At 35.5% G+C, this 72,089-nt stretch overlaps 2 protein-coding genes, 1 non-coding gene and 1 pseudogene across 3 annotated transcripts; all 4 read right to left on the bottom strand.

Annotated features, from left to right (window-relative positions):
• Positions 1 to 27,449: 27,449 nt before the first annotated feature.
• On the bottom strand, positions 27,450 to 27,556 carry LOC120074861 (small nucleolar RNA R71). The gene has a single exon (XR_005481137.1). It is a non-coding gene; the product is annotated as a small nucleolar RNA R71 (small nucleolar RNA).
• Positions 27,557 to 39,737: 12,181 nt separating this feature from the next.
• LOC120074509 (RING/U-box superfamily protein) lies at positions 39,738 to 40,556 on the bottom strand. The gene has a single exon (XM_039027659.2). The coding sequence runs from the start codon at positions 40,421 to 40,423 to the stop codon at positions 39,920 to 39,922; it is 504 nt and encodes a 167-aa protein (XP_038883587.1). The 5' UTR covers positions 40,424 to 40,556; the 3' UTR covers positions 39,738 to 39,919.
• A 5,659-nt stretch (positions 40,557 to 46,215) lies between these two features.
• Positions 46,216 to 47,195, bottom strand: LOC150037268 (uncharacterized; annotated as a pseudogene).
• Positions 47,196 to 48,083: 888 nt separating this feature from the next.
• Positions 48,084 to 52,177, bottom strand: LOC150037269 (uncharacterized). The gene is made up of 4 exons (XM_090311947.1): positions 50,358 to 52,177; positions 49,073 to 49,167; positions 48,594 to 48,806; positions 48,084 to 48,152 (listed from the first exon to the last, which is right to left on the bottom strand). Exons 1-4 carry the CDS (start codon positions 51,157 to 51,159, stop codon positions 48,084 to 48,086), a joined length of 1,179 nt encoding a protein of 392 aa, XP_090168073.1. The 5' UTR covers positions 51,160 to 52,177.
• Positions 52,178 to 72,089: the final 19,912 nt, after the last annotated feature.

The following is a 72,089-nucleotide window of genomic DNA, read 5'->3' on the forward strand; positions in this document are numbered from 1 at the left end:
CAAAAATGGCACCGTTGTCGAGGAGGCAAGACATTTGGTTTCTTTCTTGGTTGAATTTGACTTGTAAACTTTAAAACCCCAAAAATATTTTTCTTTTCTTGTATCCACTTGTTTTATCATGGTAGATGAGCGCTTTGTGCGAAGCAAGCAACTCAACATAGAGAACAAGAGGTAAGAGAATTTAATAAGCTTAGAAAAATATCTGAACTAACCTACCTTGTTCAAGTTTTGGCTACTAAGAAATTGCAGGAGCTTGAGACATGTCGAATATGTTTGTTTCAAGGTCATCCATCCGAAGTATCTTTTTGGATTTCTCCACTTTCTCTAATCTTTTTGGACTGTTCACCAATATGTGTGTATCTTTCAAAACCCACCAAATGCCACTATTTATAGGCAATTTGGCAAGTAGGAGGTGAATTACATGGACACTAATAATGTGTAATCTTGAGACAAATGGACAATGCATGGGCTAATGGATAAGTAGCACATGTCAATGGACATTAATAATGAACGTTTACATTACACCTAATTTAATATGTTTATAATAATTTATTGGTTTTCTAAAGAAGATAATCGTTATAGGTATTAACAACCATATGGATTTTCAGTATATGAATTAATTATTAATATCTAACAATTAAAATGGGTAAAAGTGCAATTATGAAATAATTTTAATGGATAACATTGTTCCAAAAAAGAATTTCTAAGACTGTGACCTTTCAATATATTACAGATTATAGATTTCACTGATAAGAGTAATCATAGACGATAGATTTTAATTACTATATCTACAATTATTTAAAATTATAGTTTTATAATTAAGTCTTAAATATTATAAATATTATAAATAGGTGGTAGATATATGTGCATGCTTACTGTCCAAAGGTCACGTGTCTTATGAATACACATCATTAGTATCCAAGTCATTCTACATCCTACTTGCCAAAACTCCTATAAATAGTGGTCATTTGTGGGTTTTGTAGGAGTATGGATTGGTGAGAATTTTGTGAGAAATTGAAGGAAAAAAATTTCATTTCATAATTTCAATTATATTTCAATTCTAGTTGCTTTATTATTTTATTTTATTTTCTTATATATTTAATATATTATATTTATTATATTTTTATTATAATTATTATATTTTCTCAATATTCGTGTTTCCGTTGTGCTTCGTTTTGCTCCTCAATTTTATAACATGTTATCAGCACGAACTCCTATCATTTCTCCCACCAAAGGTAGGTTCTAAAGGTATGTTGGTTTTCCCCTCTTCGTTATAGTTAATAAATTAACTAGTATTTTGCATATAATAAATTTCAAATATAAATACAATATCTTGTGATAGTATTACCATGAAAAATTTTACAAAATTAGAATTTGTAGCATTTGATTTTAGGTAATAATTATTTATCATGAGTGTTTTATGCTGAAATACACCTGGATGCCATAAAAATATGATCATCAGAAAACAAGTATTCTTCCAAAAGCTCATTATGAATGAATGCATTTGAGGCTCCAAGATTTCAGATCAGTAAGTGGTTACAATTCCGTATTATTTAAACTCAGCTCGAAATGTAATTATGCAAAGAGAAAATTACTGATGCAAATATATTAAAAAATACATTTTTTGAATATGTTCCTGAAGTAGCAAAATCAAGAGAAAAAGTATTATGAACTCATCTCATATCTTCTTATGACCGAATAAAATGACAAGTTATTGATTGAAAGAAAATCATGAATCTCAACTAACTAGAGCAACAACATTCCCTAATGTGAATGTTGTAGATTTTAATAATCGTGGTCATGGTCGAGGTTGAGGTCATGACCGTAGTAAAGGAAGAAATAAGTTATTATTATTATTTTTTTTGTGGTAATCATCACAATTTCAAGAAAACCACACATAATATGACGATTAAAAAAAAGTTCTTAAGGACTGTGAGGTCCGATGTGGAAGCGTGGATCATATCCTAATTTCAATTTCACAAAGAATTAAAATACAGTAAACTAAATTATGCATATCACAGAGATTTCAACTTTATAAATAAACCGTGAAGGAAATGAGGGTTAGTCACACTTACCCTTGAAGAATCGAATCCTCACAAACCACTTCCTTTCGATCACAAACACTTCGTACAGAAACAAACCTCAACGTGGACACCACCACAAATGAACCTCATGTATTCTCCTTAGGGTTGAGAATTACAAAGAGAGTTGTGGGCTTCTCTATTGATTTTTGGGGGAGGGAGAAGAGAGGAATTTTCTGTGTTTTGTGAGAGAGATTACTAGGAGATCAAAACCAAGAGTGTAACCAACAGACCTTCTTTACGTTAGAAGCAAAAGGAAGAAAAAGATCCCATGTAGCCTCTCATTTCCACGTACATGATTAGAGAGAAAACTAGAGAAGTTATAACTCTCTCCTTTTATTAAATTTAAATTACATCAAATCTATTTTAATTTAATTAAAAATATAATTATATAATAACCACTTTATTATATAATATATATTCTACTATATGTTATATCTAGTATAACATATAAACTATAGTTTTTATATGGTATCAAATACAATATAACCTATAGTTTGAATTCTCTCAATCATTTATGACATTTAACATTTTCAAATTGAAATTAATTTTGAAGAATTTAAATTGATATCATTCCAAATTCACTCAATTTATTAATTCAAGGTGTTCATATTTACGAGCTAGTAGAGGAACCTTATGGACCTAAAGATCATGAGCTCCAAATTAATCAGTATTCGTTAACTATCAAGTCACACCACTATAGCTCGATAGCTGCACTCTCTTCACTGTAGACATATTTGTGTGCACATGATTTAATCATAACCAATAAGTCGATCCTTCACAAGTTGTTTGCGGCTGGGTCAATATGCTGATTTATCCTTGATATTACGTCTTGCTCCTTAAGTTCCACTGATCCTCTAATGAACAATTGGTTTATGATCCAATCACTAAATCGAATCCCTCTTGGGCCAATGAGAGGGTGGGGCCCCTTGTTCAAGACATGGATTCAGTACTTAAGAGAACAATGTTTCTCCTATCCCTAAATCGGGTAGATGTGAATTCCTTATTGCACACTATGTTTCCAACTATCTACCCGATCTTACCACTGAAATGGGAGTCTTATTGAGCTGGTGTTGTTGAGCCAACCCTCATCCATAAAAATATAAGTATAATCCCGAATAAACATGAGTTCAAAGTTAGCTTAGTATTAAGATCGAGTTACCTAGGTCATCTAAGCGAAGTAGCCAGTCTTTAAACAGTAAACAGCATTATAAAGTACGAGTGACTTATTTCTTGGTCCGATCTTATACAAACTCCTTGCATAGGATGCCCCTACTCCTCATGTCAATACATGAACAAATCGGGATCACTTCATTTATTGCATCTTTACAACAACTTGTAACCGCTATAGAGTAGGCTGCATCCAAGAGTGTTACAAGAATGAGGCACCCAACCTTATTCATATACTATAGACCATTTTGGCTATATACTCGAACTTGATCCATCTTTAAGTCTCTACATAAAATTCAAGTATTCATGTAATAGCCATGGATCTTATTGGATTTAGACTTTAAGAATGCAATTTAAAAAAAAAAATCAATAACAACTTTATTGATAATAGAATGTGTTTAACTTTACAAACTGCGAGTTTTAGGACACACAACCGTACATTATCTACTTACTCCGAAATTAGGGAAGATGTGAATCCCGTCTTGTGTAGTTATGTTCCCAGCTTCCCAATCAGACGAATCCCTAAAATGGTAGCTTTATTAAGTCGAAAATCTGGTCACTCTCACCCATACATCAAAAGACCACCTTCATAGGCAGGAGTTCACAACTCACTAAGGATTCAAGTCATGTCACCTATGATCATCTCGGTGAAATGTAAGTCTCTATTATTAACAGCTTTATATAATGGAGACATTGTGAATAAACATCGTCATCACTAAAAGGGTAACTTTCTTCCACAAACTCAGCCTCAATAGTATAGACATTGTGAAGCTCTGGATGATTCTCACATGTCGGCATGGAATTTGCAAGTTGAGAAACAAGATCCATCTAAACTAGAGGAGGGCTTGAGTCTCTAGGTGAAACTCAATAAAATCTTGCATGCACTGAGAAGAACTATCAGCAAGTTCATATATTAAAGGACTCAACATCATACTTTGGCTGGGAGTGTGAGGAATTAGCTGCTCAACGAGATGATTGATATCGGTCAACTTTCTGCTCATCCCGATACTCTCAGAAGATGGATGCACCAAGGTTTCTTTAAGTCTTCTAACTGATTCTGTGATCTGAACAACAAGGTCACACGGACTCTAAAAATTAGTTCTAGCTTCTCATCCAGAATTAAAGCTATCCTACTGCTAACTTGAGAATTCCTTATGACTATAAATGTGTTCCTGCACAAATTCACCCATGTTAGAAAGTTCCCTAACCAAATCTTCCAATAAAATACTTGAATTGGCAGAAGAAGCATGCATCTATGTCAAGCTCTGGCCAAGCATCTTCCAAGGGAAATAGGTATCGTGCATAGAACCACGCGAAAGTTGAGGACATGCTTTAGATGGATGATCTTGAAGCAAATAGGCTCGACATGCCTCAAGCTCTCGTAATTGCCTAGTATCCAAAACTTGAACAAGAGAGGTTAGTTCAGATATTTGCTTTCTAAGCTAAAAAAATTTTCTACCTCTTCTTCTTTTCGTTGAGTCGCTCACCTCACAAGAAGCGCATAATAGATGTTCAAATCAGCTGCCATGATAAAACCAGTAGACATAAGAAAAAGAAAAATATTTTTGGGGCTTTTAAAGTTTACAAGTCCAATTCAACTAAAAGAGATTAATTGGCTTGCCTCCACAGCAATGGTGCCATTTTATTGGGCCAAGAGAATCATCATCACCCACAACCTCTAAGTGAACAAAAAATATTTGTAAAATTATGGGACTACTACTTATACTACTAGTAGTACAAGGCAAGTATGGGGTCTAACCATAGAGAGACCAAGAATTAAATCTCTCCTAAGTTAAATTTGGCTGTGGAAATCAGTAAAAACAATTCTTATTTTGGATAAAAGAAAAACATGTAAGAAATTAAAATGCAAAGGGTAAATGTAATCTAGGATTGGAGTCTATCTAATTTCTAGAGTAAGAGAGAGAATTCTATGCAATTTCTATCACGAAGATCTTTAATTAAACAAATGTTCAATTCTATGCATGCACAACTACTAAATCAATTCAATTTAACTAGGCTCTACAAAGGTCGACTACTAACTAAAACTAAATCAATCAAGCTTCCTAAGCATTAATTAACGTTAGAAAATCATTCCCTAATTAAACTATATGCTCTTAATTCTATTAGGTTCAATAGCATCCATATAGAAATAAAGTTCATATGCATGAAGATTGAGGATTCAATTGTGTTGACTAATTGATTGGACAACCTTATTCCATTAATCAAATTGTTTTTTGAACCTAGGTTGAACATGTATTACTAAGATTCTAGTCCAGCCTATAAATCAAAGCGTTCACATTCAATCCTATCACTAGAAGAAATTCGGGCTTTAATGTCGATTTTAAACTGACATTAAAGGGCTTTAATGTTGGTTGACAACCAACATTAAAGATAGTGTTATTAAAGCCCTTTAATGTCGGTTTTAAACCGACATTAAAGGGCTTCAATAACATAGCCTTCAATGTCGGTTGCAACTGACATTAAAGATCTTCAGTGAAATTTCCAACCAACATTAAAGGTCTTTAATGTCGGTTGCAACCGACATTAAAGACCTTCAGTGAAATTAACAACGGACATTAAAACCTATGTGTTTTTTTTTTTTTTAAATTCTTAACCGACATTGAAACTTGAATCTGTCCGTTTTTTTTAAATTTCATTGTCGAATCTATTTTTTGGTCAAAAAGTATAACATGACACATCATCATCGAACGCTGTGGCTATAACATATTATTCATATATGGATTGTAAATTTATTACATTTAGTCCACAAATTCTGCTATAGAATTATAATTTAAAAGGCCGTACAATAATTCAGGCCTTGAAAACAAAAATTACAAGTAATACAAACATTATGATTTTACAAACACTATGAGTTTACTGTCCCTCTCCACTTAATAAGTATGGATCTCTTCATAATTCTTCTTGAACAGACGCCTCCAGCTTCAACAGTGTCTAGTTATAGGCATCTTTGTCTGACCACTGTTGTTTAAAGGATCACAAACAAAAAAGGTTTAAGACAAAGGATTGAAAGTGAAAATATGATCAGAATTCATATTCAACTAACCGTGTTTATTGGGAATGTGCATAAATGGTACATTCAAGGCAAAATTCTTGTAGTGAATGTGTTGGATCTAGAGTTCCCCAAGAAAAAGCATAAAGAGATTGCGATACCAAATCTTTACTCCTATGTTGCACCTGCAAAACAAGAAAACTCAATAGTTGAATAAATGAAAGAATCTTCTTTTTTAAAATCTTTACTCCTTTTTCAAGAACCTTCTTTTTCAAAATTTTCGTCAATATAACGATGTTACCACAACAAAACCAAAAATTTATCTTGAACCTGTTCAAAGAAACACACTCCCAAAAATATTTCACAACCACCTGTTCTCAACAGAACTATCAAAATTCCCAAAAAAGGAATATTCAAGAACACAGACATCAATAAGCAAACCATAGTTTTTGTTACTATGCTTAAAATGAAACTGTGCTTAAAACTGCAAGCATTCAAAAATGCACTTATCAGGAACAATTTTTACGTGAATTCCTTGCTGTTGCAAGAAATCCATCTCCTCCCCACCCCTTCCAAACACCTAAAAAACACACAAACAACAACATTAAAAGTATATGGTAGAAGAAGAGATTGAGAGAATACAAATGTGAGGCAACTTCAATCAACATGATGGCTTGAATTGTTATTGCATGTTATCCATTATAATCTTTTATTAAAGTTGGCCCCCCTTCCATAAACCGAAATGTAACCATGAGAAAAAAAAACTACACCACCAATGAAGAAAATGATATTGCTTCTTCAAATGCCACAAAAAAAAAAAAAAGAAAAAAGGTTAAAACAGCAAACAGAACAAGCAAATGGACAGGAAAAGACATAAGATCAGAGTCTACATGACAAGACATTTGCATAAACACCTATTTCCCCTTCTGTGTTTACATATATCCAAAGAGCTAACTAAGAATGGTTCTAATATAAAAACATATAAGCCAGAAAAATGAGAGTCAGATAAGAGCAAGTTTGAATTGAAAAACTAGCAGAGACATTTAGTAAACAATAGAAGAAATAACAGAAGATACAAACTAAGTGACAGTTGAAAAACAAAGACGTAAAGTCCGAAATTCTTGTAGTGTTTGATCCTGTAAGCATATCATTTTGTTTCAACTAAGTATAATAGATATTCTATCGCTGAAATTCTCGACACTTACATATTATACAATGCATGTATTAGAACCATTCAATGGAGAGATTAGCTTAGAGACTCTAAAACAACACAATCAGTATAATCCTAAAGTTATTGTCCCTTTTATGTACTACCAAACTTCTCCTGAACTGTGACTTTCTGCAAAGAAAAATTAGCAACTAAAGCAGGGCCTTCATAAAGTGCAATAAGAAAAATATACAAGAACGTCCCAAAAGTTTTGATTATCCACCACATCATTACCAAGATCCGAACTACGGAAAACTATGACACATGTAACAGCTAAAGCAGGGACTCTTAAAATGATTGCACATAACAACAAATACAAAAGCACATGTAACTAAAAGGACACTGGGAATTAATGCCATCAGTTATACATGAAGCATATCTAGATACAAGTATTTATAAGATCATTTTTTTACCACTCAGTCCTTACATGAACCCCCCTCCCAAAACCACAAAAAAATGTATACTTTCCCCTCCAATAAGCAAACATACCAAGTATCTTATCAATATTACACAACACAAATAATAATAAATAAACAACTATTAAAGCCAAAAACTAGCATTCATGGCATCAGAAACAAGTGATGTGTGCCCTAAATATTTTAACACCCCAATCTTAGCACCTTCGAATTGATTCAATGGCGCAGGGGTTGTGATTGTGAATCATATTCTATGGATGAATTTATTATGCCCTCTATCTAGAATCTCCTTGTACTCGTGCGAGCGATATCATATGAGAGTGTATGAACAAACAAATATAAGTTGTGTTAATATAAACAATTTATAAATAACGAAAGAAATGAACTCAACCCATAAATAACTACCATAGTTGGACAATCGGCATTGTAATGATCCCAAATTTCAATGTTAAACTAAGGAACATTGCCATATTTTAACCTACAACTAACTTTATAACTCTTATGTTTTAAAAAAATTTCGACAACAAAGGATTCCTAAGAAGTTCCACTACCATAAACCACTCAATGAAAGTCATAAACAACTAAGCTTGAAGAGGAAAAAAAGAGCTTGCAAGAGAATGGTTTTGTATTACTAAGAGCACAAATAGAGATAAGTGTAGAGTGCAAAATTTAACACCACTAACGAAGAATTGCTAATCCAGACCAAACTTCACAGGCTAAAACACATCATCAGCATGTGATCTTAAGAAAATTAATAGTTACCTTCCCATTGTTCCTCCAGAACTACTTCATGCTTATAAACTGCTTGCCATTTAACTACTTCATACTTAAGAAAATTCTTGTAGTGTCTCATCCATATAAGTTGTTTACCATGTTTGACATTAGATACAACTAAAAATGTATGAAGATTAAATTAGAAGTAAACATGAATTTTAAGTTGTTAGAGCAAAAGCCACTCCAAGAATAACTAACATCTTAAAATCCAAACAATTAGTTTTCAATCCCTTGTCTAAATTATACAATCACGCCCACAACAATAGTAACTCAAATTAAGTACAAAAACCTTCTTTTTACTGACTGAACTTGAGGATTTTGAAATACAAATATAGCTTAAACTTATAGTTTACTCACCTTTGTGGCAACGAACATCTTTAGTTTAATCCATCCCATATTGTCTTCAATGTACAACCTTTTTGCTCCAACAGTCAAGGCATTTCCTCCCCACCCCTTCCAAACAACTAAAAAATGCATAAACAACACCATTAAAAGTATATGGTAAAGGAAGATATTGAGAGAACATAAATGTGAGGCAACTTCAATCAATATGAACTAAAGCTAAACTCGTAGGAGTATAACTGAGGAAGCAAGAGTTTTCTTGAAACAGGCACAATTCTCTTAAATCCTTATAATGCCGAAGCATTCTCCCTTTCAATAAATTTATAGCGATCTGTGCAGCAATGATAAAATCCACCAATTCATTAATGGGAGCATTTCCACCTGAAATGCATTATAAGAAATCCTTATGGCTGCATAAATATTTGGCGATAACCTCAACCAAGTTGATTATTTCAGAAGTGTACTAACCAAGCTTATCGATCGCTAAATTAACTTCATCAACAGTGAAGTTCATCATTAATAGTCTTTCAATTGCTCGTTCGTTATGTTCTCTCCACCATCCACCACAGATTTGATCTAAATCGAAAGCATGACTTCCTGCAAGCAGAGAAAAATAGGCAAACAACATATAATAAGAATTCAATTACCCCACATAAAGAATTTATGAAATTCAAACTAGGGAGCTATGGAAAGACAACATAGTGGAGCTTTGTTCCTATCCAATCAGCTTTTGAAAAGTTGATTCTCCAAGCTTCCTCTAGGCATATACCCATATACAAGCATCTGATGTTCGTTTTTGCAACAATATCCAATCAGCTTCACAAGATGGTTGTGCTTAAGTTGCCCTAGAAAAGGGACGAGCCAAGGGAACAAGCACGGCCTGAGGTTGTCATCGAGGAAGCCTTTGTAGACGGGGCAAAAACCACCCTCTCTAAGGAAGTTCGAGGAAGAAAAAGTCTGAGAGATAAGCTTCAACTCAGCGAGAGTGAAGGCGTGGATGTCAGATCTGGCGAGAAAGATAGGGAGGTCCTCAGAGAGGGTGGAGTTAGGGTTACTGAAATCACTTTTGAAATCCTTTGGAACGAGCTGGGCTTATTATTCATCGCCGCCACTACCTTCATCACCTCCGACGACTACGCCTCCAACTCGAAGCAACTCGAGAAAATGGGTCTCCACTTCATTTTCTTCACCGCCATTTCTATTTCCAAATCGACACACTATTAAAAAGAAAGAAGACGATGAAGAAAACCCACGACCAGACAAGGTTACCAAATCTGCGACTAGAGAACCCACAACCAGATGAGGCTATCAGATCTGTGACAAGACGAAATCCCAAGACCAGACGACCGGACGAAAACCCACTACCGAAGATGTGCCCAGATGAAGGATCGACCAGAGGATTGAGTATCAAGGAATCCAGCTACCGACAACTAGACGACCAAATGAACGATCGGCGACAAGATGAGTGATCGACCAGAGTTTTTTCGAGGAAGGAGAGAGGGAGGGTTTTGGGGATGAAGAAGTTTTGTGTGAAAGAATAGAGAAGGAAGTTTGGGGGTTTGATGGAGAGAGAATTAATTTTACTAAAATGAAAAAATAAACAGATTTTTAATATCGGTTTTAAACCGACATTGTAGTCTATCTTCAATGTCGGTTTAAAACCAACATTAAAGATCCTTTTTTTTAAAACCGACATTATACATCTGGTTTCACTTTTTTCAACCGACATTAAAGCCCAAAATTCTTGTCGTATATGCTACCAGGGTAAATTCAAGAAAAGACAAACACTAGAAAACGTGTGGGCTTGAAACTAACTAGCAAAGACATGCAATAATGATAAGATCTTCAGTCCAACACATAAATGAAAATCTAAATTAGATAAAGATTCAAAGAAATCATAGAATTGAAGAACATTAAATCCAATTAAAGAAATCTCAACAAATTAAACATAGAACCTCTTACTCAAAGAAATTAGATAGAATTACCTAAAAAATTCATAAACAAATTCGAGAAGAAAGTCCGATCCATCGATTACAACCCAAAATAAAATAAAAATCTAACTTAAAATCGACATCCCCCTTTGACCTCCATTGAAGAAAAATATATATAGAAATCAAGTATAGTGTTGCAACTCTCTTGTTGATGCAGCCCCCTAGCGTTGGAGTAGCATTGAGCTTCTTGTGTGACGTTGACTTCTGCACATGCTGGTGGTGCTCGATCCAAATTCGTAGCATTGAAACTCTCTTGGGTAGCATTGCAATGTTGCCTTATATTTGTACATTCTGCCTTTCAACAATGCATGGGAGCGTTACACTAAGGCTACGACGCTCCAATCTATACTAGACTTGTAATTTTTTGCCCTTTTTTCTATTTGATCCATCCAATCACCAAATTAGCTCATTTTTTCCTCTTTTTTCTTATAATTGGTTTCCTTGCCTCTCGGGATGAATTCACCTACAAAATAGGATAATTATCATTAAAAATTCACTTACGGGCCTAAGTTAAGTTAGAAATTATAGCTCTTTTTTGTAGCTAACACACATAGAGTTTGAGACTAATAAGATAGCCTAGGATGTTAGTTTATTGGATTTAGGGTTATTAGGACATAACGAATATAACACAATCAATAACACTTATTGAAATAACATTGATAACTCATTATTGATGACGGTCAATTATTTACATTTTTTTATCTACGAGTTTTAGGACATAAAATCCAGCAGATACATCATCCTTGTTAGGAAGGATATAAGAACTAGTCCGTAATGTAGTGGCAAAATTGGTAGCTTAAACTAATCGGACTCAGCAGATACCAATACCATCAGTTCAGGTGCAATCAACCTAGCCTAGGACCAGAACGTGCAAATCCTATCACTTGAAGCTAAACACTTGAAGGATTTCACGAAATACAACTCTTGTACCTTCAACGGGTCGCTGAAGGACCCTATAAAGGTAGAGATGTAGTTCTCCTCCATTAAAACAATCTTCTATTACATGAAGTGTCTAGAGGACCAAAAACTCTAGTATGCAATTTTTATGTTGACAGATAGTGCAGAGATATGGTGACGTTCAGCGAAAAAGATAATTTAAAATTAGTGAGGGGTTACCATCGTGAGATTAGTTTAAAGAGCATTTCTATGAAAAATACTTATCCGCTAACACACGGTACAACAAGTAGTCTGAATTTCTAAATTTGAAGCAAAAGGTTATGTCAATAGAAAGTATGAACAGAAGTTTGACAAGTTGTCCCATTTTTCCCCTGAGTTAGTGGCCACTGAGATGGCAAAGACAGAAAGGTTCATTCAGAGCTTGAGGAGTGGATTACGAGATATGGTGCACGCTCTTGAGTCTAAAACATATATCGTGGCGCCACGAGTTGTCATGAGGATCGATCTTGATTCCTAAGAGGGGGGGATGTGTATAGGAAGACATTAGAAGTAGGGACTGGTGGGATTGGTGTCCTAGATCTCTCCTGTATTCTCGTAGTTTGTAAACTCTGTAAACAAATTGTTATCAATAAAAATAATTGTTATTTTATGAGCATACACTCAATCCAATAAACTAAGATCCTAGGTTATTTTATGTAATTTAAATATGTATATAGAGACATATTGGTGATCATGTTTAAATGATAACCTGAAATGGTCTGAAGTAGATGGATAAGATTGGGTACCTTATCTTGGTGACACTACGGATGTGGCTCGCTTTGTAGTTGTCACAAGTGTTGTAAAGTGCTACAAATTATCTGATCCTGATCATTCATTTGGGAACATGTAAGCGGAGGTATCCTGTACAATTAGTTCGTATAAGACCGAACCAAAAATGAATAAGTGAAGTGACTTTTGTCCTAAATCACTGAAGTGTCATTGCAACATTAAATGTTAAATGGGTTTCATTTAAATTTTGCTAAAATTGATTGGATGTTTTAGAGTTATGCTAAAACCAAATGTAGATCAATTTGTTTCATGTCAGCAAAATGTCAAATTTTGTTTTTTTCGTTGTTTTCCTTTACTTGTTTGACCAAATTTAATTATACGACTTGGAAAGATTTGATTAAAACTATTTTCGTGGTTAACGACCTTAACTTCGTCTTGACTGAGGAATGTTCAACAGTCCCAACCTCCGATACAACAAAAAGTGTTTGTGATGCGTACAAAAAGTGGATGAAGGCCAATGATAAGGCTCAAATTCACATTTTTGTGAGCATACCTGATGTCTTAGCCAAAAGATTTGAGAGCATGTTCACTGCACCTCAGAACATGCAATCAATGCAAGAATTGTGTGAGCGAGTGTCCTTACAATTCAAGTAAGACAGGGTTGATTTTGACGAAACCAATGATGTCAGTTCCTAAATGAACTCCGATCAATGTTGAATGTCAATGGACTAATAAAGGAGACAAGTGTTGCCAAGTCTAGTGAAGTTTATCAAAAAAGTTCGTCTTCTGAGATAAAACTTGGTGTTTGTAATAAAGGTTTCAAACTGATCTCACTAATCTTTAGAAAAGGAAGAAATCCAATGAGAGTAAATATGATTTACTTTTCTTGGAGACGTGCTTTGTAGAAAATAATGATTCTGCCTGGATAGTTGATTTAGGAGCTACTAATCACGTATGTTCTTCCTATCAGGGATTTAATTCCTGGAGACAGTTTGAAGCTGGAGAGATGACTTTTAGAGTTGGTACTGGTGAGGCCATCTCAATTGTTGCCATAGGCAGACTTAAGTTATTTTTGGACAAGAAACAACATATGTTTTCAGATGACGTATATGTGGTTCCTAATATCAAGAGGAACTTAATCTCTGTTTCTTGTCTGATTGAATAAAAGTATTATCTATCCTTCTCTGAGAGTAAAGGGTTTACTTTTAAGAATCAAATGGAGATAGGCTTTGGTTCAATAGAAAGTAACTTATATGTACTAAGGTTGTTAGTTACAAAGGTTATCCTAAATACAAAAATGTTCAGAACGGAAACAACTGCTAAGAGACTAAGAGTTTCTCCTAAAGAAAATGCCCACATTCGACATCTAAGTTTATGTCACATTAATCTCAATAGAATTGAGGGATTGGTAAAAAGTGGACTTCTAAATGGTTTAAAGGAAAACTCTTTGCCTATATGTGAGTCATGTTTTAAAGGAAAAATGACAAAATGACCTTTTACTGGAAAATGTTATAGAGCCAAAGCGACCTTGGAGCTTATACATTCAGACCTCTGTGGTCCAATGAATGTAAGAGCAAGAGGAGCAACACAAGTCTGAAGCACTTGAAAAGTTCAAGGAGTACAAGACTGAGGTTGAAAACTTGTTAGGTAAAAAGATAAAAACACTACGATCTAATCGTGATGGAGAGCATATGGATTTAAGATTCCATAACTATATAATAGAACATGGAATAACGTCTCAACACTCAGCCCCTAGTACACCTCAGCAAAATGGTGTTTCGAAAAGGAGAAATAAAACCCTATTGGACATGGTTCAATCTATGATGAGTTATACCCAATTTCCTGATTCATTTTGGGGATATATAGCGGAGATTGCTGCTTACATCTTAAATAACGTTCCCTCAAAAAGTGTTTCTGAAACACTTTTTAAGTTATGGAGATGTCATAAAGGTTGTTTACGCCACTTCAATATTTGGGGATGTTCAGCTTATGTGCTAATGATAAATCCCAAAAAGTTGGAACCTCGATTAAAAGTATGCTTATTTGTAGGCTATCTAAAGGAAACAAGAGGTGGGTACTTCTTTGATCCAAGTGAGAATAAAGTGTTTGTATTAGCAAACATTACCTTTTTGGAAGAAGACCACATGAGGGACCACAAACCACAAAGTAAAATAGATTTAAGTGAAATTTCTAACGAAACTATTGACACTTCAACAAGGGTTCTTGAATAGGCTAGTACATCAACAAAGGTTTTTTTTATGTCAATTTATCTAGTCAAATACATCCATTTCAAGAGTTGAGATTGCTTCGATGCAATGAGAGGGTTATGAAACCACCTATACACTACATGTGAAACCCGAATTTCCATTTTTCTTACTTAAGCAGGTGTTAAAAGGAATTAACTAAGTGAAAGTAAAATCCTATGTTGAAGAGAAGAAAATTTCTAAGTGTTGAATCGATTTTCCTTGAGTAGTTTTGAGTTAAGCATTAATTGATGAAACATTGGCAAGTGTAAGGTCAAAAAAGGACCCATGCATGAAGGTTTAGGAGACATTAACGCATAAGTTGAGAAGGCAACCATGCATTTGTGAGGTTGGACGCAGATTGGCCGAAGTATTGCCAAGAGTAACCATGTGGTGGAAGCTAAGGAGAAAATGACTAAGTGTTGAACTATGTGTTGATGTGGTGCCATGCGTTGGCCATGAAGTATTGAGAGGTTACTTGGGTATGGAGAGAGGCTGAAGTATGGCCAAGGACAACGCATGCGGCAGCCACTGTCTTGAGAGGTTAGAACAACGCATGCGATGTAATGGATACGATAGATAGAGGCATGCGGCGATGGAGGTAGGCGTGATGGATGCGTTGGACGTGAGAGTATGCGGCTGATGGTATGCGGCCGAAGGGATGCGTTGGTACCATGTGGCAATGGATGGCATGTGACGATGGGGGTATGCGTCGATGGTATACGGCAGCACTAGGCATTGGCATCATGCGACAGTGCTATGCGTTGTGCGGCTGAAGGTATGTGTCGATGGTATATGGCAACACTATGCGTTGGTGTCACACGGTGATGATATGCGTCGATGACATGCGGCGGTGCTATGCGTTGATGACATGCGACGATGCTATGCGTTGATGTCATGCGGCAGTGCTATGCGTTGGGGGATGTAGCGACCTTGCTAAGGTATAAGCTATGTGATGTAATGAGCTAAGGTGAATGCATGGTGATTTGTCCTTGCGTTACTAAGGCTTGCAATAACAAGGTTAATGAGGTGGGTTGCGTTGGTCATAAGGGATGTGTTAGCAAGAACCTAGGTGAAGGTGAACTATGCCTTGAGGTGTTAAGTTGAGAACCAAGTCGACCCAAAGGTTGTTATCTGTTGGTGATGTGCTATGCGTTGGACATGTGTTATGCATTGAACATCTGAAGGCGTGGGCACATAGGACAAGCTAATAGTATGCGTTGAAGGAGTGTTGGTCATTATCCTAGTTGAAAGCATATGAGGTGTGATGAACGCATATGAAGGATGGACGTATTCAAGGACGTCATTCAGACATGTGGCTTTCTAGGGCTATGCATTGGTAAAAAGGGAGCAAGACACCTTGGGTTGTGCTGATGCAAGATTGCGGTAATAGTGTAAAGAAGAGACACTTGGACATGCAACCAAGTAGGAGGTGTCGGCCTTAGGGAAATCTTGGACGCCTATAAATAGGGCCAAGGACTTCAAAGGACATAAAGAAAAGTGTATTGGGAGGACATCAAACATGGTAGCAATTGGAAAGTTGTTCAAGTAGTCCAAAATAAATGAATATGGGATGTACCGGAAGTGGATGATGTTGAAAACGCACAACTAGATTTACTAGAAATTGTTGGTGGCGTCCGAGTGGATGAAACCATTGAGGAGGTTACTTTATGCAGAGTTGACGTTGATCCTATAGTTGTGGAAAGACCAATCTTAGCTGCTGAACTTGCTTATATGCGTTCTCTTCTTTCTCATCAACATGATTATTTATGCTAGCGAATAAATGAGGTGAACTGATATTAATTCTATAGGTTGTGTGAGAGATTTACAAATTATAGGTTATATTATATAGGTTATATTATATGTGATATAATATAAACTATAGGTTATATGTTATATGTGATATAGCATATAGTTTTATTAATAATTCTTTTTATTTAATTTAAATATTAAATAATAAGGGAGGAAGTTCATTTGTAACCTTCTCCCCTTTAATCTCTCATCATCTTGCAGTACGTGTAGAGAGTTCTTTCTTTTCACAGAGAGGTGGTTTTTCCTTCTTCCTCTTTAGTCTTCATGCAAGCCCTACTCTCTGGAAGTTCTCTGAAAAAAATTTCTTCTATGAATTCTCTCACAAAATCTTCCATTCCCTTTTTGCAAAATTTAATCAATAGCAAGCCCACAACTCAGCATCAATTCTATTCCTTGAGAATAACGAGGAAGTCCTCATGGTGATCCTAAGAGAAGATCTTATTGAAGCGATAACCGGGGGAGGTGTCGTTCAAGAGATCAAAAGAGGAAAAGCATGAAGAATTTAGTTCTTCAAGGGTAAGTCACATTTTCCCTTTCTTTTCTCCTCTTCAAAGCATGTTATAGGTTTTAGATTTTTGTTTATCCTGTGAATTAAATTTCATATGTTTCTCTGAGTTTTTTGTTTTGATCAATTGAAAATTAAAACATACGGTATTTACACACTTCCACCAAGGATTCAATCTCTTTAGCGACCTCTATAAGTAGAAAATGAAGGTAGAGCATAAGGCTTCTAAGCCTCAACAGAAGGGTCAGCAATCAGATAGGTCGTTCTGACACTTCAAACAGCAGGCCACTAGGTCAGGAGGGACATGGAGAGACAAGCCCGTCTGCAATTCATGTAGAAAGCAACACTAAGGTTGTTGTTTGGTTGGCACAGATACTTAAGATAGATGTAAGCAAGTAGGGCATATGGTTGATCGATGCCCTGATTTTCATTCTAGTAATAGCAGAAATCATTCCTTTAACAACCATCAGGGAGGTGCAAACCGTTAACGACAACAAGATCATGGTTATTCTATCACTCGATAGAAGATCGAGAAGTCTAGCACAGTTGTAACAAGTACGCTCTAAATCTTAAGGCATTATGCCTTGGTTTTGTTTGAGTGGTATTCATCCCATTCGTTCATATCATCATCAATATTTGTGAAACATGCCATGTTAGAAGTAGAGCCTTTGCACTATGTCTTATCAGTCTCTACTCCGTCTGGAGAAATTATGATAGCAAATGAAAAGATAAAAGCATGTCAGATTATAATAGCAGATAATACATTAGATGTGACTTTGATAGTTGTGGACATGCGTGATTTTGATATTATATTAGCCATGGGTTGGTTGACTACCAACCATGCTAGCATAGATTTTTCTCATAAGGAGGTGAACTTTAACCCTCCTATAGAAGCTAGCTTTAATTTTAAAGGGTTCAGGACCATGGGCTTGCCCAAAATAATTTCTGCAATGAAAGCCAACAAGTTGCTTAACCAAGGTACCTGGAGTATCTTGGCCACTATGGTTAATACCAGAGAGACTGAGGTTACCTTGACATAAGTGTTGGGGTTAATGCCCTAAATCTCGTAGGGTCCTATAGTTTTTAATTGTAATGTACAAACATTTTATTTATTTAATAAAATATGTGATTTTTATTTCATTTTTAGTTGAATTAACCACAAACCAAAAAACTAAGTTCCAAGGTTATCTTGTAGCTTAAACATATATGTAGAGACATATGGGTGGATCATGTTTAGGTGATAACCTAAATGGTTTGTAGTAGATGGATAAGGCTGGATATCTTATCTTAGTGACACTACGAGTATAGCAAGTTACTATTGTTGTAAAGTGCTACAAATGATCTGATCCTGATCATTCATGTGGAGATATGTGAGTTGAAATATTCTATATAAAGGATTTTGTATAAGATCGGACCTCGAAATGTTTAGTCTCATTATTAACGTTGTTCATAATAGAGATTTATATTTCACCAGGATGACTATAGGTAACATGACCTGAATCCTGATTGAGTTGTGAACTCCTGTCTATGAAGGCAATCCTTTGATTTGTATGGGTGAGAATGGCCAGATCGTTGACTCAACAGGCCTACCATTTTGGGGATTTGTCTGATTGGGAAGCTGGGAATAGCTACACAAGAGGGAATTCACTCTTTCCCCAACGTCGGGATAAGTAGATAAATTGTTCCTTTAAGAACTGATTCCGAGGCTTGAACAATGTGGCGCCACACTCTCTCTTGGCCCAAGAGGGGTTTAATCATAGTTAGACTATAATTTATTGTTCATTAGAGGGATCAGTGGTACTTAAGGAGTTAGATATAACTATAGGAGAAAAACGGTAATTTTGGCCCAGCTGTACTTACGAGCAATCTATGAAGGATCATCGTACTATTGATTGGTTATATCCAATGGACATAGAAATATATATATAGTATGAAGAGTGCAGCTGATGGTCTTTAGTAGAGTGCTCGTCAGTTAATGGATGGTGAATATTTTAATTAAAGGAGTTTAATTAATTGTTCACGTACTGTTGGAGTGTCAAGCTATAGGTCCATGAGGTCTCCTCAGTAGCTCAATGAGAATAAATGAGAAATAGTTTTTGGATTAATTTGATATGTTCAAATTAATTGAGGGAATTAATTATATATGATATAATTAATTTTAATTATATATGATATAATTACTATAATGTATTTGATACATTATAATAAGCATTTTGAGGAAATAAATATTTGAATGATTCAAATGTTAATTATATGAATTGGATTCATATAATTAAATTTAATATAAATTTGATTTATATTACAAGCCATTGGTGAGAAAGAATTGAAACTATAGGTTATATTGTATTTAATACAATATAAAAACTATAGGTTATATGTTATATTTGATATAACATATAATTTAATATATATATTATATAATAAGATAGTTATTATATAAATTTATATTAATTTTTATCAAAATAAATAAATTTATTTATTTGATTCAACTTCCCATCCCCCCCCCCCCTTCTATCCATCACGCTAGTGGGGTTGGTGGTTTTTCTCTTCATCTGTGTGTGTGAAAATATACAGAGATAGAGAACTCTCTAAACACTTCTTCCTCACTTTGCTCCTCTGCCATTCCTTCACCAAAATAGTCAAAGCCCCACTCCTCCTGGATTCTCATCCAAAGAATACCGAGATAGTCATTCGTGGTGGTGTTCATTAGTTCAAGGGAATCCATTGAAGACTATTCTTCAAAAGTAAGGGTTCTGAACCTTTCTTCTTTTTCCTCTCCTTTTAGAAGCATGTTGTATTATATTTGTTAAATGCATAAATTTTTTCTGTTTACTTTAAAAATTTATGTTCGATAAAATTTGGAAAAATTGGGACGATTCGCTTCCACTTAAGGACCCTTAATTGGATTCTTCAATTGGTATCAAAGCAGCATGGCCCATAGTGTTGGTGGGTTTCTGCATTCTGTATATTCATATGATGTTTATTGATGAATGTGGTTTGCATTCAATGGATGGTTTTGGGATTGGATAGTTTAGATTCATTGCTTTATTTACAAAATTGGTTTTGTAAGGGCCCATGTTTTGGGGTATTAATTACGACGGAGTCTGTCTTTTTTGTTAGTTGAGTCGTTCATGTTGTTCTCGACCATTTTCTAGAGAATTCGAGGTATTTTCCATGGAGTTTCAAAGTTGTTCGAAACTGTACAGTAGCGTTGCAATGCTGCGATGTGGCAAACGAAGGAACACTTCATAGCGTCGCGACACTAGGGCACGGCGTCGCGACGCTCTGAGATGGATTTTTCACTCAGTTCAGCTCCAGTTCGCGCATGGTTTGTGGTCTACTATTCTGGTTCGGTTCGTGGGTTCTCCGATTTGAGTTATTTTGGTTCATCTAGACCGATTCCTGATCTGGCTTGAGCGATTCAAGGCCCGGTTCACCTGTTTCAAACTAGATGGATATTTATCTTGTAATAGTTAGTTTTTTTCTAATAGGTGCTCAATCCCGATCCATTAATTGCTTTTATATTATGCATGTGACATATGATTTCATTTTATTATTATATTCCATAATGCATGCCATATAGTTAAAATCCCACCATAGATTATGCATTTAATTTCATGTATCATATTATAAATGTTATAATTTTAGATGCATGATTTAATTTTGTAGTATGCTCATGCATCATATAATATAATTGTAATAATATATGCATGCATGCATTAATAGCATATCCATGCATCATTTATATTATAATTGTTATAATATATGGTTCAATGTATGTATAGATGTATGCTTTAATATGTTTCATTACCTAATTATATAAATGTTATATATGTTAGTAATGAAATGAAATTGCATGAAGCATGATACTACCTTAGATAATTTATAAATGTTATAATTTACTAAAGTATGTCAAAGCATGCATTGTATGTTTTAATTTGTTTCATATGTTTAAAATAGTTATAACTAAATGAAATTAGATATTAAAATTGATAATTCAGAATTGCATACAAATCTTAGGTTAAAATCATCTTTTAAAATTGTTTTAAAACATGATTCAAATAGACCTAAGATCTCTTTTCTAATGAGATTAGAAATTTAAGTTTAATCTTTTAATCGGTTTAATAGGACTAAATTGGTTCTTAACTAAAAGATTAACATTGTAACAAATATATTTATAAGGGAGATTTTGTCTAAGGCTAGTTCTGTTTAGGCTAGGGTATTTAAATTGACGGAAACATAACACCCCTATCTGGGAACTTACCTAGAAAGGTGAACTAGATAGATTTGTTACAAGCATACAATGTCTTATTAAAGTTTGTTAAAGTGTTTAATAGACCTTATTGTTTAACTACACAAAGACAAAGTGTTGTTTTTGGACAAATTAAACATTCACTTAGTTAAAATCAATAGTCGGATTTTCCTAAGTTAATTAACCCTAGGTAAAATATTTAGTGGGAGGAAAATGAGGTATATGATACTTCATTTTTCCTCTTCACGTTTCTCCCTAAAAGCTCACACATGAGATTTATACTCAGCCTCGAGGCACCTTGAGTGTCCCCCTACAGATGGCATTTGTATAGAACAATATCAAGGTGAATGGAGACACTGTTTATAGTAAGTGAGAGTGGGACGTGTGACAACACATCTCTCGGTCTCTCTCATTAGTTTGAAATAAAGTTTCATGCACAGCATCGTGACACCTTGAGTGTCCCCCTAAAGGATGACATTTTTGCATGACGTTTTATTCGAACTCTAGAAATGGATAGGATTACTTTAGTTTCATGTCCCAATCGGCTTTTCCCTATGGTTAGCCCATTAGGGCGAAACTTTAGCATCTAAAATAAGGGGTTACACTTACAATAAATGTTAAATGAGTATAACAATTTTTGGACCGAGCAATGGTGGCTGATAGTTATAGTAACAAGGAGTTGTTTTGTCTATAGGTTGAGATTGTCTCATTTCAGTGAAGGGACACCTGATCACCCTACGATGGCTTTTATCCTGTCCCACTGAAAAATCATTGTAAAATAAATGTCACTTATGGTACATTAGATTATTTTGCTAAAAAATGATTGGTTTGTCTTAAGTAGTTTATTGCAAATAGACTAATATAAATAATCTGTATGATTTCAGAAAATTTTTCCAATATGACTTCCACAACGCTTAATTTACACGCCGCTAGCAAATTAACGGGCGAAAATTACACTTCCTGGAAAACACGATCAACACAATCCTAATCACCGATGACCTTCGTTTTGTCCTAATGAAGGACTGTGCTCTTATTCCAGCTCTCAATGCTGCTCAAAATATTCGAGAAGCATACGAGCGATGTACATGGGCAAATGAGAAGGCCTGAGCGTACTGATAACTGGTAGAAATAACAGTTATTAAATCTCAAATTAGTAAAACAATGAGAGAAAGCGATGATAAAATAGGCAATATCATGTCTGAAAGTGTTAAACTGAAAGGAATTGCGATCACTAATGCTCATCGCATAAAAGCAGTTAATTTACCTATTTTGTGCAAGTACAATGCGATGACGCATATGGAATTGCGATCCAAGAGCACAATGAGACAGCGCGCTTGAAGTTGCGATCACAAGTCATGCGATCGTGAGAAGTTTCTTAAAAAGTGATCGCATAAAGACCTCACATCAAGGCAAGAACATAATAAATCATGATGGGACGTAAAGCTGATAATGGTCGATTCCGAATTCAATTGACAAGCCGTTAAAAAACCATATTGTAGCAAATACATTGAACTTTCAGTGACTTTTAAACGGCACAAGTAGGGAAATTAATGCCGCCCATCATTGCAATCATTAGTAAGAAAAGTTGTTTCACCTTGAAATCTATAAATAACGAATGCCACTAGAGAGAGAAGCATTCACGCACATACATATACATATACATAGAGGATGGAGAGAGCAAGGAGACGAGGCGAATGTGAAACCCAGATCTCCATTTTCCTACTTAAGTAAGTGATTAAGGGGTTAATTAGGAGAAAGTTAAATCCTATGTTATGTAAATAATCTAATAATTTTACCATTGTCATAATAATTGTAATAATTGTCACCTTCTGTGGATCAACAATTAGTAAGAGTGGATGTAAACTATAATGGTTAGGTATTATAGTTATGATAACCATATTTTATCCTGGAGTATGAGTAGAGAGGACCCTAAAAGGATAAAAAAAGAGAAAACCTTGAAGACTTAAATCCTGAATAGTGAAGAAAGGATTGAAGAACTGAGGAAAATATAGAAAATTATTTGAGAAAATTCGTGTGGAAGTTGCACGGAGATAAACCATATTCACAGTAGCTAACACACCGCTGTGCATCAATAATTCTCTACCTTAGACTCAGTTGCACTGAGATTGGAAAGAATGAGAGTGGAGAGAGCGACACCAGCGAGAGTGGAGGCAGTGAGAGAATGGGAGAAAGCGAGATTGATTTGAGCGAGAGAATGGGAGAGAGCGAGATTGATTTGAGTGAGAGAATGGGAGAGAGAGCGAGATTGGACAAGAGTGAGAGTTTGAGCGAGGAAGTTGGAGAATTATTGATGCAAGAGTGGAGAGAGCGAGATTGTTAGTGGGAAAGTGGGAGAGAGCAAGAGTGGAGAGAGCGAGACCAGCGAGAAAGTGGGAGAGAGCGAGAGCAGCCTGAACGCCTCATTCGAATGTCACGCCCACGCCATCGAAGGAAACCGCTTGTGCATCGAACGGCCGGGCATTTATGCGTTGAGTTTGGCCACATTCTTATAGATTATACATCGAAAACCATAAATTGAATACAAAAAAAGATTGAAGATGCAAGGGCCAATGTCAACCGGTGTCTTATTAAGAGAAATTTTTAAACCCTAAGAAATTGTGGTGGATGTGTATGGAAAGAACACCTTGAGCCAAAGTAAGGTAAGCTTACGTTGATGAGGGGAGAAGTAACCACTTGGCCATGCAGCTAAGTAGGTGGTGTCAACACCATAGGAGGTTTGGACGCCTATAAATAGAGCCTTTGGGATTTCATTTTCAAATCACAAATCATAAAATTCGTAAAGAGAGGGGGAGAGTAGAGTGTATTGGACAGTGAGGGTAGAGGAGAATATATCAACTTGAGACGGGGAGATCTCCCAATCTATTCGAGCGTTTGATGTAATTCCAAAGCCATCTGAAAGATAAGAGAGTCTAGTTTTCATGGTGAGGCTACCGGAGAAGAAGCTCTAAGGAATTGGGCTGGAGAATGAGAAAAAGATAGAGGGGTCGAGCTATCAGGTAAGCTGAACTAGTCTTCATGTTTGAATGATTCCGGCTAAACCATGAAGAGTTATGAGCTAAGATTTTATGGTAAGCTTCTTAAATAAGGTTTAGAACTATGGGTAATCTAAGCTGTAAGTTGGATATGGATTCTAGGGGTAAAAAGGGAGCCCGAGGTAGAAAAAGGAACTATTAGAAAGGCTCCTAAGCAATTAAGGTGAGTGTTATAGCTTTGAAGATTAACACATAGTGTGAGTGTTATAACGTTATAGTTTCGATATATCGTGAGTGTTAGGTTGCTTTGATAAATAAATGCATAGTAGGAGTGTTATTATAGCTTGGATACGTACTGTGATTATCATATAACTTTGATATATTATGAGTATTATATAACTTTGGTACGTATGCTGAATATTATACAGATTTAGTATGTGAAAGCATATTTTGAATATTATATTATATAGCTTGATAAATAAAGAATATTGTGTGTTTATATAGTGTTGATAGTAAATTCATATTATGAGTATTCACTTAGCTTTATACTCGGATATTGGAATATATGCATCTGTAGATGCAAATTACATGTTTTGGTAATATGATGTTGCCATGATATTGTTTGTGTGTGACTATGAAAACTGAGATTATGCCCGGGATATTGTTAGCATGCTTAACAAAAGGTGCTTGGTGGGAAATAATGGTCGGCTTCGGTCGGTGGGAAATAATAGTCGGTGACGACCGGCGGGAAATATGGTCAAGTACCTAAGCATTGCTAGCGGGATAAATAAAATGGTCAATATGCACATTGACGGGAATTAGGGTCATAGGAAGGTTTCCATAGGTGATTGCATTGATTGATGATATGATATGCATGCTACGTGTAGCATTTTGGAATAAAGGTTAATCATTGCATGAATAAATCCATGATCATGCATGGATGCACTGTGATTATTATTATGTGATTGATTTCCCAAAAATGATGATTTTCAAAGTGAATTTCTGTCTTAAAAGAACCACTCACTGAGCTTAGTAGCTCACACTCTTCAAAATGTTTTCTTAATCCCCCCCTCAGGTAGCGGAAGATGAGGAGTTCCAGGGTGGTGCTAAGGTCAAAGTCTGCCACTGCCCCAATTATACTTCCGGAGGGTTTTTACGGTTGTCGTTGTAAACTTTGTTGTTAAGTCCTTAAGTTGTATAAACGTTATATCACTATCGTAATAAAAGATGGGCCTACTTAATCTGTTATAGTTTATCTCCTTGACTTAATCATTCTCCTGTGTATAAGTTATAGTATGGTATTAGAGTTTTTCCGCAAGAGTGATTAGGCAGTAAATGTCAGCTCAAGGGTTGATAACTGCTGCAGTCGCATCCCTCTCCCAGGCTAAGAAGGTGGTCTGGGGGCGGGGTGTGACAGCGAAGCTGAGAGAAATCGCTCTCGGACAGATCGAGAGACTGTCGGAAAGCAATGTAAAGGAAAGAAGGCCAACTCTTGCGAGAGTAAGAATCCACAACTAGAACAGAGTTGAAGTGATAAAGAGTAGTGTAAAAGGCCACGGGAAGCAAAACTTGCTTACTAGGCTTGTTATTTCTCAAATTCATTTGTTATTTTGTATTTAATACTTTATTTGCAGAAAATGGAAACTTCATTTCGATTTATGTTCAATCTCTCCACACCATGCATGACTAGCTAAATTTCTAAATGGGTTGAGAAGTACTTAGCTAGCATGACTTAAGATATACATTTTATGCGATCATCTTATCTTATGTATGTGTCATTCATCATTTGGACGTACTTGAGAGAGTAGTCTAAAGATAGAATCTAGGCTTGAGAGAGTCAGATTAGAATCTAGGCTTGAGAAAGTCAGATTAGATTGCATAAACAAGAGTAGAAATTTAGAAATAAGTCCAATCTGTTGTTTCCCATACACATTGCATGCGTCCTAGAAATAGGAAATGAGGCATTTTGCATTGAGAAATGTAGTATTAATATTTGTGTATAACATGATCGCATAACTTGTACACAATCTTGGGAAATGTTAGCTAAATCCTTTCTCAACCCCTTCATCCCATACTTATTGTAACTCTACGCTTTCATCACTCTACACTAAACTCCGCCGTATAGGAAAACTTAAATTAAAACACCATCTACTTCTTTTTCACCACCCAATAGAATCAAAGAGTCTGTCGCATATCTATTTAGTAGTCCCGGTGTTCGATCCTGGATTTACCAGGAACCTAAGAAGGCTTATACTTGGGCTTTATTAGGAAAACTTGTATGATCATCGCATACTCACACTATCGCATCATAATTCAACACATTAAGTTTTTTGTGTTGTTGCCGGGGACTACGGTATAGATTGCACTAACATCAAACCTCTTTGATCTTTGCAGTTTCGACCTCTATTATATTGCCATTCCTTCGGTAAAGGAAGAAGCAAGCGTCGCATGAGTGAAGGACACCCTCATAAGCCCAATTACGACCTAGAGATCAAAAGAACATTTCGCAAAAGACAAAAAGGCAGACGTAGACAACAAGGAAGAACTCACAGAATGGTTGAACAACCTGAAGAATGGGCCGAAAATGCAAACAACATAATGGAAAATCCTATCCTACAGGCAAATGATCGCAATAGACCCATCCGGGACTATGCGTCACCAAACTTATATGATTTCTCCCCAGGAATCATGAGACCAGCATTGGATGGATCAAGGTTCAAGTTGAAGTCAGTAATGTTACAAATGATACAAATAGCAGGACAGCGTGGTGAAGATCTGCATGCACATCTACGAAGCTTCATTGAAATTTGTAACACTTTTGTGTTCCCTAATATCTCCGCAGAAGAGGTTCGACTCACGCTATTTCCATTTTCACTATGCAATAAAGCAAGAAAATGGGCATACTCCCTTGAATCAGGAGAGATAACCTCATGGGAGCAAGTTGTGGAGAAGTTTATGAAGAAGTATTTCCCTCCTATAGAGAATGCCAGAAGAAGGAAATTGATCACCAACTTTGAACAAGAAGAAGATGAATCGCTCAGTGACGCATGGGCGAGATTCAAGAGATTAGTGTGCGATTGCCCACACAATGGATTGCCGGATTACCTCCAAATGCAGATTTTCTATCATGGACTAAATTCTACATCGCAGACAGCTACCAATGCGGCAGCAGCAGGAGGTCTACTGGACAAAACATATGACGAGGCAAAGAACATTCTTGATCGCATCTAAAAAAACCACGAAGATTGGCAAGAAAGCGATCAAAGAGCAAAACCTAGAGAAGGTAACGCAAGTAATGGTGCCATCGCATCATTGCAAAATCAAATGAATGCGATGATAAATTTATTGCAGGGCATCACGATAAACAATCCCGGAACGCAAAGAGGGCAAGTCAATGCGATAAAACAGACAAGCACCAGTTGTGCTACATGTGAAGAATCGCATTCTGTTGAAGAGTGTCCACGAAATCCGCAGTCAATCTACTTTGTCAAGAACAACCCTTTTTCAAACACGTACAACCTCGGGTGGCGAAATCACCCTAATTTTGCGTGGAAACCCAACCAACAACAAGGCTATCAACCTATGGCGCAAAGAGAAAGACCAACAGGATTTTTCCAAAGAACTAATGGTCAACAGCAACAACAAGCCAGCAACTCTCAAACACCACCATCATCCTCTATGGAGAATTTATTAAAACAATACATCAAAAAAAATGAAATAGTCCTCTAGAGCCAAGCAACGTCCATCCGCAACTTAGAAATCCAAATAGGACAAATTGCGGGAGAGCTGAAAAACAGACCGCTGAGGACACTGCCTAGCTCAACTGAGCTCCCACGCAACCCAGGGAATACAGGGAAAGAACACTGCCAAGAAGTCACCCTAAGAAGTGGAAAGGCGACGGTGGAAGTTAGGAAGGAGCCTAGCAGGACCGATTCAAATGCGATGGAATCAAAGAAACCGTTAATGCAAACTGAGTCAGAGGAGCCCGAGATTATGGAACCTGAAGATGCGATCACCTCTAAGCCTTCAGATCATAGAACAGTGAAAGTACAGCTACCTCAATTCCCTCAAAGACTAAAAAAGAAGCAAAATGATGAAGGTCAGTATCATCGCTTCCTGGAAATATTGAAACAACTACACATCAATATTCCATTTACAAAAGAATTAGAGCAGATGCTGATGTATGCCAAATTTTTTAAGGATATTGTTTCGAAGAGAGAAGCACAGGAAAATTCGCCATGGTGGCATTAACACAAGAGTCAAATATTATAATCCCACTAAAGATGCGCGACCTAGGAAGCTTTACGATACCCTGCTCAATAGGAGGGATCTACATTGGTCAAGCATTATGTGATCTTGGGGCAAGCATAAACTTAATGCCCCTTTCAATCTTCAAACAATTGAATGTAGGTCAGCTGACACCCACAACGGTGACTCTCCAACTTGTAGATAGGTCCCTGGTACACCCTGAAGGAAAATTGAAGGATTTCTTGGTCACAATCGACAAATTCATTCTACTTGCAGACTTCATCATTCTAGATTATGAAGCGGATAAAGATGTGCCAATCATATTGAGACAACCATTCTTGTCTACTGGTCATGCTCAAATAGATGTGCACAAGGGAGAAATCATAATGAACATCAATGTAAAGAAGCTCAGGTTTAATATTATCAAGGCAATGAAGTTCCCAGAAGATGAAGGCTTATCAGATTCTGACGATGAACGCACTTGCGTTGAAGATTTGGAGTCTGAGCAAGAAAATGAAGAAAGAGCGGATGCGACAGCATCCTTAGAAACCTTCTATGCAATAACAGAGATAGTGAACAATGAAGAAAAGTTGAATTTGAATGAAGAAAGAAAAACAGAGAAACCCTCCTTAGAGCAACCACCTACACTAGAGCTGAAAAACTCTACCGAATCACTTAAAGTACGTTTTCCTTGGCTAGAATGAAACCTTGCTAGTAATCATATCCTCTGCGTTACCAGAAGAAAAAGAAACTACGCTGCTCAGTATCCTAAAGAAATATATTAGAGCAATCAGATGGACGCTTGCAGATATCAGAGGTATTAGCCCGACGTACTGCATGCATAGAATTTGGCATGAAGAAAACCAGAAAGGCTCGATAGAACCTCAACGCAGACTGAACCCTGCGATGAAAGAGGTTGTTAAAAAATAAATCATTAAATGGTTAGATGTCGGCATCATATACCCTATCGTCGATAGCACGTGGGTTAGCCCCATGCAATACATTCCCAAAAAGTGAATTTACCCTATGTTCAAGACCCGGAATCAGCCCTTAAAGGAGCAATTTATTTACTTACCCCTACATCGAGGAAGGAGTGAATTCCGTTTTGTGAAGTTGAGTTCCCAGCTCCACAATAAGACGAATCCCCAAAATGGTAGGCTTGTTGAGCTGGCAATCTGGCCACTCTCATCCATACAAATCAAAGGACCGCCTTCATGAGCAGAAGTTCACAACTTACTCAAGATTCAAGTCATGTCACCTATGGTCATCCTAGTGAAATGTAAGTCTCTATTATCAATGGTGTTATATAAAGATAATAATCATTTCGTGGTCTGGTATTATACAAACTCTTTGTATAGGATATCCCCGCTCACATGTCTATACATGAATGATTAGGATTAGATTATTTGTAGCACTTTACAATATTTGTAACACCTACAAAGCGAGCCATAACCGTAGTGTCACTAGAATAAGGTACCCAATCTTATCCATTTACTACAGACCGGTTAGGTTTTATTTAAATAAGATCCGCTTGTATGTCTCTACATACTTGTTTAAATTACATAAAATAACCTCGGATCATAGTTTATTGGATTCATTATATGCTTATAAAATAACACTTATTTTATTAATAACAATATGTTTATACGGAGTTTACAAACTACGAGATTACAAGGAGATTTAGGATACCATTCCCAACAAGAACACCTTTAGAGTTATGGAATGGTCGTAAAGCTATTTACGTCATTTTAGAATTTGGGGTTTCCTAGCACATGTGTTTGAGGCAAATCCTAAGAAATTGGAACCTTTGTTCAAAATTGTGTCTATTCATAGGCTACCCCAAAGGAACGAGAGGTGGTTACTTCTTCGACCATAAAAAAAAATAAAATGTTTGTGTCGACAAACGCTATTTTTCTAGAAGAATACACATAAGGGAGCACAAGCCCCGCAGTAAGGTTGTGTTGAATGAAATTTTCAAGGAATCTACTGAACCTTCAACAAGAGTGGTTGAAGAACCCAACACTTCAACAAGAGTTTTTGAACTTGAATCATCTAGTAGGTCAAATCCACCTCAAGTGTTGAGGGAGCCTCGACGCAATGGGAGGGTTATGAACCCACCTGTCCATTACATAGGTTTAATAGAAATCCTAGCTATGGTAGCTGACAGAGATGTTGAGGATTCATTATCTTACAATAAGGCAATGGGGGATGTTGACAAAGATGAGTGGATCAAAGCTATGAATCTTGAAATGGAGTCAATGTACTTCAATTCAGTTTGCGATCTTGTAGATTTACCTAATGGAGTTAAACCTATAGGTTGCAAATGTTGGGATTGATGTCCTAAATCTTCTTGTAATCTCGTAGTTTTTAAACTTTGTATAAACATCTTGTTGTTAATAAAATAAATGTTATTTTATAAGCATATACTCATTCCAATAAACTAAGATCCTAGGTTATTTTATGTAATTTAAACAAGTATGTAGAGACATACAAGTGGATCTTGTTTAAATAACAACATAAACGGTCTGTAGTAAATGGATAAGGTTGGGTACCTTATCCTAGTGACACTACGGTTATGGCTCGCTTTGTAGGTGTTACAAGTGCTGTAAAGTGCTACAAATGATCTTATCCTAATCATTCATATATAGACATGTGAGTGGGAATATCCTATACAAAGAGTTTTTATAAGACCGGACCACGAAATGATTAGTCTCTTTATATAACGCCATTAATAATAGAGACTTATATTTCACTAGGATGACCACAGGTGGCATGACCTGAATCCTGAATGAATTGTGAACTCCTGCTTATGAAGGCGGTTCTTTGATTTGTATGGGTGAGGATGACCAGATTGCCAACTCAATAAGCCTACCATTTTCGAGATTCGTCTGACTGAGGAGCTGAGAACATAGCTACAAGAGACAGAATTCACTCATTCCCTGATGCAGGGGCAAGTAGATAAATTACTCCCTTAAGAACTGATTTCAGGGCTTAAACATAGTGGCCACACTCTCTCCTGGCCCGAGAGGGACTTGGTCATAATTGGACTATAACTTATTGTTCATTAGTGGAATCAGTAGTATTTAAGGAGTTAGATGTAACTACAGGGGCAAAATAGTAATTTTGGCTCAACTATACTTACGAGCAATTTGTGAAGGGTCATCGTACTGTTGATTGGTTATATCCAATGGACAAAGAAATTTATCTGTAGTGCGAAGAGTGCAGCTGTCGGTCTTTAGTGGAATGATCGAAAGTTAACGGATGTTAGGTAATTTAATTAAAGAGTTTAATTAATTATCCAAGTATCGTTGGAGCTTCAATCTACAAGTCCATAAGGTCCCCTCTGTAGCTCAACAGGGATTTAATTGAGAATTATTTTTGGATTAATTTGAAATGTTCAAATTAATTGAGGGAATTAATTATATATGATATAATTAATTAAATTAATTATATATATGATATAATTAATATAATTTATTTGATACATTATAATATAAGGTAATATGAGAGGAATTTAAATATGATTCAAATACTAATTATATGAATGAGATTCATGTAATTAAATTTAATATAAATATGATTTATATTAAATACCATAAATAAGTTGAGAACAATTAAATATTTAGATATGATCCAAATATCAATTACAGGAATGAGATTCATATAAGTGAGTTTACTATAAATGTGATTTATATTAAATGTCATGTATGGTTGAGAGAAAATACATCTATAGGTTATATTGTATTTGATACAATATGTAACAATAGATTATGTGTTATATGGTTATAACATATAGTTTATATACATATAATAAGGTTGTTATTATATGTATAATTATTATTAATTTAATATTAAATTATTATTAATTACTTAAAGGGAGGGAGTTACAATTCCCTCCCCCTAATTTCTCTCAGTCAAATATGTGATAAGAGGGGTCAGAGAGAGGGATGGTGCTCATTCATCTTCCTCCATGAAACACTGAGAGAATAATTTTCTCTGGAAAAAACAAAAAGAGAAGAAAAATTCTTCTCCTTCCTCTCCTCCCTCTCTTCCTCTTCATCTCCTTCCCTCTTCCAAAGCTCTAAGGCAGAGTTCACACCTCTTGCCATTCTCAATCCCCAAGGAGAATACAAGAGGCTCCATTTGGTGGTGTCCTTTTTGGAGAAGGAGATCCGTTCATGACTTTTTCGAGAGATTCTTAAAAAATAGTCTTTAAATGTAAGGCTTTCTAAAACCATAAGTTTTCCTTTATTAATGCATGTTATATTCTATGTAAATGCATATCTTGTTCTTGATTTACTATAAAACTTACATTTAATGAAAAATGGATTTGGGACGATCTTGCTTCCACTCAAGATTCTCTCCTCATAGAGTTCCTTCAACAAATGGATCTATAAGAGAAAATGGGGTGCTGATGGGAAGGTGCAAACCTTCAAGGCTAAACTAGTGGCAAAGGATTATACCCAAGTTGAGGTAGTCGACTATGAGGAGACTTTCTCACCTATTTCCATGTTGAAGTCTATTTGAATCCTCCTATGCATTGTCTCATATTATGACTATGAGATTTGGAAAATAGACGCTAAGACTGCCTTTCTGAATGACAATCTTGAGGAGACCATTTATATAGAGCAGCCCGAACCCAAGGTCAAAAGCAAAAGGTTTACAAGCTTAGTTGGTCCATTTATGGACTGAAGCAAGCTTCTCGATCTTGAAATATAAGGTTTGATACTGCGATCAAACCTTATGGCTTTGATCAAAATGTTGATGAGCTTTGTGTATACAAAAGGGTTATCAACAGTTTAGTAGCTTTTCTAGTGTTATATGTAGACAATATCCTATTCATTGGGAATGATGTAGGTCTATTAACTGAAGTTAAGAACTAGCTAGCGACCCAATTCCAAATGAAATATTTGGGAGAGGCTTGGTTTGTTCTAGGAATTCAGATCTTTAGAGATTAAGAGAACAAAACGCTAGCTTTGTCTCAAGCATCATACATTGACAAGATGCTTGTCAAGTATTCGATGCAGAACTCCAATAGAGGCTTACTACCTTTTAGGCATGGAGTAATATTATCTAAGGAACAGTGTCCTAAGACACCTCAAGAGGTTGAGGAAATGAGACGGATCCTCTATGCATCGGTTGTTGGCAACCTAATGTACGTGATGTTATGTACTAGACCTAACATCTGCTATGCGATGGGAAGAGTTAGTAGATATCAATCTAATTTAGGATCTAATCACTGGACCGCCGTTAAGAATATCCTCAAGTATCTAAGGAGAACGAGAAACTATATTCTTGTGTATGGCTCTAAGGATCTGATCCTTATAGGATACACGGACTCTGATTTCCAAACTGATAAGGATTCTAGAAAATACACATCAGGATCATTGTTCACTCTTAATAGAGGGGCAGTAGTTAAATTATTCACTCTAGAAAATACACATCAAAATCAAAATAAATAAACTAATTTATTTTAAAATAATTATGGGAGGGAGTTGTAACTCCCTCCCCCTCCCCCCTCCTTCTCTCGATCACGTTAGTGAGGTTGGTGGTTTTTCTCTTCATTTGTGTGTGTGAAAATATACAGAGATAGAGAACTCTCTGAACCCTTCTTTCTCACCTTGTTCCTTCGCCATTCCCTCACCAAAATAGCCAGAGCCCCACTTCTCCTGGATTCTCATCCAGAGAATACCGAGGTAGCTATTTGTAGTGATGTTCATTAGTTTGAGAGAATCCATTAAAGACTATTTTTCAAAGGTAAGAGTTCTGAATCCTTCTTCTTTCTCCTCTTTTTTTTACAAGCATGTTGTATTATATTTATTAAATGCATAAACATTTTGTTTACTACGTTCTTAAAATTTGGGAAATTTGGGACGATCCACTTCCGCTCAAGGACACTTAATTGGATCCTTCAATCAGAACCAGTGGCAAGAGTGAAGGAAAGATATATCATGCAACAGAAGACTACAGAATCGTTAAGCACTTAAACTATGTTTAATATGAGTTTTAAGCATGTTGTACATATGATATTCGAAAGAGGGTTTGAAACACATATTACCTTTGAAGATTCCTCCAAAAAATCGGCTGAAAAAACACCAAGATCTTGCTTGAATCACTGAGAAGACTACCACCAAGATCTTTTCTATTATGCTCAAGTTGGAATGTTTGGTGGAAACACTTGAACAAGTTGAATTGATGAGGAACATGAGCATGGTTATCAATTCATAACTTTTTTTTTTTAATCACTCGCTGATCTTCATGCATGGAGAGGTAAAAACCATGAAAATATATCAGGTTGCATGTTGGGCAGCTCCAACTTGAAGATTAGCAATGGAATTTGGTGATTTTCCAATAAATATAGTTAGTGGGTTTTTCCTAAAATTGGAAAAACACATTAACATAAAATGATTTCATAAAATTGTTTTATTTAAAATAATTTTATAAAATTAATTTCAATTGATTTTTAAATAATATTAATTTAATATCTAAATATTAAATTAATAAAATATTAATATCACCAATAAATCAATTTTATATTTAAATCATAATTTAAATATTAATTGATTTTCCAATTTCGTTTAATTTCAATTAAAATAAACGTTTATAATTGTATCATTTAAAATCAATCGAAAACCCTAAATTCATATATCAATACTCAATTTGTTATTCCAATTTAATGAGCTAATAGAGGGACCTCATGAACCTATAGATCATGAGCTCCAATGATCTGTAATTAATTCGTCAAAACTCGTTAATCAAATTAATTATTATTCGTTAACTATCAAGACACACTACTATAGCTCGATAGTTGCACTCTCCTCACTGTAGATATATTTCTGTTCATATAAACCATAATCAATAAGTCGATCCTTCACAGGTCGTTCGTAATCATAGATGGATTAAGATTACTGTTTTACCCTTGTGAATACATCTCGTTCCTTAAGTTCCCACTAACCCTCTAAATGAACAATTTGATTCATAATACTTATGAATCAAGTCAACTCTATCATGAGAAGGTGGAGCCCGATTGTTCAAGACCTGGAATCAATATTTAAGAGAACAACCTATCTGCTAACCCTAAAATGGGTAGGAGTGAACTCCATCTTGCAGGGCTATGTCCCCAGCCATTCATCCGATCTTATCCCCAAAATGGAAGGTTTATTGAGCAGTGCTATTGGACTACTCTCACCCATGCAGATCAGGAATTCATCGCTAGCCCAGGATTAAGATCGAGTTATCCTAGGTTACTTAAGTATGAAATAGTCAGTTTTAAAAATAAATGGTCGTTGTAAAGAAAAGTGACTATTTCGTGGTCCAGTCTATATGCAAACTCATTGCATAGGATGCCTCCACTTACATGTCTCTACATGAATGATATATGGATTACATCATTTGTATTACCTATACAAAATGGGTCGCATCCAATAGTGTTATCAGGATGAGATACCCAATTTCATCCATATATTAATAGATCATTTAGGCTATATACTATTAACTTGATCCTGTTTATGTCACCACATAAAGTTAAAGTATTCATATTATAGCCATGGATATGTTTATTAGGTTTTCATAGTAGAATGCAAAAACAACTTTTTTTTTTTAATAAAATACTCAATAATATTTTATTGATAAATAGAATGTTTAACATAAACTGCGAGTTCTAGGACATTCCCCACAAAGAGAGGATCCAAATGTTTCCCATAAGATGTTTCAGGGTTGCCACCATACAGAGAAATAGATTTTACGATCAAACTAGAACTAGACACTACCCCTATCTCTAAAGCTCCTTATAAGATGGCTCCAACAGAGTTGAAAGAGCTCAAGATCCAACTACCAGAGTTGCTTTATAAGGGATTCATAAGCCTAAGTGTATCACCCTAGGGTACACTAGTGTTGTTTATGAAGAAGAAGGATGGGTCGTTACGTTTATTTATTGACTACGGAGAGTTGAACAAGGTAACCATCAGGAACAAATACCCCTTCCCCAAGATTGACGACTTATTCAATCAGTTACAGGGAGCTACAGTTTTCTCCAAGATTGATCTTCGATCAGGTTATCATCACTTAAGGATAAAAGACAGTGACTATCCTAAGGCGGCATTCCATTCTAGATATGGACATTATGAGTTCATTGTTGTTTGGCTTGACCAATGCTCCTGTAGTACTCATGGATCTAATGAACTAGATGTTTAAGGATTTTCTTGACACTTTTGTGATAGCCTTTATTGATGATATCTTGGTATATTCTAAGATAGAGGTAGAGCATAAGGTACATCTTAGGAAGGTCTTGGGAACTGAGAGAGAATAAGTTGTATGCTAAATTCTCCAAGTGTAAATATTGTCTACGAAAGGTGTCCTTTCTTGGGCATATGGTGTCGAAGGATGGAGTTTTGGTGGACCTAGCAAAGATTGAGGCAATTATGAGTTGTCCCTGTCCCATGACAGTTAGTGAGGTGCATAACTTTCTGGGGTTAGCAGGTTATTTTCATCAGTTTGTAAAGAATTTCCCTTGCATAGCCACTCCTTTGACCTAGTTGACGAGAAATAGAGTTTTCTTTGTTTGGGGTAAGGCTTGTGAAGATTGTTTTCAGGATCTTAAGCAGATGCTTATTATTGCACCAGCCCTTACAGTGCCAGATGGATCAGGAAGCTTTGTGATTTATAGAGATGCCTCTAAGAAAGGGTTAGAATGTGTGCTTATGTAACACGGTAAAATGATTGCTTATGCCTCCTACCAGTTGAAGAACCATGAACTAAACTATCCTACTCGGGACAGAGAGTTGGCAGCAGTGGTTTTTGCCTTGAAAATTTGGAGACATTACTTGTATGGAGAGAAAGTACAGATTTTCACAGACCATAGGAGCTTGAAATACTTTTTCACTCAGAAAGAGTTAAATATGAGACAGTGTAGATGACTAGAGTTAGTGAAAGATTATGAATGTGAAATTCTGTATCATCCAGGCAAAGAAAATGTGGTAGCAGATGCTCTGAGTAAAAATACATCCCATTCAGCAGCTCTAATAACCAGACAGACTCATTTATGCAAAGATTTTGAATAGACTGAAATTGCAATAGCAGTTGGGGAGGTCAAATCTCAGTTGACACAGTTGACAATACAACAGACCTTTAAATAGAAGATTATTGATGCACATTGGAGTGTTGCTTATCTTGTTGAGAAATTCTGCCAAGTAGAGAAGGGCAAGATAGTGAGTTCTCGATATCTTTAGAAAACGGTCTCTATTATGATGGACGTTTATATGTATCTACAAGAAGTGATCTTAAGAACGAATTATTGACAGAAATTCATAGTTTCCCATTCTTGATACATCCTGGCAGCACCAAGATGTATCAGCACCTGAAACAATATTACAAATGTTATGATATGGGAAAAAGAGATAGTTGAGATTGTCGGTAAGTGCTTTGTGTGTTAATAAGTGAAGGCCTGAGACAAAAGTCGATAGGTTTTGTTGCAGCCATGAGTGTACCAAAGTAGAAGTGGGAGAATATGTCTATAGATTTCATTGTCGGCTTGCCAAGAATAGCAAAAGGTTATAGAGTGATATGGGTTGTAGTGGACAGACTCACTAAGTTAGCGCACTTTATTCCAGGAAAGCCTACGTATTCAGTGAATAAGTGGGATAGTTATATATGGAAGAGGTGGTGAGATTGCATGGGATTCAAGTATCTTTCGTGTCTGACAGAGACTCTCGGTTTACATCTAGCTTTTGAAAAAGCCTTCAGGCAACGTTAGGTACTCAATTAGATTTTAGCACAACTTTTCACCCACAAACTGATGGCCAAACATTAGAGGATATGTTGTGCACTTATGCATTGGAATTTTCAGGGAGTTGGGACTTTTACTTGCATTTTATGGAGTTTACTTTTAATAATAGTTATTCATGCTACTATTGGTATGTCGTCATTTGAAGCCTATGCGTACGAAGCCTATGATACATGATGTACACCTGAGTCTCGATAGGAAGGCTAACAAGATAACCTAGTGGGCCCAATAATGGGTCATTTACTGAGTATCTTTATACTCACCCTTTTCTTCACATGTTTTTCAAGTAAAGGGAAGGATACGACAATGAATGACAAGAAGAATCCTTGATCGAGCCTTTTGGACTTGACATCACTTCCGCATACTTTTTTTTTTCATGTTTTCATGATTTGGTTTAGAAGTTGAACATTTAAATTCTTTGATTGTTTTATTTAGTAATTTATTTAATTTATTTTAAATTAGAGTTAGGGGTACCTCAAGTAAAGACTTTTATGGTTATTTCTTCTAACTGTACTTTTATTAAATCAGATTTGCTTCTTTTCACTTAAATTTGCAAGAGACCTATTTTCAAGTTTATATATGCATGTAGTAACGTCCTCTTAGTTGATGCTAGAGAGTCTGGTCATTACACTAATTAAATTATAATTAAAAAAATTTAGAAATTAAGATTAAAATTTCACCTGTATTGTTTACAAGAATATATTTTTAAACTTTTTTTCACTTGACATTTAATATAACTTAAAATTTAGAAAGAAAATTGACAAAATGAATTGGACTACAATGTAAAAGTAAATTTAAAAATTTTAAAGTAAATAATGATCAAACAACATTTAGAATTAAAGATGGAAGTCAAGCTCAATTGACAAGTTTGGCATTACTATTGAGAAACACCAAAATCAATGATTAAATTACGAGTATTTATTTTAAATGACAAAACTGTTAGAAATATTTTTAAATATAACAAAATGTCTCTATATAAACATCTATTAGTATCTATCACTATCTTTCACTTTAGATGCTGATATTTTGCTATATCTATAACTAAGTTGGATCGATATTTTACTATATTTGAAAACCAAACTAAAATTATTGTGGCGGATATAATATCAGAATTTTAACTTTACAAATATATGTGAAAACTAACCTAAAGGGTTGATTTTGATCCGATTAAAAGTTTTACAAATCAAAAAGTTTAAAAATGTAATCTATCAAATTAAAATGAAAAAATGAAAAAATAAAAATAAAAATTGGCAAGATCAAGGCATCAATCGTTCAAACGAAGATGACAAAATGTTAACCTTGAAGGAGGTTAAGTTTGAGAACTTCCAACTATAGCGATCGATCGCGATGAAATTAATCTGTAAAATGAAACAAAAAAAAATGGCGAAAACGACGTCGGTTTAATTATTCCAGATCGTCTTCTTCTTCTTCAGTCGCGCCGACTCGCCAATGGAACTTGCTCCGCCAGAGGAGTCGACAACGGCGTCGGAATCGGCGAGGTCCGGCAAACCGGACAAGTCGGATGAAGCCTTAGCCACGGATCGACACACTTGAGATGAAATAGATGGCCGCAATCAGGCAAAAGCCGAAGAACATCCGAGTTTTTGTAATCGGCCAAACAAATTGAACAACAAGAGGCAGTCGAATCGTTCTTCTGAAGCTTTGCTTCCGAATACAGCAATTTCGGATAACTCGTAATCGTCTCCTGATCGAGTCCGATCTCGACTATGACGGCTTCTAATTGCTCCTCCGTCTGCGGCGGCGAGCGATTGGCGGAGGTGGAGGATAGGCTGTTTCTGGTACAGTAATAGGAAGCCAAGAGGATTGTAGTGATGAGAATCAAAAGCCCTAAGGAGACACCGATTCCGTAGCCGAAACCGCCGATGTTGCTTGAGGAGAGAAATCCGCCGCTGTCCGCCGTGCTGTTGTTCATGGCGGTGAGATGCAGAGGAGTAGCCGGAGCCGGAGAGGGGAAATGAGGAGAGGATTGGATTTGTCAGTTGCCATTGTTGTAAGTCGTTGTTTCATTGATTATTTGGGGGATTTTACGGCTATACTCAATAAAAAAGTCAATGCTAATTGCCAAGATGGGATTTCAAGATCAAATCAAACCCAAAATAATAAATAAAAAATATATTTTACTTAAAAAAGTCAATGAAACCAAATTAAGATCACATTTACCATCAAAAAAATCTATCAACTTTTTTATTTGACACTTTATTAAATGATTTATTAATTTATTATTTAGTTATTTTATAGGCCTCATATAATTCTTAAATTTTATTATTGTGGCAAGCAATGAATGGAGATAGCTACCGTAGTACTATAAATTTTCTGCACATTTATTCCACTGAAAAGGTAATAAATCAATGGTAATGTGAAAAGTGATCTCATTTGATTATTTTTGGTGTTATATACTTGTTCTACATCCGTACTGACACATGGGGCATACTTTCAAATCTGTAATAAAAAAACATAAATTGATTGACGAGTAGAGCATGTCCAATCCAATTGTTTCTATTTTAGAAGAAAAATGATGAATTTTGACACAGTTACTGTTACCATTACCATTACTATTTAACTTTGAAAGGTAATGGTCAATAGCAGTAAATGTGACAAAATTCATAATTATAAGTAACGTATTTAAAAGCAATCCAATTACATTTGCGATTCATACTCAATATAATTGATCCATTAATGAAATTCTATTACGTTTGCACCAATTTTCATTATGGTTTAGTAAAGTTGACCTAAATGTTTTTTTTTTTTTTTCATTTCTTTGACCTCTGGGTCAATTATAAACCGTTGAACTATGTTCAAGTTCGCTTCCGTTTCTTTATTTTTAATGTAAGTTAAATATAAAATATAATCCTTAATGGTTAATAATGTTCGACGTAAGAATTACTTTTTTTTCAAAATAATTATAATTATCACACGATACTAAAAATTTCTTATGATGCAATATTAAAATAGGTTGAAAAATACTCTATGTTTTAATTGGATGAAATATACATACATATTCATTTATAAATTTGATCTATCTACCTATATTTTATCTGACCTCTTCAAAATTTATTAATTAATTACTATAAGGTAGAGTATATAAAAATATTTGATGCATGACAGATTATATAATAATCTTATTTACATGAATTAGAAACAAATTTGAAAAAGGATTCCAAATCAAAATTTAGATTTATGTATTAAAAATAAAGTCAAATGAGTATGCATGTGATTGGGAGAATAAATATACATTATCATTGGGTGAGGATTTTGAATATTTGTATATATGCAACTTTCTAAGGTCAACTCTCTCATTTTTTTTTCTCAACAAATAAGGATTGAAAAAAACTAAGTGCTATAAGAATCATTAATTATGTATATTTGTAATCGTTTTATTTTAAATTATAACGTGGTGTTAAAGTTAGTGCTTGAAACGACATGATCTTCAACTTAGAATTACGGATTCAATGTTTCAAAAATAATAACAATACAATATTATAATTTAATCAATAATATTAAATTGCAATAAAAACATCTTAAAGGAAAATATTACACAATTAGTTTAAATATAAATCTAGACTAAAACATCGTTGATTAAAATATCTACCATATTTGTCTAAATGAAAAATAATTGTAATATGAACTATTTTTTCGTTTTAATTAAAAAATTTATGATAATTATCAAAGATCATATAGAAGAATAGATATTCAATTTAGTAGGAAAGGAAAGCGCCTTATTTTTATTCCTATAAACTAAGATGGAGATTGCTAGGAGAGTGAAATAACTTTATTAAATTATGAAGGAAAAAAAATCTAAGATCTACCATCGTAAAATTCAATTATATGTGATAAAAGAGAAGGTTTTGAGTTAGTAGGGGATCCAACAAGTCCATCTATATATTTAATATCGAATTATGCTTTTTAATTACTAAAGTTTGAAGTTTGTGTCAAATAAGTCTTTGGGTTTCAGAATCGAACAGTATGAAGCCTCCAAAATTTGAGAAATGCTCAATTTTAGTTTGTTGATTAAGAAAGAAATCGTTAAATGAGTTGTGCTATGTTGACCATTAATCCACACAGCTTGATCACATGATTAACGGTACTTTTAAGTAAGAATTGGCGGCGGGGATTAAAGAAATGATATCATGTTATTGTAGGTAAACAAACGAAGTTTAAATATGTTATTTAAAATGTCAAATTGTTATAGTGATAAAGTTCCTGGATGTTGGATTATGCCATTTGATAAATGAATATCTCAAGACACATTAGTATGATCAGGCAAGATTTTAAATTGAGTTTAGCTCAATCGTAATTGAATTCATTCTCTCTCCTAAAATAGGAGGTTCGATCTCTCATTCCAAAATTATTATACTAAAAAAATCAATAAGATGTACAAAATTCAAGAAATTTAACGCTTGTTTAAGAGATATTGATATCCAAAGAAAAAGAGGAGTACCAATTATAAATCATGTTGAAAAATAACAACAAAAAGATCTCCAACATGACAATCAATTAATGAGAGTAACACCATCTCTTCTGAGAAATATTTCGGAGGCACAATGACCTTGGACATTTCCACTCAAAGGTGGACCTTTTACGTGGAAACAAATGATGTTATAGACTGTTTAAAAAAAAAAAAAAATAAATAAATAAATTGACCAATTTGATTATATCTATGTAGAATGTATTGATTTTTTAAAAAAATAATAATGATTATGTACCATTAATCTATTCCTATTATATGCATCTTTTTCTTTTTTTCATATAAATAAAATTTAAAAATATAATTTAGTTTTTAAAATAATATTTGATGGATGACAAATTTTTATTAGGCAATTATTTGGGTTATAGATGCATTCAGTGTCCCCAAATTTTTATTCAATTAAAAAAAAGGCACGTTGTTGATTATCCACTCATTTTTGTTGTTGTGATGTTGATAGAAAGACTTCAGCAAAGATTTCAATGCCCCATCCGAGATCCTTAGAAAGGAAATTTACTCGAACATTCCCATTATATTTCAATATAAAAAACTATAAAGAAAACAAAGCACAATTTTCGAGCCCATGCAATTAAAAACAAATTAGTTATCAAATAAATTAGATCACATTACATTTGACGTTAACTCCTCATCGTCCTACTTCTTCAAGAGGATGACGAAAATGATAATGATGAAGAGATCAATGAGTACAAATACTAACGCCTGTGTATTGGATTTTTGGCCAATTATTAGAAGTGCAGTTGTCGCACATCAAAAAGGTTTAGGGAAGTCATGGGCTTGTCTTACATTGAAAAGGTTTAGAGAAGTCATGGACTCTAAGTATTATAAAAGGAGCTTATTCCTTTGTTTTTCAATTGTCCCAATTAAACTTTAAACTTAGAGTGCTAACTCTATTAATTAAAATCCTTTTGTATTCTTTGTAGTTTGAGAGTAAGAAAAATATGTGAGTAGTTATAAGCACTACAAGAATTTCGGGCTTTAATGTCGGTTGACAACCGACATTAAAGATAGTGTTATTAAAACCTTTTAATGTCGGTTGTCTTTAATGTCGGTTTTAAACCAACATTAAAGGCCTTTAATAACACTATCTTTAATGTCGGTTGCAACCGATATTAAAGCCCTTTAATGAAATTTGCAACCAACATTAAAGAGCTTTAATGTCGGTTGCAACTAAGGCCCAAGAATCAATTGAAGCCCTTTAAACCGACATTGAAGCCTAGAATCTATCCGTTTTATCAACTATTGTCCGTTTTTTTAAACTCCGTTGTTGAATCCATTTTTTCGGTCAAAAAGTTAAAAACGACATTATATGTCTCTAGGTTAGGAAATGTCCTTGTTTTTTTTATTAAAAAGTATAAAAAAATTTGCATGGCAAGCCATCAAAATTTATCTTCCACCTATGAATTTATCCACAAACAAGAATTAATATTTCCAATCCATTACATATACTCATCAAATATGAAATAAATACACTGAACAATCACTAGAAAAAATTCGGGCTTTAATGTCGGTTTTAAATCGACGTTAAAGGGCTTGGCAACCGATATTAAAGATAGTATTATTAAAGGCCTTTAGTGTTAGTTTTAAACTGACATTAAAGGCCTTCAATAACACCAATATTGCGGCCTTCAATGTCGTTTGCAACCGACATTAAAGCCTTTTTTTTTTTAATTCTTAACCGACAGTGAAGCCCGAATCTGTCCGTTTTTTTTAAATTCCATTGTCGAATCCATTTTTTTGATCAAATAAGTTAAAAACGACATTATATGTCTCGTGTTGGGTCAGGAAATGACCTTCATTGTTTTATATTAAAGAATATAAAAAAAATTGCATGGCGAGCCCATCAATATTTATCTTCCACCTATAAATTTATCCACAAACAAGAATCAATATTTTCAATCCATTACATATATTCATTAATATTTGTCTTCCACCTATGAATTTATCCACCAAAATTTGCAAAACAATACCAAAACCAAACTTTCATAGAATACAGCTTACATCAAAGCCATCATTTCTCTCATTCACAATACCAGAATCACAATACCATCAATACAACTTCCAATAATAAACAGATCATGTCTTCCACCTGTGAATTTATCCACAAACAAGAATCACAATACCAGAACCAGACTTTCATAGAATACTTACACCAAGCCATAATTTCTCTCATTCACAAATATCAATTAGTACTAATTCCATGAATAAACAAGAATCACAATACCAAAATCACAATACCATAAATATAGCTTCCAATAATAAACAGATCATGTCTTCCACCTATGAATTTATCCACAAATAAGAATCACAATACCAGAACCAAACTTTCATAGAATACTTACACCAAGCCATCATTTCTCTCGTTCACAAATATCAATTAGTACTAAGTCTATGAATAAACAAGAATCACAATATCATAAATACAGCTTCCAATAATAAACAGATCACGTCTTCCACTTATGAATTTATCCACAAACAAGAATCACAATACCAGAACCAAACTTTCATAGAATACTTAAACCAAGTCATCATTTCTCTCATTCACAAATATCAATTAGTACTAATTTTATGAATAAACAAGAATTACAATACCAGAATCACAATACCATAAATACAGCTTCCAATAATAAACAGATCATGTCTTCCACCTATGAATTTATCCACAAACAAGAATCACAATACCAGAACCAGACTTTCATAGAATACTTACAAGCCATCATTTCTCTCATTCACAAATATCAATTAGTACTAATTCCATGAATAAATAAGAATCACAATACCAGAATCACATACCATGAATACAGCTTCCAATAATAAACATATCATGTCTTCCACCTATAAATTTATCCACAAATAAGAATCACAATACCAGAATCAGACTTTCATAGAATACTTAAACCAAGCCATCATTTCTCTCATTCCCAAATATCAATTAGTACTAATTCTATGAATAAATAAGAATCACAATACCAGAATCACAATACCATGAATACAGCTTCCAATAATAAACAGATCATGTCTTCCACCTATAAATTTATCCACAAACAAGAATCACAATACCAGAACCAGACTTTCATAGAATACTTAAACCAAGCCATCATTTATCTCATTCACAAATATCAATTAGTACTGATTTCATTCACAAAAATCATGGTTAGATAAATTTACATTCATTCTAAGCTAACATTTACATTCTATTGAGACAAAAAACAAGAATTACATCCTTACACAAATCGGCCAACAAAACTTGTCCATTGGGTCCGAATTACATCGATCTCTCCTTGTGTATATGCATCTTTTGTATTAAACTACAAAAAGGAAAAAAGAAAGATAAATTCAACATAATTTTACATCCATTTATTAAATTAAAGCTAGCACTATATAAAAAAATAAATAATTTACGTACGAGTCTATAATGGGAGTAGTAGGATTATGCACTATTTCATGTATATACTTTTGCACATAGTACCCGCATCCTACAAAATCTAATTGACGAGGGCAGTGCATAGAAAGAAGTTGAAAACAATTGTTAAATTTTTATAAAGAAGTCGAAAGAACATAAATTGTTAAAAAATGAATACAAATTTACCTTTACAGGTTTCCATTTTGGAGAAGACCGATAGTGTTGAAGATCGTGCTTGGCTTGCCATGTTTTCAATCCACTAAATAGTTTAAAAACATTAGTTAAACATAAATACTTCAATTAAGAGCTAAGAAAGTTCAATTACACTTACATATTTATAACTCCATGAAAATCCTCTTAAACCTTGCTTCGAAGAGAATCCAAAACATAAACACAATTTTCTTGTAGATTGATTCCAATCAATATCCAATGATAACTATAATAAGCAACAATTTTGAAATATTAGTACGTGTATAATGCAAACTAAAAATAACTCAAGAACTTGTATCTACTTACCCTGTGTTATATGGAATGAGGACTAATTGGTCTAAATTAGCCAATTCTAGTTGATTGGCTAAATTTCTGGATCGGATATCTTGAGACTTCACGTGTGGCGATATTCTTGCTTGATCAATTATAAAAAACTTCTTCGTAATATCATGACCACATTCATCCCAAAGATATCTAAACAAAGTAAAAGTTATTATTTATCAACATGAAACAAAGTATACATGAGTGAATCTAGATGAGTAATACTTACGCAATGTATGTCAAAATACACATGTAGCCTATTTCAACCATATTGAAGTATTGAAGCAGATCATCACGGCCTAAATAAATAAATTTGTCTCTTTCAAATATATGCTCGTCCAAAGAGATATGGATCATGTCTACATCGTTCTTGTTATGCATGACATGTCCATTCAATAATTTGATAGTATCATTAGCGTTAGTATATTTGGAGGACTGGCTGAAGCTCTTAATTGGTGAATGATCCTACCATAATCAAAGTTACAAAAATTCAAAGTAGGAAAAATAATAAATAACCAAACTCATAAACTGAAAAGGAAACATACTTTTTTCTCGTTAACCATAACTACAAGTTCACGAGGCCATTTTACGAAGTTGCCCATTGCTTGCTTTAAGAACTCTATTTTACCCTTACAGGAATTGGTATAGGCAAATCTTCTCCAATGACAATGTCAATCAGAACTTTAACAGTTAAGCATGACACGTCATCATCAAATGTTGTGGCTACTGCAACAATATTATCTACAGTTCCTATAGCCAAGTGGCATGGTGTCCCCTTAACAAATTTAAAAGAACTTATGTCATGCATGGTTAAGCACGTACAATATGATTAAAATTTAAAAGTCACAATAAATAAATTACCTCCAAATCTTCTTTAGACATCTTTTCAGTATCTTCTTCTTTAGACATCTTTTTAGTATCTTCTTCTTTAGACATCTTCTCAGTATCTTCTTCAGATGCACTTAGTGCAACACTTCCAACAGATGATTTGGACTGATGAGATTGTTTGTTGTGAGTACTTTCTCTTGACATTTTACCATGTCGAACATTTTTTTTACTAGAGCCTCCTTCAATTTCTTGGCTCATAGAGGACTTTGGTTTTACTAATTTGAAATATTGAGAATGGGAAACAAAATCACTCATTCCTCTAACACGTCCCTAGTATTCTTCCATACCCAATGCTTCGGTGAGAACATCTTCACCTTCATGAACTTCAACCAATTTATCCTGTAAAATATATTACAATTTTCACACAATATCTATATCATCTTAAACTTATATATATGTCATCTTAAATTTTGCATAATATATACTTATAATCCGATTGGCACATTTTCGAGTAACTTCATCAAAATATTCATTATTCTTTCCTTTTCTTGCTTCTTTCCATAAAATCACCCGATAAGAAGGGTCATTCGATAGGTTCTACATGAACATACATATTTAATTAGCATAAAAATATTAGAATAAAATATTTAATTTAAGTTGAATAACTCACTAATTCTTGGGCAAGATTCACATAGCCCTTCCGAGAAATGTGGTGATTATATACACATTTCGCACGTCTTTCTTTTTTAACACGACTGATTTTCTATACAAAAAATCTAGTTGAAGTTACTTATCAAAACAATGATAATGTTGACATGTAATTTATTGTGAATGACTTACCTCCCATTCTTCACTCAATCGTTCATTGATGAACGATGTCCAATGATCTTGCTCTATATGAGAATATTGTTGTGGTGAAAATTGCAAGATCGATGGCTCATCCTTAAATGGAAGTATGAACTTTTGAGTCAACGTTGTCTTGAAAGTCCGAAACTTCCAAGACGCAAACATTAGTATACAATGTTTGGATTTAGAGTCCACATTGAACAACATCTGCACAATGAAAAAAGGTAGTTAAACAATAAACTAATAAACTACTATGCACAAGAATTAAAAGTTTAGAAAACATACCACTACACAATCAAAAAGTTTGTCTTTTAAATGGTTTGGAACTTTTTTCCAAGAATCATATGTTATAGGAATTTTTTGTCGAACACAAACTCCTATATAACTCTACACTTCTTTGCTCCAGATCCAACCGGTTGTCCATGTTCATTATAATTGATGGTCAACTATTGCCCAGATGTCCTTATTTGTACCAACTCAGACATTGTAGTTGGGCAACGTGATATACTTATTCTACTGTGTTTTTGTGGGATCATATTTCTATCATCCTCACTGCTACTTGTTGGATCTGCAAAAAAAAAAAATAAAAAAAATAAAAAAAAAATATTACTCACACAAAAAACATATAATCTTAATATTTAAATACATGTAACCATAGTAAATGACATACCATGTTTAATACATTATTTATCAACCCATCGACCCTCACAATCATGTCTAATGTATGTGGATGTTGTATCATCAATCTCAGTAAATGTATCAACATTGGGCATTCTTTGCATACCTCCATAACCACACTCTTGTAACATATCTCCTATTTCATCTTCATAAAAATCATCCTCAATTGTTCGTTGTGGAGATGTTAAAACAATTGACCAGCCCGAATTTGCGGGGTCTTTTACATAGAACACTTGTTTTGCTTGAGAGGCTAAAATAAACGGGTCTGATTTATGTCCAATACGATTGAGGTCCACAATAGTAAACCCAAACTCGTCTTTTTTTACTCCAGTTCTATTCTCAACCCAATTACATTTTAATAAAATAAATGATAATCCATGATAGTCAAGCTTCCATATTTCTTGTATTACACCATAAAAGGTCATATCTGACATGACGGGCCTTTTATCCTTAGCACTAGAGACTTGCATTGTGGTAGCCGTTATACTAACTCCACTATTTTGAACCCTCCTAACATCATCGCGATTCTTTGTGTGATAGTAGTAACCATTGACTACATAACCTGAATATTTTGCCATAGTTGGACAAGGTCCATTAGCTATCTATCTCAAAGAAGGTGATATGGAATTTTTGGGAACTTCGAGAGCTAGTGCAACCTACGATATATTTCATAATATTTTAGTAGTTAACATTTAATTATACATCAAATAGTAGGTCTCTAGAGATTACCCGTGTGGACAGCCACCGACTGAATGTACGATTATGCTTTTCTTGAAGCCACTTTCTACTTTTATTTTTGCCAAAATTGAGCTTAGACAAAATTTACCCGTGTGGACAGCCACCGACTGAATGTACGATTATGCTTTTCTTGAAGCTACTTTCTACTTTTATTTTTGCCAAAATTGAGCTTAGACAAAATATCCATATGTTACCTATTATAAATGACAAAGTTAGTAGATTATTGAATAATCAAGTAACCTAAAACAAGAATAAGATGAAGATCTACATACTCGACGTAAGGAAGCACATCATCTATATTTTAAATGACATAAAGATGAGCTTGATCCAACTCATCTTTACTCGATCTGATAAAAGAAGTAGCTGACAATGCTCTATCAATGTTTGAATTCGCTTTCTTTGTTGATGAGTTTAGCCCAATAGAATTAACACCAGATACGAATTCAGAACAAAACTCTATAGTTTCTTCAACAATATAATTTTCTCTAGCACATCCTTCTGGTCGATTTCTATTTCGTACATAAGTTTTTAACACTTTCATGTATCGTTCAAAAGGATACATCCACCTCAAATAAACAGGTTCATAAAACTCAATTTCTCTTACGAGATGCACTATAAGGTGTACCATTATTGTGAAGAATGATGGAGGAAAATACTTCTCTAAGAGGCATAGAGTGACAACGATATCCTCTTGCATACCCTTTAACTGAGATGAATCGATCGCCTTGCAACATATAGCATTAAAGAAGAAGCATATGCGAGTAATTGCAAGTCTTACATGTTTGGATAAAATATCACGAATGGCGACTGGTAATAATTGTTGCATAAGAACGTGATGGTCATGCGACTTAAGTCTGTGAAGTTTCAAATCTGTGAGCGATACTAAACTTTGAATGTTCGATGAATAGCCTTCAGGTACTTTAATTTCTGATAGTACCTTACAAAAGCTCAATTTCTCAGCTCGTGTTAATGTATAACATGCGAGAGGTAAAAAGACTTTTTTCTCTCCTACTTGAGGGGCTAACTCTGATCTAATGTTCAGTTCCACCAAATCTATTCGAGTCTTTATTCCATCTTTTGTTTTATCAGGAATATCAAGCAATGTGCCAATAAGATTTGCACATACATTCTTTTCAATGTGCATCACGTCTAAATAATGTCGCGCATCAAGATACTTCCAGTATTCTAACTCGAAAAGAATAGATTTTTTCTTCTAATAAGTTGAAGTGCTATCCCCCCTATTCTTTTTTTTATACTTTTCTTACCAAATGAATATTGATACTTACTTGTTTCTGCAAGAATTTCTTCCCCACTCAATGGTTCTGGACCAAATTCTAATTCTTGTGTGCCATTAAAAGCTTTCTTTTGTTTTCTATATGGATGATGGTGGGGTAGAAACTTGCGATGCTCGAGATATGTCATCCTCTTCCCTTTCGGTAAATAAGTGGATGAATTATGCTCTCCACAAATTGGACATGCATGATATCCTTTAACCGTACAACCACACAAGTTACCATACGCAGGGAAATTATTAATGATCCATAATAAAATGGCTTTAAACATGAAACGGTGTTCTTCATATGCATCGTAACATTCTACCCCATCTTTCCAAAGTTTTTTCAAGTCATCTACTAACGGAGCTAAATAAACATCTATGTCATTTCCCGATTGTTTAGGACCAGATATTAGTGTAGCCAACATAAAAAATTTTCGCTTCATGCACAACCATGGAGGTAGATTGTACGTCACTAACATCACTGGCCAAACTATATCTACTACTAAGATCTCCATGTGGATTTACCCCATCTGTCGAAAGAGCAAGACGAAGATTTCTAGGTTCTGACCCAAACTCTAGCCACAAATTGTCTATTTTTTTCTACGATAGGGCATCTTTGGGATATTTTAATAACCATTTGTTTCTTTTTTTTGACATGCCACGTCAATAAACTTGTTGTTTCTTTACTTCGAAACATTCTTTCAAATCTTGGAATTCGGGAGAAATACCACATGACTTTTGCTGGGATATTCTTAGCCCTTTCGTTTAAAAATTTTTTAAGCTTCCATCTTGATGTACCACAAATGGGACATACATTTGCATTAAAGAGTTCTTTTCTAAACAAGCAACAATCATTTCTACATGCATGGATCTTCTCGTACTTCATTCCAAGAGTACCCAACATCTTTTTTGCTTCATAAGTAGAAATTGGAATTTTATTAGGACTAGGTAATATGTCATGAATTAATTCCAACAACTCAGTGAAACTCTTATCGCTCCATAAAATTTAGCTTTTAAATTATATAAATTTACCAATGTAGATATTTTGGAAAAAGTTTTATAATTTGGGTACAATGGTTTCTTCGCATCATCTAATAATTCTTCAAAATTATCGAATTTTCCACTAAAATAGTTATTGTATGCAACCTCAAACATTCCAATTGTGTCATCAACATCAACATCATCCTCATTAACTTCGTCTCTTTCATTAGTAGACACATTTTCATTGTTTCTCTTAATCAGTAATGATTCACCATGAAAAATCCATGTTTGATAACTTTGATCTATACCATTAAAAAATAAGTGTTCTCTTATTTTGTTCATATCTAGAGTCTTTGCATTAACACATTTCAAACATGGACAACTCATGACATTCGGTATATTTGAATGTTGTAGATCATTTTTAATAAACACCTCGACCCCTAAACCATACTCAGCTGGCATTCTATTCATTTTCATCCATGACTTATCCATGATTGTAAAATATACAATTTAATCTACAAAAAAAAAAAAAAAAAAAAAAAAAAAAACAAGGGAAAATTTAAAAGCATAAAATTATGATTGTAAAATATGCAACATCAACAAATTTATAACAACTTGAATAATGATGATCTGGAAGGCCCGAACAATACAACACAAGTGACATTGCCATCCATCAAAATTAATTAACCAATAAAATCCTCCATTCTTACTTAAAGAATCGAGTTTCATTTCAATTTGTTCTCTAAAGAGGTATTTGGACCATCGAGTTAATTATAATAGTTTGTGGATTATAACAATATATGTTTAAGATATAGATTATTTTAGTATGAATATAATAGTTTGTAAATATCAACCATTATAATTGAAAGCCTAAACACCAAGTGAGCTATAATAGCATAGCTCACTCCACCCGATCAAAGTTTAGAGTCAAAATGATCTCTAAGTTTCAAAATGTAACAATCTTATCTTTGTTTTTGGATATTAAATTTTCTAAAATTGTCTTCTCGCAATTAGAATCCTACAGCCTAAACAATGTGCCTATTAGATCATATTTAGAGCTAAAGAACAAGTTGAAAAGAAGTTGAGGGAGCAGGCCAAATTGATAAGTTTAAACAAAATTGAAGAAAATGAAACTAGGCTGATATAGAATATAAAGGCTTGGAAAGGAAGGCTACAAAGGCTAAAGTTGTTCTGTCTCTCTGAGAACAACTTTATATAGAATATAAAGGCTACGAGGGAAGGCCAACTCCGGCATTTCTGGACCAAACATTGTCCAAACAAACAAAACAATTTTGATGCCTGTTGATGATATGTTTATTTATAATTATGCAAGTTGTACTGAACATTTGCACCACATTTGATGCCTGACACAGAACACAATACCATGCTAATCATCAATGCATGATCTCATTACTTGCTTTTTCCAGAAAAGTAAATAAGTGGACAAAAAAAAAAAAAAAAAAAAAAGCCTATTTTACAATTTGTCTAACCAATTCATAGAAACCTCATCTTTTACTGTGGTGGTTTTCATTTGTTCCTAGGCTACACTACAAATACAGAGACGAAATGTAACAAATGATATGTCAGCATACTATTTATACAGTTAATAGTCCTTCTGATAGGTACTGTGTTGATTGCAAATGGGATAGGTATAATTGGTTCCTTCGAAGTTGTGCATAAGATGTTGAAAAGAAACATATTATCTGTTTGAGAGTGTGACGATAGAACTGATAAATGGACTCCACAGTTTTTGTTAAAACAATCAGTGGAGTGAGTTGGAAGGGAACTACAGTTTTTTTTCCCCTTCTCTTTCTTCCTTATATTATTCGTACTTAATCCAACGTGAAATCTGATATGTTTCTTCCTTGCTGCAAACTTTCTAAAATATAGCCTTGCTCTAGCATTTCAAAGTGTAGTCTTAAAATTATTAACATACTCCCTTGATATATTTCATCTTTGTATTCACATCTTGATGCCAATTACTATGATCATGTTCAATACTCTCTTGATGTGTTTTACAACAAATTGGTTACGCATTGATGAGTACAAAGGGTGTGTGTGAATTATAAACAAATGGTGCAAATGTTCAGTACAACTTGCATAATTATAAACAAACAATCAACTTGCTAATTACAACACTGATTCATTGAAAACTCAACCAAACAAAACAATCCAATTACAATTTTACAATACCCCACCAACTCTCTAACCCCAGCTATTACCTTCTTTATTATCCTCTACTCATTTTATCAAAAATACCCCTACCAGTCTATAATATTTGACTTTCATCATTTTATCAAGAATATTGGGCCTATCTTCGTACTTGTAGAGAACACTACGACATGAAATAGGGTGATAAAATGTATCTTGAAGATCGAAGATTGAAATATGGAGTGGGAACAAAGAAAATTTCACATTTGAATGGATCTAACCCAGAGATCGAGGATTAAAATAGATCTTCGGACAACCAACGATAGCCCACCGAACACCCACCGAAAGAAACCCATGCGACCAGCTCCGGACAACCAATGATAGCCCACCTGAAATCAGACAACGCCAAGCTCACCTGAAACCTGAAGGCAACAATGAAGACAACCCCACCTGAAGGCAAACGGTCAACCAACAGCTATTGAGAGAGGAGAGAGTTTGTTTGGGTAGGTTAGACCAGCTGATCGAGGGTTTGAGTTTGAGTTTTGGTAAAGTGAGAGAGCTGAGAGAAATGTGATATATCATGCGCGCGAGAGGGAAATGAAAATTTTGATAAAATAAAAAATAATAATAGGAGGCCTTCAATATCGATTTTAAACCGATATTGTAGGCCATCTTCAATGTCGGTTTTAAACCGACATTGAAGATCTATTTTTTTCAACCGACATAATACATCCGATAATACTATTTTCAACCGACATTGAAGCCTGAATTTACATCAAACCATCATTTCTCTCATTCACAAATATCAATTAGTACTAATTCCATGAATACTTAACACCAAATACTCCATAAACACAAAAATATTATACATAAATCTTCCAATAAACAGATCATGGTTAGATAAATTTGCATTCATTCTAAGCTAGCATTTACATTCTATTGAGACAAAAAAAAAAAAAAAACAAGAATTACATCCTTACACAAATCGGTCAACAAAACTTGCCCATTGAGTTCGAGTTACGTCAATCTCTCCTTGGGTATATGCATTTTTTTTATTGAACTACAAAGAGGGAAAAAAAAGAAGATAAATTCAACATAAGTTTACATCCATTCATTAAATTAAAGCTAGTATATAAAAAATAAATAATTTATGTACGAGGCTAGTAATGGGAGTAGTAGGATTATGCACTATTTCATGTATATACTTTTGCACATAGTATCCGCATCCTACAGAATCTAATTGACGGGGGCACTGCATATGAAGAAGTTGAAAACAATTATTCTTATGTTCAAATGAACATAAATTGTTAAAAAATGAATGCAAATTTACCTTTACAGGTTTCCATTTTGGAGAAGACCGATGGTGTTGGAGATCATGCTTGGCTTACCATGTTTTCAATCCATTAAATAGTTTGAAAACATTAGTTAAACATTAATACTTCAATTAAGAGTTAAGAAAGTTCAATTACACTTACATATTTATAACTCCATGAAAATCCTCTTGAACCTTACTTCGAAGAGAATCTAAAACATAAACACAATTTTCTTGTAGATTGATTCCAATCAATATCCAATGATAACTATAATAAGCAACAATTTTGAAATATTAGTACATGTATAATGCAAATTAAAAATAACTTAAGAACTTGTATTTACTTACCCTGTGTTATATGGAATAAGGACTAATTGGTCCAAACTAGCCAATTCTAGTTGATTGGCTAAATTTCTAGATCGAATATCTTGAGAATTCACGTGTGGTGATATTCTTGTTTGATCAATTATAAAAAAACTTCTTCGTAATATCACGACCACATTCATCCCAAAGATACCTAAACAAAGTAAAAGTTATTATTTAAACATGTAACAAAGTATACATGAGTGAATCTAGATGAGTAATACTTACGCAATGTATGTCAAAATACACATGTAGCCTATTTCAACCATATTACAATATTGGATCAGATCATCGCGGCTTAAATAAATAAATTTGTCTCTTCCAAATATATGCACGTCCAAAATGATACGGATCATGTCTACATCGTTTATGTTATGCATGGCATGTCCGTTCAAGAGTTTGATGGTACCATTGGCGTCAGTTGTTGGGGTTGATGCCCTAAAGTCTCGTGTCGTGTAGTTTGTATACAGTTTGTACGAACGCTTGTGTTATATAATATATGATATTTACTTCACATCTTGTATTTTGCTCGTTGCATGTTTTATTTGCTTTACCATAAACCAATAAACCTAAAATCTTTGGTTATCTGTATGTAACTTAAGCATGTATGTGGTGACATACAAGTGAATCATGTCTTAAGTGATAACCAAAATGGTCTGTAGTATATGGATATAGGAGGGAAACCTTATCCTGGTAACACTACGGATGCGGCCCGATTTGTGGAATGGTCACAAGTGATTGTGACTTGTCACAGATGGTCTGATCCTGATCATTCGTATTGGGGACATGCGAGCGGAGGCGTCCTATACAAAGAGTTTGTATAAGGCCTCACCACAAAGTGTTAAACGTCTCATTATATAACACCGTTCATGATAAAGACTTCACTTCACTAGGATGACCATAGGTAACATGACCTCAATCCTAAATGAGTTGGGAACTTCTGCCATTGAGGGGTGGTCCTTTGATTTGTATGGGTGCGAGTGGCCAGTCACCAATTCAAACCTACCATGTTGGGGATTCATCTGATTTGGGAGTTGGGAACTCAGCTACACAAGATGGAATTCGCTCTTTCCCCGAAGCAGAGGTAAGTAGATAAATAGTTCCCTTAAAGGCTGATTTTGAGGCTTGAACAATGTGACACCACACACCTTTTCTTGGCCCGAGAGGTGTTCACACATAGTTGGATCATGTTGTATTATTCATTAGAGGAATCAGTGGTACTTAAGGAGTGAGATGTAACTATAGGGGCAAAATGGTAAATTGGCCCAGCTGTACTTACGAGCATCTGTGAAGGGTCATCGTACTCATGATTGGTTATATCCGATGGACACAGAAATATATCTGTGGTAAGAAGAGTTCAGCTGTTGGTCTTTAGTGAAATGCTTGACAGTTAACAGATGATGGATCTCATGGCTAAAGAGTTTAGTCAGCCATTCACGGAACGTTGAAGCTTCGAGCCACAGGTCCATTAGGTCCCCTAGGTAGCTTGGATAAAGTCGAGAATCAGTGTTTGGGTTAATTTGAAATGTTCAAATTGACAAGAGGGAGTTCGATTATATATGATATAATTGATAAATGTATGAGATACATTATTTTGAAGAAAATTAGATATAAGTATGATTTATATCAAGTAGAAGAAAAATTACTATAGTAGATATGCGATATCAAACTATAAGGTAAGAATATAATATGATTATATTTATTAATTATTAAATTAGTTAAATATATGATAATTAGCTTAAAATTTCTCTCGGACGTGCGTTAGTGGGAGCAACCTCATTCGGTATGGTAACCGAAGAATAGAATGAAATTTCATTTTGCAAAAGTTCGAAAAAATTGGCATCAGTGTGGAAACGTAAGTGATCACATAGTCGAGAGCCTATACGATAGTCGCTCAGTGCCTAAACAATCGCACACATCGCGCCTAAACGATCGCATGCTAGTTTCTAAACAATCGCTTAGCTTTTCTAAACGATCGCATAGTGTGCCTTGTTTTCTAAACGATCGTCCACCTTTTACTAAACGATCGCTTAGTAAAACTTATACGATCATGTAGCTTCTTCTAAACGATAAGCATTTAGCTATACGGTAGCTTCCTTTTCTCTCCCACTTGCTTATCGTCTACACAATTAGTTCTTTCTCTAACCTCTACCAAACTCACCAAAAATCACACTTTGAATTCTCACTCTGAGAATACCAAGGGCTCCATTTTGGTGGTGTCGTCCCCCCTGCTGTTCACTTGTTCGTGATAGTTCGTGCTACTGCAACCAACGCATTTGTTGGGCGATAGAGTACAGGTGGAGGTTCTTCCACTGCATCTGAGTTCTAAAGCTTAAAGAGGGTCTTCAACTAGTATGAGAACTCTTTCCCTTATATTTTAGTGTTCAAAGCATGTCGTTAATTACTGTATATTTGCATAACTGTATGTTAGAATGTATGTGTTGTATATCGGTCACAATGAAATCGGAAAGATCCGAATGCGCTCAAAGATGCTCCTCATTAAGAGTTCCTTCATCAGTATATTTGGAGGACTGGTCGAAGATCTTAATTTTTGAATGGTCCTACCATAACCAAAGTTACAAATATTCAAAGTAGGAAAAGTAATAAATAACCAAACTCATATACTGAAAAAGAGGCATACTTTTTTCTCGTCAACCATAACTAGAAGTTCACAAGGCCATGTTACGAAGTTGCCCATCGCTTGATTTAAGGACTCTATTTTACCATTCACAGGAATTGGTATAGGCAAATCTTCTCCCATGATAATATCAATCAGAACTTTAACAGTTAAGCATGACACATCATCATCAAATGGTGTGGCTACTGCAACAATATTATCTACAATTCCTATAGCTAAGTGGCATGGTGTCCCCTTAACAAATTTAAAAGAACTAATGTCATGCATAGTTAAGCACATACAATATGATTAAAATTTAAAAGTCACAACAAATAAATTACCTCCAAATTTTCTTTAGGCATCTTCTCAGTATCTTCTTCTTCAAATTCACTTAGTGCAACACTTCCAACAGATGACTTGGACTGATGAGATTGTCTACTGTGAGTTCTTTCTCTTGATACTTTACCATGTCGAATATTTTTTTCCACTAGAGTCTCCTTCAATTTCTTGGCTCATTGAGGACTTTAGTTTTACTAATTTGAAAATTGGGAATGGGAAACAAAATCACTCATTCCTCTAAAACGTCCCCAATGTTCCTCTGTACCCAATGCTTTGTTAAAATATCTTCACCTTTATAGGCTTCAGCCAATTTATCCTATAAAACATATTACAATTTTCACACAATATCTATATCATCACAAGTTTCAGACATTATATATATGCCATCTTAAACTTTGCACAATATAAACTTAGATTGGCACATTCTTGAGTAGCTTCATCAAAGTATTCATTATTTTTTTCCTTTTCTAGCTTCTTTCCATAAAGTCATCCGATAAGAAGGATCACTCGATAGGTTCTACAGGAACATACATATTTAATTAGCATAAACATATTAGAATAAAAGATTTAATTTAAGTCGAAAAACTTACTAATTCTCAGGTAAGATTCGCATAACCCTTTCGAGAAATGCGATGATTATATACACATTTCGCATGTCTTTATTTTTTAAGACGACCGATTTCCTATACAACAAATCTATTTGAAGTTACTTATCAAAACAATGATAATTTTTACATTTAATTTATTTAGAATGACTTACATCCCATTCTTCACTCAATCGTTCATTAATGAATGATGTCCACTGATCTTGCTCTATAAGAGAATATTGTTGAGGAGGAAATTGCAAGATCGAGGGTTCATCCTTAAATGAAAGTATGAACTTTTGAGTCAATGTGATCTTGAAAGTCCAAAACTTCCTAGATGCAGACATGAGTATACCATGTTTAGACTTAGAGTCCACATCAAACGACATATGCACGATGAAAAAAGTAGTTAAACAATAAACTAATAAACTACTATGCACATGAATTAAAATTTTAGAAAACATACCACTACACAATCAAAAAGTTTATCTTTTAAATGGTTTGGAACTTTTTTTCAAGAATTATACGTTATAGGTATTTGTTGTCGAATACAAACTCCTTTATAACTTTGCATCTTCTTTGCCCCAAAACCAATCGGTTGTCCATGTTCATTATAATCAATGGTCAACTGTTGCCCATATGTTCTTATTTGTGCCAACTCAGACATTGTAGTTGGGTCACGTGAAATATTTATTCTGCTATATTTTTATGGGATCATATTTCTATCATCCTCGCTTCTACTTGCTCAATTTTCCATGTCAATCTGCAAATAATAATAATAATAATAATAATAAAATAAAATAAAATCATTACTCACACAAAAAAGTTATAATCTTAGTATTTAAATACATATAACCATAGTAAATGGCATACCATGTTTAATACATTATTTATCAACCCATCTACCCTTACAATCATTTCTAATGTATGTGGATGTTGTATCTTCAATCTCAATAGATGTATCAACATTAGGCATTCTTTGCATACATCTATAACCACACTCTTGTAGCATATCTCCTATTTCATCTTCATAAAAATGATCCTCAATTGTTCGTTGTAGAGATGTTAAAACAATTGACCAACCCGAATTTGTGGGGTCTTTTATATAGAACACTTGTTTTGCTTGGAAGGCTAAAATAAATGGGTCTAATTTATGTTCAATACGATTGAGGTCAACAATAGTAAACCCAAACTCGTCTATTTTGACTCCAGTTCTATTCTCAACCCAATTACATTTTAATAAAATAAATGATAATCCATGATAGTCAAGCTCTCATATTTCTTGTATTACACCATAAAGGTCATATATGACATGACGAGGCTTTTGTCCTTAGCACTAGAGACTTGCATTATGGTAGCCGTTACAATAACTCTACTATTTTGAACCCTCCTAACATCGCGATTTTTTGTGTGATAGTAGTAACCATTGACCACGTAACTAGAATATTTTGCCACAGTTGGATAAATTAGCTATCCATCTTAAAGAAGGCGATATGGAATTTTTTGGAACTTCGAGAGCTAGTGCAACCTAAGATATTTTTTATAATATTTTAGTAGTTAACATTTAATTATACATCAAATAGTAGGTCTCTAGAGATTACCCATGTGGACAACCACTGACTGAATGTATGATTATGCTCTTCTTGAAGCCACTTTCTACTTTTATTTTTACCAGAATTGAGCTTAGACAAAATATCCATATGTTGCCTATTATAAATGACAAAGTTAGTAGATTATTGTGAACCCTGAATCCTAATTTCTCTACTTGAGTATGTTCCCTACTAAGACTAGTGTGATGAGTAGGTTGATGTGAAAACTAGTGTGGAATGGTAGAGGAGAAGTGGAGATTTGAAGAAAAGAGCAAATTTGGAAAATTTGGCTAAGTATAGAATTTTGTGTGGGATGCGTTGGAAGGGACCAATGCGTTGGAAGGGTGTGTTGGATGATGGATGCATTGGACGCATTGGATGATGGATGCGTTGGATGCGTTGGATGCTTTGGTGAAGGAAGGAAAATGGAAGTGAGGCATTAGGATGGCACGAGGGTTGGAGGGTGGCATGCGTCGAACAACCTCGGCCAATGCCCAGCCATGCATCGAGCAACCTCGGCCAATGCCCAACCATGCGTCGAGTAGCCTCGACCAGCGCCCATGCAATGCGTCGAGTAGCCTCGGCCAGCACCCCTATCATACGTCGAGCAGCCTCGGCCAGTGCCCTTGTAATGCGTCGAGTAGCCTCGGCCAGATGCCCATGCATTGAGCACACTGTCGAGTGGCCATGCTCATGCGCTGAAAGCCATGCCGGGTAGCCATGTCGTGCGTCAAGGTGCCCTACCATGCAGCCAAGTGCGCAGCCCATGCCATGTGCCCATGCAGTCGAGCGAGCGACTGATGGCAAGCACACGCGCACGCCCATGCATCGAAGTAGCACGCCCATGTGCCTAAGCACCCAGCCAAGCAGCAAGGCACCGCGCACAGCCCATGCGGCCAAGCACGCCCATGCGTCGAATAGCCAGCCCATGCAGCGCGCCTATGCGTTGGTGGCCAACACCATGCACCCATGCCAAGCAAGTTGTGCGATGCTACTTAGTGAGGCATGCGTCGAGGATGGACGGTCACCCTATGCGTTGGTGATGGTTAGCTTCTTGCAATGGCTAAGTTGAATTGTAATGAGAGTGAATTAGCTTGCTATGCGTTGAGTATGGATTATGTGTTGAACATCCAAGAGTTGGACGCATACAAGGTATGAGATCAGCAGGAAAACATCATCAAAACATGTGTCTTCTTGGAAGGAAAGCCTTAAGCCTTAAGAATTTGAGGTGGTGGCATCTGATTGGAAGCTCATGCGTTGGCTACACAGGAGGAAGACACTTAGCTTGCGATGATCACAGCATTGCATTGATGGGATGAGAAGGAGACACTTGGCCATGCAGCCAAGTAGTTGGTGTCAAATCTGGAAAAGGTTTGGACGCCTATAAATAGAGCCAAGAGACTTCATTTTTAGTTCACAATTCAGAAATACTGTAAAAAGAGTGGGAGAGTTGAGCAAACCTTGCGTTGGAGCTAAATCCATGCGTTAGTCATAGAGGATGCGTTGGACAGTGAGGTCTGAAGAGGATGCACCAACTTAGGACGAGGAGTTCTCCCAATTTACTCATGTGTTTAAAGTAATTCCAAAGCCACCTGAAAGCTCTAAAAGTTTAGTTTTCAAGGTAGGACTTTCGGAAGAAAACCTCGAAAGGATCGGGCTGGAAACTAAGAAGAAGACAAAAGGGTCAGGCTGCCGGATCAGTTTGGGTCAATCTTGAAGATTCTGTGATTCCGGCCAAACCACGAAAATTTCTAAGCTCAAATTTTAGGGTAAGCTTCCTGAGACATTTTAGAATATTTTTGTAGAAGAAAGTATTTCAAAATAAGGTCCAAAACTATGAACAATCTAAGCTGTAAATTGAATCTGGATTCTACGGGTGAAAAGGGAGCTCGAGGTAGAAAAGAGAGCTACTAGAGTGAAAAGCTCCTAAGCAATCAAGGTGAGTGGCTAAAACGTTTTGACTAAAACATTTGCTTAAAATGTTTGATTACAACATGTTATAGAACGCATGTTTTAAAGAAAATTATTCTCATGCCAGCTAGTTTTACAAAGTAATTTCCAAGTAAACCATGAGTTATGTTTTAAACGCATGCATGTGTGAGAAATTGTTGAAAAGCGAATTATATGTGTTAAATATACTCAGCATGCATTAGTACCTTTAAAATCATATTTTTATATGTGTTATACTTTACATGCTTTAAAGAGAAAGTCATTTATGACTAGTTTTACTTAAAACGCGATACCGAAGGACATTTGAGAAGGTATCCGCCCAACTAGATACTGAAGGATATTTGAGAAGGTATCTATTGGTACTGAAGGACGTTTAAGAAGGTACCAAACCAACCAGATACTGAAGGACGTTTGAGAAGGTATCTGAACAAAAGTACCTAAGGTATGACGGTACTTAGTATGGCCACGTGCACATAGGTAGTTAGAGCCAGAGATTGAGCAAAAGGGTTCTCTCTTGACTAGCAGTTGGTGTTGGGATTGTTTTATCCACAGTACGGGTTATTCTCAACTGAGAAATAGTTTTACTATTTTATGATTAAAACAGCTTTATATGTTTTATGCTTGGAAAATATTTATACTGCAGTACAAGTACTGTAGAAGGTTATATTTCAGTTAAACTCTTTATTAAGATTTTGCATGAGAATCAATTATCTTTCTTAAGTCACTCACTAGGCGTAAGCTCACACCATTTTCAAATGTTTTCTTCCCCCCACCCACAGGTAGCGGTCATATCCTCTGAAGATAGCTCTGCATCTACTCTGCCACTAAAGGAATAAGAGATTTGTAACCCGTTAGTTTAGGTGGTTACTGTTAATATTGTATACATGTTACTGTTGTTCATATAGGAACTAGGGTTTTTGGGTTTGGGACTTGTGAATCTAGTGTTGTAATGACTCTAAATATGTTATGTTTCTGAATTAATAAATTTTGGCCCAAAGGCATTCCGCTGTATATAAGTTATATTTTGGTATCAGAGTTATTCTGCAAGAGTTATTAGGCAGTAAGTGTCAGCCAAAGGGTTGATAACTGCTGTAGTCACACCCTTCTTTAGGCTAAGAGGGTAGTCTGGGGCGGGGTGTGACAGCTTGGTATCAGAGCATAAGTTTCTAGGAAAGTTAAGAGTTAGCTGATACCAGCTTGGTATCAAAGCAAAGGTATACGTGAACTTTGGAAAGGTTTGAGCTAGCATAAGGTTTTGGGTGAAAGAGAGAGTTCATGCATTAGATTAAGTCCCATAAATAAGTCTCTAACATGTGTACCTAATAATTAAGCAAAGATACTGAGCAGAAGTGGCAAGCGAAGCAAGCAAACTGAGGAGAGGAATGTTGACCCTACCAGCGGAGGTCCTGAAGTTGGACGGGACCCAGATCCGAAGGGGAAAAGAGTTAGAGGCTCAGTAGAGCAGGAAGTAACTTCTGCAAACGAGTCAAGTACACCAAGGGTAGTTGTAGAACCCCAAATGGAGGATCGAGTATTCGATAGAATCACGCAAAGATTGGCGGTGAGTGTAGGATCGATTCAAAATAGTCTAGAAAAGAAATTCGGCGTCGAGAGGCTGAAAGCTTTAGGAGCCACGACATTCGATGGAGCCATAGATCCAGTAGATGCTGAGATCTGGTTGGATTTGATTGAGAAATTTTTTAAGGTTATGAGATGTCCTGAGGCCCGTAAGGTCGAGTTAGCGGTATTCTTGCTACAGAAATTGGCTGAGAAGTGGTGGAAAGTGATAGAGGCTAGAAGAAATAGTTCGAAAACTATGACTTGACTTTAGTTCAGACAGGTATTAGAGGATAAATACTACCCTAGTTCTTTTAAAGAAGCGAAGAGGGAGGAATTCCTTAGGCTAACTCAGGGAGTGATGACGGTTGCATAGTATGAACAAAGATTTACTGAGTTATCTCAGTATGCCCTTCCGATCATCGCGGAAGAGAAGGAGATTTGAGAATGGCCTGAGAAGAAAGATACGTACACCTGTTACCTCTACATCCAATTGGGTGAATTTCACTCAGTTAGTTAAGACCGCTATCCGAGTAGAGTAGAGTGTAGCGAGGGAAGATGTACTCCAGCTAGGTGAAGGACAGTTTAGAATGCCTGGAGAAACGTGAAGTAGGAGATTTAGACCCTCGTTCTCTGGACAATCGGGTATAAGGAGCTTTGGAGGCATGAGCCAACAAAGTTCAAGTCAAAAGAGGTCAAGTTCTGCAGCTGGATAGAGTGGTAGATCAGTATCAGGTCGTGTTAGCGAGTCAGTAGCTAGTACAGAGAGGAAACCACTTTGTATAAACTGTGGGAGGCCTTATACAAGAGTATGTTATGGCAATAGGAATGTGTGCTTCCAGTGCGGACAAGCGAGACATTTCAAGAGAGATTGTCCTTAGCTAGGTCATGGAGCACAAAGTGAGCAAAGAGGAGTTACCCAGCTTAGAGCGACTGAAACTAGAGGTGAGGGATCTGGTGTAGCTAAGCAGAAAAAGGTAGTTGGACGACCCCAATATCAATAGCAACAACAGCAGCAGCAGGGTAGAGTATACGCTATGACACACCAGGAAGCGGAAGAGGCTTCAGATGTCGTAACTAGTACGATAACTTTATGTAATTAATCCGCTTATACATTATTTGATCCTGGTACTACGCACTCATTCATATCTAGCATGTATGCATTACATATAGATAGTGTCGGAGCGTATGAATGAAGATTTGTTTATCTCTATGCCTGTAGGAGATACTCTAGTTGTACATGAGTATTACAGGAATTGTGAAGTAATTTTTGGAAATCAGAGTTTTTGGGTTAACTTGATTCCATTAGAATTACTAAAGTTTGATGTTATCCTAGGTATGAATTTCCTAAGTAAACACTATGCCACTATGGATTGTTTTAAGAGAGAAATAGTGTTTAAGAAACTAGGTGCAAAAGAAATAACCCTAGTGGGAAGTAAAAGAATACTTCCAGGAAGTTTAATATCAGCAGTGAAGGCTAGGAAGTTGTTGAGTAAAGGATGCGAAGCCTATTTAGCCTATGTAGCAGTTTCATAGGATAAGAAACTGAGACCTGAGGATGTACCTATGGTACAAGAATTCTTAGATGTGTTCCCTAAAGAATTATCAGGCTTACCACCTGATACGGAAATAGAGTTCACTATTGAGTTAGTTCCAGGTACAGCACCTATATCCCAGGCACCATATAGGATGGCACCAACGGAACTAAAGGAGTTAAAAGATCAGTTACAGGAACTTGTAGATAACGGGTACATTAGACCCAGTGTGTCGCCTTGGGGAGCGTCAATCTTGTTTGTTAAGAAGAAAGACGGTACTCTTAGATTATGCATAGACTATAGACAGTTGAATAAAGTGACCATTAAGAATAAGTACCCATTGCCTCGTATAGATGATCTCTTCGATCAGTTAAAAGGAGCCACGATGTTCTCTAAGATAGATTTAAGATCAGGTTATCACCAGTTGAAGGTGAAAGACACTGATGTTCCAAAGACTACATTCAGAACTAGGTATGGACATTATGAGTTCCTGGTAATATCGTTTGGATTGACAAATGCTCTTGCAGTATTTATGGACTTGATGAATAGGATATTTCATCATTATTTGGATCAGTTTGTGATAGTTTTCATAGATACTAGTATATTCTAGTAGTGCAGAAAAGCACAAAGAACATCTAAGGATGGTGTTACAGATTCTAAGAGAAAAAGAGTTATATGCCAAATTTAGTAAGTGTGATTTTTGGTTAAATCAAGTCGTATTCCTTGGGCATATAGTTTCAGCTGACGGAGTTAGCGTTGATTCCCAAAAGATAGAAGTAATATTTAATTGGGAACGACCCCTGAATGTAACCGAAGTACGCAGGTTTCTGGGCTTAGCAGGTTATTATAGGAGCTTCGTGGAGGGTTTTTCTAAGATAGCTCTACCATTGACAAACCTGACCAGAAAAGATGCGAAGTTTGAGTGGTCGCCAGAATGCGAGCATAGTTTTCAAGTATTGAAACAGAGGTTAGTGTCAGCACCAGTATTAACTCTACCTACACCAGGTAAGAAGTTTGAGGTTTATTGTGATGCATCCCGACAAGGGTTAGGATGTGTGCTAATGCAGAAGGGAAAGGTAGTAGCTTATGCTTCTTGACAATTAAAGAAGCATGAATGTAACTACCCTACACATGATTTGGAGTTAGCAACAGTTGTGTTAGCTCTAAAGTTGTGGAGACATTACCTGTTTGGTGAGTGGTGTCATATATTTACGGATCATAAAAGTCTAAAGCATATCTTTGATCAGAAGGAACTAAACTTGAGACAGAGAAGATGGCTCGAATTGATCAAAGACTATGACTGTACCATTGACTATCACCTAGGTAAAGCAAATGTAGTAGCTGATGCTTTAAGTTGAAAAACTAGATCAGCTAGAGTTAGTATCAATTCAGTGAAGGGTACACTGATTCATGAGTTGTATAATGCTAGATCAGCATTATCAATCGGTCAAAAAAAAGGGTTATTAACTTCATTTCAAGTGTGTCCTACGCTCATAGAAGATATTCTACGCGAGCAATTAAAGGATTCTAATTTTCAGAAGTTAGCTGAGGAAGTAGATAAAGGATTGAGGATGGACTACCAATTAAGAGCTGATAGAGTGCTATTGAAAGAAGGTAGGATATGCGTACCTAAGGACTTAGCACTTAAACAAGCTATTCTAGAGGAGGCATATAGTTCGGCCTATGCTATGCATCCAGGCAATACAAAGATGTACAGAACATTAAAGAAATCGTACTGGTGGCCTGGTATGAAAAGAGAAATAATGGAGTATGTTGACAGGTGCCTAATATGTCAACAAGTTAAACCAGAAAGACAGAGGCCAGCAAGATTACTTAATCCACTCCCAGTACCAGAGTGGAAATGTGAGCATATTACGATAGATTTCCTGTTTGGATTACCTAAGACACCAGCGAGTTATGATGGTATATGGGTAATTGACAAAAACAGCTAAGTTTTTACCTGTTAAAGTTACTTATACCCTAGACCAATTAGCCAAGTTGTATGTTGATCGAGTCATAAGTCAGTTTGGAGCTCCAGTTTCAATTGTATCAGATCGAGACTCAAGATTTACATCAAAGTTTTGGCCTAGTTTGCAAAAAGCTATGGGAACCAAGTTATATTTTAGTACCGCTTTTCATCCACAGACGGATGGTCAGTCTGAGTGGACAATCCAGACATTAAAGGACATGCTGAGAGCATGTATATTGCAATTTAAGGAAAGTTGGGATACACATCTGTCATTAATCAAATTTTTGTATAACAACAGTTACCATTCGAGTATCGGGATGGCACCGTATGAGGCCTTATATAGAAGACCATGTAGAACTTCGATATGTTGAAATGAAGTCGGTGAGAGAAAATTACTAGGTCCAGAACTTGTGCAACAGAAATCATTAAGATTATAAGAGATAATCTTAAGACAGCTCGAGATAGGCAAAATAGTTACGCTGATAAGCGAAGAAGAGAATTGGAGTTTGAAGTTGGTGATAAAGTATTTCTGAAGTTATCTCCATGGAAAAGAATACTCAGGTTCGGTAGGAAAGGGAAATTAAGCCCCAGATATATTGGACCTTACGAGATAATAGAAAGAGTTGGCCCAATGGCATATCGACTGGATTTACCTTCAGAGTTATCTCGTATTCATGATGTGTTTTATGTGGCAATGCTTAGAAAATATGTGCCAGATCCTACCCATGTATTACCTGAGCAACCGGTATAGTTGAAATAGAATTTTTCTTATGAAGAGGAACCAGTAGAAATCCTTGACCAAAAGGAACAGGTCTTAAGGAATAAGACAATCCCATTGGTAAAGGTACTATGGCGAAACCATAGCATGAAAGAAACAACATGGGAAGCCAAAGATCAAATCAGAAACAAGTACCCGTAGTTGTTTAGTTGACAGACTTGTAGCAAAATTTTGAGGACGAAATTTTTATAAGGGGGAGGTAAATGTGAACCCCGAATTCTAATTGCTCTACTTGAGTATGTTCCCTACTAAGACTAGTGTGATGAGTAGGTTGATGTGAAAACTAGTGTGGAATGGTAGAGGAAAAGTGGAGATTTGAAGAAAAGAGGAAATTTGGAAGTCTAACTCTTGGGGAAAATTTGGAAAATTTGGCTAAGTATAGAATTTTGTGTGGGATGCATTGGAAGGGACCAATGCATTGGAAGGGTGTGTTGGATGATGGATGTATTAGATGCGTTGGATGGGTTGGATGATGGATGCATGGGATGATGGAAGGAAAATGGAAGTGAGGCATTGGGATGGCACAAGGGCTAGAGGGTGGGTCGAGCAACCTTGGCCAAATGCCCAGCCATGCGTCGAGTAGCCTCAACCAGCACCTATGCAATGCATCGAGCAGCCTCGGCCAATGCCCTTGCAATGCGTCGAGCAACCTCGGCCAGACGCCCATACGTTGAGCGCACTGTCGAGTGGCCACGCCCGTGCATTGAGCCCACTGCCGAGCGGCCACGCTCATGCACTGAAAGCCATGCCAAGCAGCCATGTTGTGCATCGAGGTGCCCTGCCATGCAGCCAAGCGCGCAGCCCATGCCATGCGCCCATGCAGCCGAGCGAGCAAGCGATGGCCAGCACACGTTGCACGCCCATGCGCCTAAGCACCCGACCAAGCATCAAGGCACCGTGCGCAACCCATGCGGCTAAGCACGCCCATGCGTCAAGTGGCCAGCACGCCCATACGTCGAGCGGCCAGCCCATACACTGTGCCTATGCGTTGGTGGCCAGCACCATGCACCCATGTCAAGCAAGCCGTGCGATGCTACCTAGTGAGCCATGTGTCAAGGATGGACGGTCACCCTATGCATTGGTGATGGTTAGCTTCTTGTGATGGCTAAGTTGAATTGTAATGAGAGTGAATTGGCTTGCTATGCGTTGATGATAGGCTATGCGTTGAGTATGGATTATGTGTTGAACATCCAAGAGTTGGATGCATACAAGGTATGAAATCAGTAGGAGAACATCATCAAAACCATGTGTCTTCTTGGAAGGAAAGCCTTAAGCCTTAAGAATTTGAGGTGGTGGCATCTGATTGGAAGCTCATGCGTTGGCTACACAGAAGGAAGACACTTAGCTTGTGATGATCACAGCATTGCGTTGATGGGGTGAGAAGGAGACACTTGGCCATGCAGCCAAGTAAATGGTGTCAACTCTGGAGAAGGTTTGGACGTCTATAAATAGAGCCAAAAGACTTCATTTTTAGTTCACAATTCAGAAATACCGTAAAAAAAGTGGGAGAGTTGAGCAAACCTTGCGTTGGAGCCAAATCCATGCGTTAGTCATAGAGGACGCGTTGGACAGTGAGGTCTAAAGAGGACGCACCAAATTGGGACGAAAAGTTCTCCCAATTTACTTATGTGTTTGGAGTGATTTCAAAGCCACCTGAAAGCTCTAAAAGTTTAGTTTTCAAGGTAGGGCTTTCGGAAGAAAATCTCAAAGGGATCGGGCTGGAAACTAAGAAGAAGGCAAAAGGGTCAGGCTGTCAGATCAGTTTGGGTCAGTCTTGAAGATTCTATGATTCCGACCAAACCACGAGAAGTTCTAAGCTCAAATTTTAGGGTAAACTTCCCGAGACATTTTTAAATATTTTTGTAGAAGAAAGTATTTCAAAATAAGGTTCAAAACTATGAACAATCTAAGCTGTAAATTGAATCTGGATTCTACGGGTGAAAAGGGAGCTCGAGGTAGAAAAGGGAGCTACTAGAATGAAAAGCTCCTAAGCAATCAAGGTGAGTGGCTAAAACGTTTTGACTAAAACATTTGCATAAAATGTTTGATTACAACGTGTTATAGAACGCATGTTTTAAAGAAAATTATTCTCATGCCAGCTAGTTTTACAAAGTAATTTCCAAGCAAACCATGAGTTATGTTTTAAACGCATGCATGTGTGAGAAATTGTTGAAAAGCGAATTATATGTGTTAAATATACTCAACATGCGTTAGTACCTTTAAAGCCATGTTTTTATATGTGTTATACTTTACATGCTTTAAAGAGAAAGTCATTTATGACTAGTTTTACTTAAAACACGATACCGAAGGACATTTGAGAAGGTATCCGCTCAACTAGATACTGAAGGATATTTGAGAAGGTATCTATTGGTACTGAAGGACGTTTAAGAAGGTACCAAACCAACCAGATATGAAGGATGTTTGAGAAGGTATCTAAACAGAAGTACCTAAGGTATGACGGTACTTAGTATGGCTACGTGCACATAGGTAGTTAGAGCCAGAGATTGAGCAAAAGGGTTCTCTCTTGACTAGCAGTTGGTGTTGGGATTGTTTTATCCACAGTACGGGTTATTCTCAACTGAGAAATAGTTTTACTTTTTTATGATTAAAACAACTTTATATGTTTTATGCTTGGAAAATATTTATACTGTAGTACAAGTACTGTAGAAGCTTATATTTTAGTTAAACTCTTTATTGAGATTTTGCATGAGAATCAATTATCTTTCTTAAGTCACTCACTGGGCGTAAGCTCATCCCGTTTTCAAATGTTCCCCCCCTCCCCCAGGTAGCGGTCAAATCCTCTGAAGATAGCTCTGCATCTGCTCTGCCACTAAAGGAATAAGAGATTTGTAACCCGTCAGTTTAGGTGGTTACTGTTAATATTGTATATATGTTACTGTTGTTCATATAGGGACTAGGGTTTTTGGGTTTTGGAACTTGTGAATCTAGTGTTGTAATGACTCTAAATATGTTATGTTTCTGAATTAATAAATTTTGGCCTAAAGACATTCTGCTGTCTATAAGTTATATTTTGGTATCAGAGTTATTCCACAAGAGTTATTAGGTAGTAAGT

This window comes from Benincasa hispida, chromosome 3 (assembly GCF_027475165.1).
Source record: "Benincasa hispida cultivar pf3 chromosome 3, pf3_genome.v1.1, whole genome shotgun sequence".
In the NCBI taxonomy this organism is placed as follows: Eukaryota; Viridiplantae; Streptophyta; class Magnoliopsida; order Cucurbitales; family Cucurbitaceae; genus Benincasa; species Benincasa hispida.

Bases quoted from the DNA above. Each gene is read 5' to 3' on its own strand.
- LOC120074509 (XM_039027659.2), bottom strand. From the start codon at position 40,423: ATGAACAACAGCACGGCGGACAGCGGCGGATTTCTCTCCTCAAGCAAC.
- LOC150037269 (XM_090311947.1), bottom strand. From the start codon at position 51,159: ATGCACATTGAAAAGAATGTATGTGCAAATCTTATTGGCACATTGCTT. The intron at 49,168-50,357 runs GTAAAGATGAGT...TTTTTTTTGCAG, and splicing joins TACTTCTTTTATCAGATCGA to ATCCAACAAGTAGCAGTGAG. The intron at 48,807-49,072 runs GTACAAATAAGG...TTCATTGTGCAG, and splicing joins CAACTACAATGTCTGAGTTG to ATGTTGTTCAATGTGGACTC.